This window comes from Phyllobates terribilis, unplaced genomic scaffold (assembly GCF_046119375.1).
Source record: "Phyllobates terribilis strain yellow unplaced genomic scaffold, ASM4611937v1 Scaffold_1__5_contigs__length_1240528914, whole genome shotgun sequence".
In the NCBI taxonomy this organism is placed as follows: Eukaryota; Metazoa; Chordata; class Amphibia; order Anura; family Dendrobatidae; genus Phyllobates; species Phyllobates terribilis.
Genome location: NW_027362761.1, coordinates 465,463,479 through 465,535,567, shown reverse-complemented (window position 1 = coordinate 465,535,567; position 72,089 = coordinate 465,463,479). Strand labels below are relative to the sequence as shown.

At 44.6% G+C, this 72,089-nt stretch overlaps 1 protein-coding gene across 4 annotated transcripts; it reads left to right on the top strand.

Moving 5' to 3' along the window:
- Positions 1–18,691: 18,691 nt before the first annotated feature.
- RASA1 (RAS p21 protein activator 1) lies at positions 18,692–69,970 on the top strand. Of its 4 annotated transcripts, none has more exons than XM_073678941.1 (26): positions 18,692–19,171; positions 32,285–32,437; positions 33,453–33,588; positions 34,817–34,887; positions 37,628–37,745; positions 38,479–38,510; positions 38,917–38,969; positions 42,600–42,750; positions 42,935–43,013; positions 45,783–45,903; positions 48,155–48,311; positions 51,263–51,350; positions 52,473–52,550; positions 53,088–53,245; positions 53,787–53,863; positions 53,952–54,124; positions 54,507–54,666; positions 54,839–54,981; positions 55,109–55,224; positions 56,486–56,572; positions 56,811–56,878; positions 58,907–58,995; positions 60,523–60,570; positions 67,555–67,632; positions 67,875–68,009; positions 69,204–69,970. In XM_073678941.1, the coding sequence occupies exons 1-26, from the start codon at positions 18,936–18,938 to the stop codon at positions 69,285–69,287; spliced, it is 2,889 nt and encodes a 962-aa protein (XP_073535042.1). In that variant the 5' UTR covers positions 18,692–18,935; the 3' UTR covers positions 69,288–69,970. The 4 variants fall into 4 exon arrangements, with proteins under 4 accessions (XP_073535042.1, XP_073535049.1, XP_073535056.1 ...); XM_073678948.1 differs by having other exon boundaries at positions 33,453–33,592; positions 34,821–34,887; XM_073678955.1 differs by lacking the exon at positions 60,523–60,570.
- The last annotated feature ends 2,119 nt before the right edge of the window (positions 69,971–72,089 follow it).

The window sequence follows — 72,089 nt, the reverse complement described above, 5'->3', positions numbered from 1 at the left end:
GTTTTTTTCACAGCATTTGGCTGAATCTAGCAAAGCTAATCCTTTTTGGCCTATTGCAGAGTGTGTTAGTCAGTGGAGTAGCCTATCTGTGTTGCAAGATATACCACCTGTGTATAGAATACCAATTTTTTTACTGCACCTAGGGAAGTAAAATCTTTTGGGCATAGCATCATTCTGTTAGTCCATCTATACTGACCTCCATCAGGTTGCAAACTGAATATAATTTTTTTCTTCATCTAGCTCTGAAAAAATATTTGGGCTTCTAGCAGTGGTGGGACTTGTTCTATTAGTCCATCTATACTGACCTCCATCAGGTTGCAAACTGAATATAATTTTTTTCTGCATCTAGCTCTGAAAAAATATTTGGCCTTCTAGCAGTGTGTGGGACTTTCTCTATTAGTCCATCTATACTGACCTCCATCAGGTTGCAAACTGAATATATTTTTTTTCTGCATCTACCTCTGAAAAAATATTGGGCTTCTAGCTGTGTGTGGGACTTGTTCTATTAATCCATCTATACAGACCTCCATCAGGTTGCAAACTGAATATAATTTTTTTCTGCATCTACCTCTGAAAAAATATTTGGGCTTCTAGCTGTGTGTGGGACTTGTTCTATTAGTCCATCTATACTGACCTCCATCAGGTTGCAAATTAAAAATAATTTTTATCTGCATCTACCTCTGAAAAAATATTTGGGCTTCTAGCTGTGTGTGGGACTTGTTCTATTAGTCCATCTATACTGACCTCCATCAGGTTGCAAACTGAATATAATTTTTTTCTGCATCTAGCTCTGAAAAAATATTTGGCCTTCTAGCAGTGTGTGGGACTTTCTCTATTAGTCCATCTATACTGACCTCCATCAGGTTGCAAATTAAAAAATTTTTTTATCTGCATCCAGCTCTGAAAAAATATTTGGCCTTCTAGCAGTGTGTGGGACTTTCTCTATTAGTCCATCTATACTGACCTACATCAGGTTGCAAATTAAAAATAATTTTTTGTCTGCATCTAGCTCTGAAAAAATATTTGGCCTTCTAGCAGTGTGTGGGACTTTCTCTATTAGTCCATCTATACTGACCTCCATCAGGTTGCAAACTGAATATATTATTTTTCTGCATCTACCTCTGAAAAAATATTGGGCTTCTAGCTGTGTGTGGGACTTGTTCTATTAATCCATCTATACAGACCTCCATCAGGTTGCAAACTGAATATAATTTTTTTCTGCATCTACCTCTGGAAAAATATTTGGGCTTCTAGCTGTGTGTGGGACTTGTTCTATTAGTCCATCTATACTGACCTCCATCAGGTTGCAAACTGAAAATAATTTTTTGTCTGCATCTAGCTCTGAAAAAATATTTGGCCTTCTAGCAGTGTGTGGGACTTTCTCTATTAGTCCATCTATACTGACCTCCATCAGGTTGCAAACTGAATATAATTTTTTTCTGCATCTACCTCTGAAAAAATATTTGGGCTTCTAGCTGTGTGTGGGACTTGTTCTATTAGTCCATCTATACTGACCTCCATCAGGTTGCAAATTAAAAATAATTTTTATCTGCATCTACCTCTGAAAAAATATTTGGGCTTCTAGCTGTGTGTGGGACTTGTTCTATTAGTCCATCTATACTGACCTCCATCAGGTTGCAAACTGAATATAATTTTTTTCTGCATCTACCTCTGAAAAAATATTTGGGCTTCTAGCTGTGTGTGGGACTTGTTCTATTAGTCCATCTATACTGACCTCCATCAGGTTGCAAACTGAAAATAATTTTTTGTCTGCATCTAGCTCTGAAAAAAAATTTGGCCTTCTAGCAGTGTGTGGGACTTTCTCTATTAGTACATCTATACTGACCTCCATCAGGTTGCAAACTGAATATAATTTTTTTCTGCATCTACCTCTGAAAAAATATTTGGCCTTCTAGCAGTGTGTGGGACTTTCTCTATTAGTCCATCTATACTGACCTCCATCAGGCTGCAAACTGAATATATTTTTTTTCTGCATCTACCTCTGAAAAAATATTTGGGCTTCTAGCTGTGTGTGGGACTTTCTCTATTAGTCCATCTATACTGACCTCCATCAGGTAGCAAATTGAATATAATTTTTTTCTGCATCTAACCCAGCCAATAGTTTTGGCCTAATACCACAGTTTGGCCACTCAGCTCTGCTCGGTTCCCATCCATTGTTTTTTTGTGCAAACAACTCCAGAGTTGTGAATTAGTTAACCACCAAAATGAGTGGAAAAAGGCCTGCTGCTGGTGGAAAGGGGAATAGGCGTGTTGGGAAGGGGAAAAAAGGTTGTGTCCGTGGGGTAGGTGTTAAAGCAACAGTAACATCTGCAGAAGAAAGACCATCTTCCAGCCAAACTAAAATGTCTACTTCTTTTAGCGGACAATGTGATAAGATCCCTTTCTTACGGCCACGCCAATCGCTACAAATTCCAGATGAGGCACAAAAACAGCAGGTGCTTCAACGGATATCAAGTGCTCCTTTAAGTGGGCTCTCCTCCACATCAACTTCAACATCACAAATACTCCAGTCCTCAAAGGTGTCACCCCAATCGCACTTGCTTCCTCACAGCTCCCAAATCTCCAGCTGCCCGTCTGAGTATGAGGTAGAACAGATGGTTGAGTCTGCAGAGCTGTTTACTCATGCTATAGCCTGGGAATCAGAGGTCGGCTCCAGCGCTTCTGTGAATCCAGACGAGGAAATGATCTGCACTGATGCCCAGAATCTTTATGAATCGGATCCAGGACCAGACGCAGAAGGTTCTGACCATAATGTAGACCCTCATTCCCAAACTGTAACTCCTGTTGGTGGAGACAATGAGGAAGACGATGATGAGACTCAAATACCTGATTGGAGCGACAACTTTAGTTTTTTGTCAGGGCAGGAACAGGTTGGCTCTGAGGACGACGGGTGTGATAACGCACAGGGTGATGATGATGAGGTTGGAGATCCCACTTACTGTCAACCCACGGTCAGCCAAGAGATGAGGTCAGCAGAGGAGGTGGAGGAAGATGCTAGTGACGACGAGGTCAGGTTGCGCCTTCCTGGACAGAGACGTAGTACTGGAAGCACGTCAACAACTGCATCCTCAAACACAACTCTGCCTCTCACCACAAGTCGTGGTGGCTCTTCAGGTCGCATGGGTGCTAAGCCTTGCATAGCCTGGGCATTTTTTCAGATCGATAAAGATGACCCAACTCGTGTTATCTGTAACATTTGTCAGCAAAAGCTAAGTAGAGGCCAAAAAATACATAGTTTGAGTACTTCATGCATGAACCGGCACATGGACATGAAGCATAAGTTGCAGTGGGAAGCTCAGTGTGCTACAATGCGGCCTAGCCGGCCGGGCCAACCACAGTCTGCCATATCTTGTGCATCCGCGGCCTCTTCATCCTCTGTGATTGGGGGGACAGCAGTCACACCTGTTTTGGGGCGCAGACCTGCCACCTCTTTACCCGCAACAGCCAGCGTGATTGACAGGTCATCATTTTCTTTGGAGGTGGTAACACCAGCTGGTGTTCAGCGCTGTCCGACATTGATAGCACCACCTTTGGATCAAGGCAACCTATCATGTCCGCCTGCATCTTCCTCACAGACCGGCAGTTTGCCGGGGACACCCTTATCAACCCCATCTAAGCACAATAGCCAGCCCTCGGTCCCTCAGATGTGGACATGTAAAATACCATTTCCTCCTAGCCATGAGAAAGCTAAGAGGTTGAATTTCACCATCTGCAAGCTCTTGGCTACAGAAATGCTGCCTTTCCGCCTGGTGGACACAGAGGATTTTCGAGACCTTATGTCCATCGCAGTGCCCCAGTACCAGATACCCAGTCGGCACTACTTCTCAAAGAAAGGTGTGCCTACGCTCCACCAGCATGTCGCACACAACATCACCACTTCTTTGAGAAACTCTGTGTGTGACAGGGTGCATTTCACCACAGACACTTGGACGAGTAGGCATGGATAGGGGCGTTACATGTCGCTGACTGGGCACTGGGTAACTATGGTGACAGCAGGACAAGGGGCTGCTGTCCAAGTCTTGCCGTCCCCACGAGTTGTGCGTCAATCCTCTTTATGTCAAAGTTCCTCCACTGCTTCTGCCTCCTCAACCTCCTCTCGGTCTTCCACCTGCACCCAAAGCCTGTCTGGTCATGCCACAAGCTTTCTAACTGCGCAGAAGGGATCATGCACACCTCCTTACTATGCTGGCAGTAGGGCTCAACGTCATCAGGCGGTTTTTACTTTGAAATGTCTGGGAAATGTGAGTCACACAGCTGAGGAGTTGTGGTCAGCTCTGGAGAACCAATTTCATGAATGGTTGTCTCCACTGGACCTGAAACCAGGGAAGGCCGTGTGCGACAACGCTGCAAACCTGGGTGCGGCCTTTCGCCGGGGCAATGTCACACACGTGCCTTGTATGGCTCACGTGTTGAACCTGGTTGTCCAGCAATTTTTAGCCCACTATCCCAGACTAGATGGCCTTCTGCAGAGGGCACGGTCGTTGTGTGCTCACTTCCGCCGTTCGCATCCCGCAGCTCAGCGACTTACATCTCTACAGAAGTCGTTGGGCCTGCCACTTCACCGGCTAAAATGCGATGTGCCTACCCGGTGGAATTTAACTCTGCACATGTTGCAGCGACTGTGGCAGCACCGACAAGCCCTGGTGCAATACGTTCTGACGTATAGCCTGGGCCAACGAGATCCGGAGGTGGGGCAAATCACGCTGGAGGAGTGGTCTCAGATCAGGGACCTATGCACCCTTCTGCACAGTTTTGAAATGGCGACGAAGATGTTTAGTGCTGACGATGCCATTATCAGCATGACTATTCCGGTGATTTACATGCTGGAGCACATGTTAAACAGAATTCGGAGTCAGGTGGTGGCACAAGAGGAGGTGGAGGAAGTAGAGGAGGAGGAGTTGTATGCGGAAGGGCTAACATCTGCAAGGTCCAGACGGTCGGCAGCACCAAGGCGGCAGGCATGTGAGGGTGGGGGAGATGGTTTTACCAGGGCGCATGGTAGCAGCCAAACTAGTGAGGAAGGTGCAGGAGCCCAGGAAGAAGTGGAGGACGAACTGATGGAAGACTCATCAGATGAGGGAGACCTTGATCACATTTCTGTTGTGCGAGGTTGGGGGGAGAGGACAGAGGAAGGAAGCATGATTGTTACCTCGCCACCAACACAACAGGGACTTGGTGCTCCTGGATGCGCAACACACATGAGTGCCTTCTTGCTGCACTACCTGCAACATGACCCTCGAATTGTGAGAATTAGAAATAATCCTGACTACTGGGTTGCCACACTGTTAGATCCCCGGTACAAAAGTAAATTTGCAGAAATTATTCCTGCCATAGAAAGGGATGCACGCATGCAGGAGTATCAGCAGAGACTGTTGCAGAATCTTACATGTGCTTTTCCACAAAACACCAGTGGTGCACGTAGTGAATCTCACAGTTCCAACTTGCCAACCGTGGGACCGTCAAGTGTTCAGCACTTAAACTGTAACAGAACCACAGTATCTGCTGGTAACATCAATTTTGCGGAATCATTTCACCACTTTTTTAGCCCATCCTTTGCAAGGCCACAGGAGACAAGAAGTCTGACACATAGTCAACGCCTAGAGACGATGGTACAGGAGTATCTCCAAGTAAACATTGAAGCCATGACTGTGTCACTGGACCCTTGCTCTTTTTGGGCTTCCAATCTGGATAAATGGCCGGAGCTAGCCACTTACGCCTTGGAGATCTTGTCATGCCCCGCAGCCAGCGTTCTGTCTGAACGTGTGTTCAGCGCTGCTGGTGGTATGCTGACAGATAAGCGCACGCGGCTCTCCACTGATAATGTAGACAGACTCACGTTCATAAAGATGAACAAATCATGGATCCGAAACGACTTTTCTACCCCTGTGTCATCCTGGGGAGAGTAAAAGCTTGATGATTGGTTAAAATCACCCTACCAACCGTTTTAAGCTTTCAAATTACTAATCATGTTTATCTGTATCTTGACTGGAAAATAATTTGGGCTTTGTAGCAGTGTGCAGCACTGATCCTATTAGCCCATCTATACTAAGCTCCACCAGATTTAAAATTAATAATAATTTGTAGCTGCATCTAGCCCGGAAAATAATTTTGGGGCTCCGAGATGCGCAAGACACATAAGTGCCTTCTTGCTGCACTACCTGCAACATGACCCTCATATTGTCAGAATTCGAAGTAATCATGACTACTGGGTTGCCACACTCTTAGATCCCCCAAACTTTTCGATCAACCTTTTCATTTTAATAAAGACCAAAAAAATGGTAATTTTTGAAATTATAAGCATTAGCAGGTTATTAGAAACTGAAATCAAACAGTTTTCAACTCAAAACTTTATTCTAGGTGATGTTACATTTTAACATAGGACCCCTTGTTCGAAAGGAGCTTCTGAACTCTCTCGTCCATTGAATTTGTCAGGTTTTGGATGGTTTCTGCTTCAATTGTTTTGCATGAGGACAGAATACCCTCCCAGAGCTGTTGCTTAGATGTGAACTGCCTCCCGCCATCATAGACACTCCTTTTGATGATGCTCCAGAGGTTCTGAATGGGGTAGAGGTCAGGGGAGCATGGGGGTCACACCATAAGTTTGTCCCCTTTTATGCCCATATCAGCCAGAGATGCAGATGTTTTATGTGCAGCATGAGATGGTGCATTATCATGCAAAAAAATGATCTTGCTGTGAAATACATGGTTCTTCTTCTTGAACCATGGCAGGAAGTGCTGTTTGAGAAAATCCACATACATTATGGAGTTCATCTTTAGCGCCTTCAGGGATCCTAAAGGGGCCGACAATCTCTCTCCCCATGATTCCAGCCCAAAACATTACTCCACCTCCTCCTTGTTGGCGCTGTAGCCGTGTTTGCGTGGGGTGTCCATCAACCAGCCATCCTCCACTCCATCCACCTGGACCATCGAGCGCTGCACGGCACTCATCCGTGAACAAAACAGTTTTGAAATCAGTCTTCATGTAATGTTTGGCCCACTGGAGCCGTTTCTGCTTGTGTGAAGTGGATAGAGGAGGTCGACAGGATGGCATATGCACAGCTTCAAACCTCTGAAGGACCCTGCATCTTGTTGCTCGGGGGACGTTGGAGGCACCAGCAGCTTCAAAAACTTGTCTGCTGCTATGACAAGGCTTTTTTGCCGCTGCTATTTTAACCTGACGTAATTGCCTGTAGGAAAGAGTCCTCAATTTGCCCTTATCAGCACGCACACGTGTGTACTGTGAATCAGCTACATACTTTTTGATTGCCAAGACACTTCATCCTGATCATCGCACAATGTTGATTGTAGTCATGCCTTGACCTAAACACTCCACAATTTGTTGCTTCTCAGCAGCCGACACATCCTTTTTCTTTCCCATTTTGGCAGAAAATGTAGGCTGCTTAATAATGTGAGACAGCCTTCTTAAGTAGTCTTGCCTTTCATTGGACACACCTGCCAAACTAATTAGCACAGGTGTCTGCAATTGCTTACAGTGATATAAAGAGCCCTGACACACATCACCATCAATGAGTTTAACTGACAAACAAACAAATTCTTCCCTTATCACTCCTAAACACTTTTTGCATAATAATTTGGAACACAGTGTACATGTGCTTTTCCACAAAACACCAGTGGTTCACGTAGTGAATCTTACAGTTCTAACTTGCCAACCGTGGTCTGTATGGAGTTGTTCAATAAAGGGCCCAAAATTAAGATAACATAGATGGGAGAGGTCTCTATGAATAGGAATTCCTAAGTATTTGATACCCTGTGAGGGCCAGGCAAAGGGAAAGTTGGACTGGATGGAATCCTATATGGATTTGGGGAGGGAGACATCGAGGGCCTCAGACTTCGCTGCATTGATTTTAAAATTTGACCATGTAACAAAGTGATCTATTTCAGCCATAACAGCATGGACGGATATATGTGATTGAGTGATATATACTAGCACATCATCAGCAAATAGAGAGCACTTGTACTCGGTGCCTCCCACCTCAATCCACCTAATATTGGGGTTATGGCAAATTGATGAGAGCAGGTGCTCCGTCACTAGGATGTATAAGAGAGGGGACAGAGAACATCCCTGCCTTGTCCCATTGGTGATTGTGAAAGGTGATGAAAATGTTCTGATGCACCCCCTGGGCCTTGGGACACCCGGAGCCGGACCCTTTTTGGTGGATGCTGGTGGTTGTAGTCTTCGTGGCGGCGACCCGGTTCCGTGGCTCAGGGCGGTCAAATCAGTGGCGGAACTATTTATGTGGTTTTGATGTTTAAATGTCCAACTACGCCACCCGTGGATTGCGATCAGAGTGAACCGCCGCTGCAGGACAGACCGCTGAGGCTGGTGTTGTGGGTGCAGCAGAGCGTAGCATAACTCCCCACGGGAGGAGTATAGCCTCAGGGAAGTGTATGCGGAGGATGGGGGTGATGGTGCAGGGCAGCAGCAGTAACGACACGGAGTCAGTGATGCAGTCCAGGGCCTTTACTCACAGTTCTTATTATCCAGACCACGTCTGCAGGTAACGGCTGCCCACGTCGTACTGTGCTCACCAGGTGAGGGGCTCAGACAACCCCCAGATAACTTTGGAGCGCTTCACAGGACCCCCTTTGTGTGTCCTTTGTCTGGCCTTTCTTACCAACCCTTCTGTCCGGCTGCCTCGGGCCTCCTCTTGGTAAACTTGGCGCCAGTTTCCCTGACCCTATGTGCTGCCCTCCTAGCGGGTGTAGCGAGGGGCTGCGCCACATAAAATGTCACAGCCTCCGGTTTCTAGCTGAGGGTCGTTTCCTGCCTGCACTAGTTTCGGGGACCGGTCTCCCCCTTTGGCCTGACCCCTCCATGCAGGTGGATTCGGGCGTGCGGTGGCGACTCGCCCGTCCGCACCCCTGGGATCCCTTCGTTCCTCGTTCCTGGAGCCTTCTCCGCTCCTCTTCCTTCCTTCTCCCTCTTCCAGGCCTGGGCCTCTGTTACTAGGCCCGCCTCCGGAGCAGAGCTCATGCAGAGCCCCTGCTCCCTGCCACTTCTGCTCAGACTTCTCTGCACTGAACTAAGATGGTGCCCACCTTTTATACTCCCTTCTCAATGCACCCAGGAACTGCTTCCTCCCTGCTCCTGCACTACAGGGTTCCCCTTCCTCAGTGTTCCCTCCCCCCACTCCAGCCAGGGACAGGGACTGTCGTGCCCATCTCAGGGGCATATTGGTCGCCCTGCCCCACGGCTATGTGGTGTAATGCATGCAGGTGTCGGGTCCTGATCCACACTCCATCCTTACCTGAGAGTGAGATATCACACCTCTGGGTGAGGTGCAATACATCTGTAGCAACCGAGCCCTCAGGGTGCTATAGGTCCATTTATCTTCAGCCTAGGTGACGTATTGCGATACAGGGCCGTGATTTTGGCTATAAAAGGGTCCCCTAGACCCCTACCCCAAGCTTTTTAAGAGAATCATATATGGCGTGCCAGGAAACTCTATGGAATGCTTTCTCTGCATCCAACGAGAGTATCTAATTACAAATTTTTAACTGCATCTAGCCCAGGAAATACTTTGTGCCTAGTAGCAGTGTCTGCTAGAAAGCGGATTATCCCGGCTGTTAAGCAAGCTACACCACCTGTAGTTTGGACACTTAATTTTTTCAAAGGAAATGCTTCGGGACCACGGGATACTCAGTGAAGAGCATCAGGAGGCACCCCAAGGCATAGGGGCTGGGACTGGCAGTAGGATGCCTTGCGGTGGACAGCCGAGCTCGATCCTTATAAAAGCTTTTTAACTGCAGCAGCTTTAGTGGACGCTACTGGAGCTGGAATTACGCGGCTGCTGGCATGAGACTTGCCCTCCAATAGATCCTTGTAAATGGATTTAAAGTGTATTCATTCAAATTAGAGAGACAATTTAAATTAAAAAGCTTAGAGCTGCCTCCACCACAGGGGGGCTCGCTCGACCCACCAGCGGACAGGCACCAGTATTGGGAGACGGGGGCTGGCCTTCAGGGTTCACCGCGGCTCTGGCACAAACCTGGCGACACGGAGGTGGCACGGGCAGGAGCGGACTGAACGTGTCGGCTTCTCACTTTTTGGATTTTAGAAGGGCATGACATGCCTATATCTGTGTCTCCCCCTCCTTTTACTCCTCCACCTCTTTTCTTTTCTCATGACTATATGTACTTGTCACTTTTCCATGTGTTAGTTGTGTCTTCTGAGCAGTTTGTCAGCTTTTGGACACCTTTGAAGGTGTTTTCTATGTGTTTCTATGTGTTTTTGTTTGCCTGCCATTGGTTTTAACGGTGTTCGAAGGTGTTCGACGAACAGTTCGACGAACAGTTCGGCAAACACACGGGTGTTCGACGAACCGAACTCGAACACTACGGGGGTGGCTCAACACTAGTCAGGGCTTGTTTTTCGGTTAGGTGAGGAGCTGTTGGTTTTATTGATACCATCTCTGGCTATATAGAACATTTTGATCAGTTTTTATTGCATTTTTTTAGGGAGGTGTAGTGACCAAAAGCACATTTCTGGCGTTTTGATTCTTTCTCATTACGGTGTTTTCCAATCAACTTAAATAATTTTATATTTTGATAGATCAGACTTTTATCAACATGGCGATACCAAGTATGTTTATTTTTTTAATTTCCTTATTTTCAATGGAGGAAAAGGGTGTGATTTGAGCTGTTATTTTTTTTATTTTTAAAAACTTTTTTTCATTTTTACTTTATTTTTTTAGTCCCCACAGGGGACTTGAGCTTAAGATCATCCAATCGCCTATATTTCATAATTATTGTGCAAATATCTGTCTTCTTTAAAGATCAGCATATACGGTCCTTGAAAAAGTATTCATATCATGTGAACTTTTCCAAATTTTTTCATGGTATACCCACAAAATTAAATGTATTTTATTAGAATCTTCTGTTAAATATGAACAAAAAATAGAAAGTATTTGTGTAGTGTAAAGGAAATGATACATGGTTTTAAAGATATAAATCAGAAAATTGTGACATGCATTTGTATTCAGTCCCCTGTGGTCTGATACCCCTAAATAAATCCTGAGTGACTAATTGCCTCCAAAAGTCACATAATTAGTAAATTGAGTTCCTTCTGTGTGTAATTTATTCTCAGTATAACTACAGCTCTTCTGTGAAGGCCTCAGAGGTTTGGTTTGAGAACATTAAGAATCAAACAAGATCATGAAACCTAAGGGTCACACCAGACATGTCAGGGATAAAGTTGTGGAAAAGAGTGATGTACAGTAACTCTGTGACAGTGAGAAGGGAAGATAGGGATTTGGAGTAATCAGAAAAACGAGTAATTAATCTAGTTTTAGCCAATGTCAAAGGGAATCTGTCAGCTGGGTTTTGCATGATGTAGGCAAAGAGAAGCTGAATCAATGACGTATCACTTAGTTTACTGGGTACAGCCTTTCTGACACAGTGGTTTTAGATTTAGCAATGAAGCAGAGCTGAGAAAGCTAACCCTGCCAACAAAACAGCTAACCCTGCCCATATTAGGCTTTCCATGTACAAGTCTATAAACAGTAAGCTACTTATCACAGGAGGGGGTGTGTCAGACTACCATGTGTCCCAGAAATGATGAGTCCCTGGTGCTAACACAATCATTGCAAGTAAACAACAAGTAGGAGCTTGATAAGAGAGCATGTGGCTCAGTGGTTAGCACTGCAGCCTTGCAGAGCTGGGGTCCTGGGTTCAAATCCCACCAGGGACAACATGTGTAAGGAGTTTGTATGTTCCCCCATGTTTGTGTGGGTTTCTTCTGGGTTCTCTGGTTTCCTCCCACACTCCAAAGACATACTGATAGGGAATTTAGATTGTGAGCCCCAATGGGGACAGTGATGATAATGTCTGTAAAGTGCTGCGGAATATGTTAGCGATAGATAAAAATAAATATTATTATTATTAGAGAGGCATCACTGAAATCTTGTTTTAACCCCTACAGCATTCTGTCTTCAGATCACATTGCAAAAACCTGCTGACAGATTCCCTTTAACCACTGGTTGTTAGTTTGTGTTTCTGCTGTTGGATTGTGTGTTTGTAGCAACCAGATTGTCCGAACTTCCTCAGTTGCTCTCCAAATGTAGGATTGCATTACTCCAGGGGTGGGCAATTAATTTTCCCGAGGGGCCACATGAGAGACCGTGACTGTTGGGGAGGGCCGAACCAATAGGCTGAAATTAATTCTGCTCAATATTAATATTAACATGAGCATGAGCCCCACACAGCCTCCCCATGTCCAGCATGAGCCCCACAAAGCCCCCCATGTCCAGCATGAGCCCCACACAGCCCCCCCATGTCCAGCATGAGCCCCACACAGCCCCCCCATGTCCAGCATGAGCCCCACACAGTCCCCCATGTCCAGCATGAGCCCCACACAGCCCCCAAGTCCAGCATGAGCCCCACACAGCCCCCCCATGTCCAGCATGAGCCCCACACAGCCCCCCCATGTCCAGTATGAGCCACACACAGTCCTCCCGTGTCCAGCATGAGCACCACACAGCTCTCCTGTGTCCACCATGAGCTCCACACAGCCCCCCATGTCCAGCATGAGCCCCACACAGCCCTCCGGTGTCCAGCATGAGCCATACACAGCCCCCCATGTCTAGCATCAGCCCCACACAGCCTCCCATGTCCAGCATGAGCCCCACACAGCCCTCCCATGTCCAGTATGTGCCCCACAGAGTCCTCCCGTGTCCAGCATGAGCACCACACAGCTCTCCTGTGTCCACCATGAGCCCCACACAGCCCCCTATGTCCAGCATGAGCCCCACACAGCCCTCCTGTGTCCAGCATGAGCCATACACAGCCCCCCATGTCCAGCATGAGCCCCACACAGCCCTCCCAAGTCCAGCATGTGCACCACCCACCCCCCCATGTCCAGTATGAGAGCTCGAGAGCCTCATGTCCAGCATGACAGCCCTTCCAAGTGTCCAGCATGACAGCCCCCCAGTGTCCAGCATTAAAGCCCCCCAGTGTCTAGCATTAAAGCCCCCCATGTCCAGCATGAGAGCCCCCCCTGTGTCCAGCCTGACAGCCCTCCCTAGTGTCCAGCATGAGAGCCCCCCCCTGTGTCCAGCATGAGAGCCCCTCTGTGTCCAGCATGACAACCCTCCCTAGTGTCCAGCATGAGAGCCCCCCTATGTCCAGCATGAGAGCCCCCATGTGTCCAGCATGACAGCCCTCCCTAGTGTCCAGCATGAGAGCCCCCCTGTGTCCAGCATGAGAGCCCCCCTGCGTCCAGCATGAGAGCCCCCCCTGTGTCCAGCATGAGACCCCCCCTGTGTCCAGCATGACAGCCCTCCATGTGTCCAGCATGAGAGTCCCCCCTGTGTCCAGCATGAGACCCCCCTGTGTCCAGCATGAGACCCCCCTGTGTCCAGCATGAGAGCCCCCTGTGTCCAGCATGAGAGCCCCCCCTGTGTCCAGCATGAGACCCCCCTGTGTCCAGCATGACAGCCCTCCCTGTGTCCAGCATGAGAGCCCCCCACTATGTCCAGCATGAGAGCCCCACTATGTACAGCATGAGAGCCCCCCTGTGTCCAGCATGAGAGCCCCCCCTGTGTCCAGCATTAAAGCATCTCTTGTGTCCAGCATTAAAGCCCCCCTGTGTCCAGCATCAAAGCAAAGCCGTCCCTGTGTCCAGCATTAAAGCCCCCCCTGTGTCCAGCATATACTTACTTCACTCCCCGTTTCCCTACGCTCCTGTCTCTGATGCACTGACTCTCCACAGTGTGCAGGCTGATGCCATTGTGTCAGCTGTTTCTAACGCTGATTGGTGGAAGAGGGAAGTGGCGGCCCCTCCTCCACCAATGCATTCACCGCGGATTGAGACAGCGGTGACGGTGTGCAGGCGGGCAGTGACGGCGAGCGGTGATGGCGTGCGGTGCAGTGCGGCCCGTGGGCCACTGTTATCAGCCCTTCGGCTGTCTCGGTCCGCGGGCCGGACTGGAACAGCCAGAGGGCCAGATGTGGCCCGCGGGCCGCACGTTGCCCAGATCTGCATTACTCCATTACTGGGTGCAGGCATTGATAAAACCCCTATATTGTACATATTTGCAGGGGGAGTAACTGGTATGTGAATATCAGCTTGTAATTGTTTTTTACTTCAGAGGGGTCCCAGCCATGAAGCTTTTCCGAGACCAGTCATATTGTCTGCTGTGCAACAAAGGCCTGGCAGTGGTGTATGTGATATTGCAGGACAGCTCATAGACATAGATCCACTTTTCTCCAGAGGTTTTAGCTGCCACCCACACACATGCTCCGTTTAGTTGATGTTCCTCTTTGACTATCACTTTCTGTCATGTGGTTGGCTTTTCAGATGTAAGCTCCATAAATGAAACAATCATTTAACCCCCTCCATGCCTACTGAAAGGTTCAATACTGGAAAAGGTTGATAAGTTTGTTAGGGTTAAGAGATCAAGTCAAATCCGTTACACTTTTACACAAATCTTTAGGGTATGTGCACACAAGTTGTGTTTTTTCTGCACGTTTTCTGCATGAAATCTGCTGATAACTTTTCTTTGGCAGCAGATTAACTGTGTCAAAAACACAGGTTTAGCTGCGTTTTTTGTTGCGTTTTTACTGCATATTTACAGCGTTTTTTTACTGTCCTTCTGTCTCTATTTAGTAATACACATAAAGTTCTGTGAAAAATAAGACTTCCATTCTATTTTGCCATTAAAAACGCTGCAAATGCGCAGCAAAATACAAAGGTTCGTATTTTGGTGCGTTTTTGCTGCGTATTTGTAGCGTTTTTTCATCCCCCCATTACTTCTTATGGGTGAAAAAACGCTGAAAAAACGGTGAAAGAAGTGACATGTCACTTCTTTCAGCGTTTTTCTAATCACTGAAAATACGCAGCAAAGAAAAAGCAACATGTGGGAACAGAGAATTCTGGTTTCGCATAGACTTCGCTGGTACTGCCAGACGCAGCTGAACATTTACATAAAAATCTGCAGCAAATACGCAGCAAAACACAACGTGTGTGCACATACCCTTAATGTCCCTTAACTGTCTAATTGTGATCAAGGCATAAAGTAATTCATGTCTCCCTCCACAGCTCATGGTCCTACATACAGGGGTAACTGGCGCTCCGGTCCCGCGTCGCCATCTTGTCACCACAATGTCTGATTGATAGGAAGTCAGAGGTAATGGTCAGAAGCTCTCAATGCAAAGGCTCGCTCACACGAGCGCAGATTATCTTATGCAACACGATCAGATTCATTATGGTAATGACATTCCGATCAAACTTTGATGACAGTGTCAGTGTGATCTGATTCTCTTTGATGAGGGGAAGATGGAGAACAAATTTTCTCCATATTCTCCATACTGTGAGTCCGCGTAAGTTGGACTGCACTCAGATATCATCCGAGTGCAGTCTGATTTCCACGCACCCATATACTTGAATGGGTGAGTGCCGTTTGATTTAAGCAGCAAATTGCAGCATGTTGCGATTGTTTTCTCATGCTGAATCAGTATGAGGAAAAAACACTGATCGGCACGGCCCCTTAGTATAACACTGGTCTGATAAAATATCAGATAGTATTCATCCGATATGTGCGATCGTGTGAACGAGCCCTCGTTCTGGCTCTCACAGACTTAGGGCTTTCACACGTTCTGATATTTCCGGTACTGGAAAAAACAGTACCGGAGATACCCGTGTGCACCTGTGTGGCATACGTGTGCCACCCGTGTGCTGTACCTGGAGCACACGTACTGGCGCCTGGGAATCAGCGTTACAGTTAGCACTGTTCCCACGCGCCAGGTGCTGAACGCTGCCCTCATCATAGTCCCCTGCCGGCGCTGCGATCAGAACCAGCAGGGGATAATGATGAGAGTAGTAGTCTGCTCCCTCAGTGTCCACCTGTAAAAATAATAAAATCCTTTTACTTACCTGTCCTAAGTGTTCCCCGATGTAATTCATGCGACCGCTCACGCCGAGGAGAATGACTCCTACAGCGAGCGGGCCCCGGAGCTGCGCTCAGCGGGTGGTGTCCTGTCACTCACTGAACTCAGTGCAGCTCCGGGGCCCGCTCGCTGCAGGAGTCATTCTCCCCGGCTCCTCAGCGTGAGCGGTCCCATGGATTATAGTGGGGGACACTTAGGACAGGTGAGTATAAGGATTTTTTTCTTATTTTTACAGGTGGACACTGCGGGAGCAGACTACTACTCTCAATATTATGCCCCTGCTGGTGGTGATCACAGCGCCGGTAGGGGACTATGATGAGGGCTGCGTTCAGCACCTGGCGCTTGGGAACAGTGCTAACTGTACACTGATTCCCAAGTGCTGGTACGTGTCACACTGATATCATCAGTGTGGGACATTTTGTGGCCCATGCAGTGGGTAAAAAACAGACATGTCAGCGTGTTTTGGCCACAGACAAACGGTCCATGGAAACACACTGACATGTGTGCAGACCCATAGATTTGAATGGATCTACATGTGTCAGTTTCACCAGTACGTGTGGAAACGGACACCACATGTACCGGAGAAACTAACATGTGAAAGAGCCCTATCATAGAGTTGTGACTTCTGGATCATAGCCTGCTGGTGAGTGTGAGACCAGGGGCAGAGGACTTAGATTAGTGGCTCCACTCCAGCGCTGCACTAAAAGAAGACTCTGGGGTGGAGCTTTAACAGGGTTTTCCCTAATATTGAAAGTCATCTTCTATCCACAAGATTGGTGATAACTTACTGAGTGTTAGTTGTGCAATGCTGAGACCCCAGTGATCTTTATATCCGGTATCTGTGACTCGCCCCCTGGGCCCTGGGGTACCCGGAACCGGGCCTTCTGGTGTACGGTGCTGATGGGGGTAGTAGTGGCAACCCGGTCCCGTGGCTCAGGGTGGTCAGACCAATGTTGTGGCAGTCTATTTATCAGTGTTTTGAATGTCCGACTACGCCACCCGTGGATTGCGGTCAGGGATAACCGCCGCTGCGAGGCAGACCGCTGAGGCTGGTGTTGGTGTGCAGCATAGGGATAGGATAACTCCCCACGGGAAGAGTGTAGCCTCAGGGCAGTGTAGGTGGATGCTGGGGATGATGGTGCAGGCGCAGCAGAAATCACACTGAGTCCAATGATGCAGTCCAGGGTCTTTTACTCACAGTTGTTATCCAAGTCACTTCTGTCAGCAAGGACTGCCCGAGCCGTGCTGCGTCCATCAAGTGAGGAGCTCGGTCAACCCCCAGGCAATTCAGGAGTATGGCACAGGACCCCCTTCTGTCCTTTCTCTGGCTTCTCGTGCCCCACCAGTGTCCTGACTTCTGTCCGGCTAACGCGGACCGTGTCGGGTAAGCGTTGGCCTTCACTTCCCGCTATCCTATATGGTGCCTTCCTAGCAGGTTTAGCGGGGGGTCGCACCAATAAATGGTCACAACCTCCGGTTCTTGGCTGAGGGTAGATTCGCCTCCACCAACTTAGGGATCCGGTACCTTTCCACAGCCTGACCCTTCCACCCGGCATAATGGGGTATGCAACGGTTGCTGGTCGTTCTGCACTCTTAGGGTCCCTTCTGCCTTCTTGTTTCTGGAGCCCTTCCACTCCTCTGTCTCTTCTCCTTCCTTCTCTTCTCCTCTCTGACCCCGGCCTTTTCTCTAGGCCTGCCTCGTGGAGCTGAGCTCAGGCTGAGCCTCGGCTCCCTGTCAGCTCTCTCTCCCTTCTGCTCTGACTGACTGAACTCAACTTCCTGACTAAGATGGCTCCCACCTTTCATCTTCTTTTGTGTGTCTGAGCTCAGGTGACCTGCACCCAATGAACTCCTTCCTGTGCTCCAGAAACCGCCCCCTATCTGCTCCTACACCACTGGGTTCTCTTCCCCCCTCCCCACTCCAGCCAGGGACATGGTCAGTTGTGCCCGCAGCTGGGAGCACCGTCGAGCTGTCCCCCGGAAATGGGATGTGTGTGTATGTACAGCTAACTGAGCCCTGGTCCATACTCCATCCTTACCTGGGAGTGGAATATCACACCTCTGGGTGAGGTGCAATACCCCTGTAGCAACCGAGCCCTCGGGGCGCTACATTTGCAGAGCTCAATTCCTTCTCTATGGGACGGCCGAGATGTACTTTGCCCTGTGGGAGAACTTGCAATCTTGGGTTAGTTTTTTTTACAGAAATCCAAGTATTCGCAAAATCATTTTTGCAATTCGCTTTCCTTAACATTTTGCACTGTTTGCCTTCTATAGCCTCCGTGTTGTACCGTCTATGGCAGCATGAGTTAAAGGAGGATACATCAGTGAGCTCTCTGTGGTCTTTTTCTGAGCCCCTCTCAGCTGACTTATGATTGCAGAAAGCTGTGGAGGAAACTAATAGCCTTGAAAAGCAAACAGTGCAACATTTTTAATAAAAAGGAATTGCAAATATTATTTTTAACCTCAAATAGATGCATTTAAGTAAAAGAAAACGTTTCCATCGAGTCCTAGAAGTCCCACTACAGATCCTGCCACCTGGGAGTGGTTACTAAGCCCCGCCCCATGGGCCAGTGTGTAGGACTATTGGCAACTATAACGTAACTTAACACAAACAGGACAGTAACCCGGGCAGGTGTACACCAGCCGCAGCGATCACACTGACAGTAACATGGCCCGGCTGTCATTGTTAACTATGTTTAAATAAAGTTATTGTTGAAAAAAAGCCCTGGCTCTCCACCACTGCGCGCCGCTGACATGTGGGGAGCGTCCCTGCGCCGGGTGACGTGCCGCTGGGGGCGGAGCTAGAGAGGTGCCCCCTCCTCCATAGCCAGTGTGGTGTGTGGCGCCCCCTTCGTCGCCGACCGTCGGACAGTGACAGGGAGGCGCCGGAGTGCAGACGCAGGGTGTGCGGCCACCGGGCTGACAGGCCGCGGCTCCCTCCAGTAGGAGGCGGACAGTGGCACACACCCGCTCACTTCCTCCGCTGGCTGCTAACACTGGTGCTCGGGATGTCAGCCACTTATGGCACGCTGGGGCTGATGACAGCAGGCGGGGAAGCGGCCACGCTGCCCACCAGTGCCCAGCTGCTGTCCCAGCCCCAGGAGAGCTTCCCCCCCCTGCCGCCGCTGCCATTAGCCTTCGAGGGCCTGGGTCTGGGCCCGGTGGAAGAAGCGGACTCGCTGGACGGCCCGGAGTATGAGGAGGAGGAGGTGGAGATTCCCCTGAGTGCGCCCCCTACCAACCAGTAAGTACCCGCCACCGTGCCAGGGCAAGGGCTGCTTGTGTCTGCTCCGGGCACACCCTCCTCCACACCCTGCCCCGGCCTCCCACACTGCAGGCCAGCCTGTGCATTCCTGAGAGTGGGGAGGGAATGCTGGGGCTTGTAGTCCGCTGCAGAGCAGCTACAGTGCCTTCCTCAGTGGGCACCCTGTGTATAATGGAGGGTACAATCTGCGAGCACCCTGTATACTGTATAATGGAGGGCACAATCTGCGAGCACCCTGTACACTGTATACTGGGGGGCATCGCCTGTGGGCAGCCTGTGTGTGTGTGACGGAGGGCATCTCCTGTGGGCAGCCTGTGTGTGTGTGACGGAGGGCATCTCCTGTGGGCAGCCTGTGTGGGTGACGGAGGGCATCTCCTGTGGGCAGCCTGTGTGTGTGTGGGTGACGGAGGGCATCTCCTGTGGGCAGCCTGTGTGTGTGTGACGGAGGGCATCTCCTGTGGGCAGCCTGTGTGTGTGTCTGTGTGACGGAGGGCATCTCCTGTGGGCAGCCTGTGTGTCTGTGTGACGGAGGGCATCTCCTGTGGGCAGCCTGTGTGTGTGTGTGACGGAGGGCATCTCTTGTGGGCAGCCTGTGTGTGTGTGACGGAGGGCATCTCCTGTGGGCAGCCTGTGTGTGTGACGGAGGGCATCTCCTGTGGGCAGCCTGTGTGTGTGTGTGTGACGGAGGGCATCTCCTGTGGGCAGCCTGTGTGTGACGGAGGGCATCTCCTGTGTGTGTGTGTGTGACGGAGGGCATCGCCTGTGGGCAGCCTGTGTGTGTGTGACGGAGGGCATCGCCTGTGGGCAGCCTGTGTGTGTGTGTGACGGAGGGCATCGCCTGTGGGCAGCCTGTGTGTGTGTGTGACGGAGGGCATCGCCTGTGGGCAGCCTGTGTGTGTGTGTGACGGAGGGCATCGCCTGTGGGCAGCCTGTGTGTGTGTGTGACGGAGGGCATCGCCTGTGGGCAGCCTGTGTGTGTGTGTGACGGAGGGCATCGCCTCTGGGCAGCCTGTGTGTGTGTGTGACGGAGGGCATCGCCTGTGGGCAGCCTGTGTGTGTGTGTGACGGAGGGCATCGCCTGTGGGCAGCCTGTGTGTGTGTGACGGAGGGCATCGCCTGTGGGCAGCCTGTGTGTGTGTGACGGAGGGCATCGCCTGTGTGTGTGTGACGGAGGGCATCGCCTGTGTGTGTGTGACGGAGGGCATCGCCTGTGTGTGTGTGACGGAGGGCATCTCCTGTGGGCAGCCTGTATGTGTGTGACGGAGGGCATCGCCTGTGGGCAGCCGGCGCGCTTGTGTGTGACGGAGGGCAGCGCCTGTGGGCACACTGTTTTATCAGATGGTTTAATTATATGGTATACAGCAAGCTGGCAGTGAAAGTGATATGGCAGTGCTGAGGCGGGTGTTACTTTACATGGCCGCACTATATTGCAGTGATACAGAGATCCCTAACCTCACGTTTAGTCACAATTTTCTATGCAGATGATCATTGGTGATCACTCGGCCACTGACATAGCGTCTTCTCCTTAGTTATTGGCTCCGCCTGCAGATTATCGCTCCTCCCATCCATCATCTATGGAGAGAAAGCAGCTGGAAAGATTTTCATGCATTTGTTTTAAGCAAGGAGTAAAGAAGCTGTAGAAGCTGCACCATCATAGATCACTTTTTTTTTTAAGCAGGATACTCGTCCAGACATGTCTATCAGAGATGTGTGATCAGAGGGGATCTGATCGATTCCTGGAACAAAGCACCGACCTTTATCCAATTAAGGACCACTTTAGAGATCCTCGGTAAAGTGGTTGTCTGGGATTTTTTTTTTTTTTTTAACTGTCTGGAAGTAGAAAATGTGTTGAATAATAAAATTGCTCCTACTTTACACGACAGCGGTCCCTGTCAGTCCTGCAGTGATTTGTCATGTCCATCAGAACATGGCTTCAGCAGTCCTTGCTCTGCAAGAAAATGGTGTGGTGAGAACATGATGCCATCGCTGCAGGTTCTCCTGGGGCAGCTGGAGCAGGGGGGAGTATTCAGGAGGGGAGGAATAAATATTAATTTAACACATTCTTGATACATTTGTGAACATTCTGGACAGCCCCTTTAATCCCAATCAACCCGCATACATAGTGACAGTCTGACTTCATTGTCTGCTCTGTCCCGGCTCTGCCGTTTTTGAGGATTGTACACTTTGCTATCACTGCTCGCACCCTCCAGCCACTATGCAGAGTAGTAGGGAGCAAGCTGTCAGTGAGGGCGAGGGGGCCTTGCATATTATGGATGCAGCTCCCTGTGACTGCTCCATGTAAAAAAGGGGAAACTTCTCAAAAACTGCCCTCAAGCCGTTATGAAGAACACAACGCTGAAATCAGAATTTTCTTCACCAGAACGGTGAGGGCCAGATTTCCTTTAATGTCACTCTCGGGACACTTCTAAGTCAGGGCTGCAGCAGATGGAGGAGCAGGGTTATGGAGAGCTTTCCTCAGCTGGTGGGTAGAGACGATGGCTCTGCACCCTGATGTAGCAGGTTTCCCAAAAAGACGTTGGTGCCACCTCAATGTCTGACCAGTGCCTTGAAAGAAGCCTCTTTTCCTTCATTGTCTATCAATTTTGAAGCTGTACTGTTAGCGGATCACCATGACCTCTTCATTACATTTGAGGCAACCGCTGGAAAGCCCACCGCCCTCAAAACCAGGACTCGGTTCCACTCTGAAGTAGAGCTGTGGTTGAGCATAGTCTCATAGATAATGAATGTTTTGTTTTTGTTTCAGAAATCCCTGTTGCCTGGCTGCATTTTTTAAAAAAACAAAAACAAACTATGCTTTACTCACTCTGCCTGGGTCCAGCTCTGAACCTTTGCTGCTGCTCCTGTTGTCTTCTACTGTCTGCAGCGCTGCCTTCACATCGACAGATCTGCAGGGAATAACTGAGCTCACTTGACTGGCTGCAGTGATGTCAACTAGTGATGAGCGAGTATGCTCGTTACTTGAGATTTACGAGCATGCTCGGGTATTTTCCAAGTATCTTCAGCGTGCTCTGGTTTTATGTTTGAGTCACTCCGTGCGCATGATTTTCGACTGTTTGACAGCTTTAGTACATGTGAGGAAGGCCTGTTTCTTAGGCATTCCTCACATCTATTAAAGCTGTCAAACAGTCGCAAATCATGCGCAAAGAGTGACTCAAACATTAAACCAGAGCACGCTGAAGATACTCGGCGAGCACCCGAGCATGCTCACCGAAAGGGTTAGCAGAACATGCTCGCTCATCACTACTGTCAACAAGACGCCAATGCTGCAGACAATATCAAACACCGGGAGAAATGGGGGATACTCAGCGCTGGACCCAGGGAGAATAAAGCACAGCTTATCTTAAAACAAACTGCAGCGGTGAAGAAGTGTTGTCTGAAAATGGAAAACCTCTTTTAGAGAGGACCTGTCACCAGGTCAATGGAGTCCAGTCTTTACACAGAGGAGTAGCAGAAATAAAATGAGAGTATTCTGTTTTTTTTTAATTCAATCCACTATATTCCAGTGATATGGGCTTTTTTGTTTATTGCTAATGTTTATGGTCTTGCCGATGGTGCATGACTTAGTCTTCTCTGGGGGCGAGTCTTAAGACTGCTCTGTATTATCACCCTGTGAGCCCCACCCGATTACAAAGACCAAAAAGGACTATAACTCTGCAGCTGTTTGGTGTCTGGAAGCCTCAGGAGATCAGCGGGAATAAAATAAGAACTGGCCTCTTAGTGTGCGGCAATGTAGGAGAAAGGCGAGCAGGCAGGCTGAGCAGGCACGCCAGCCCTCCACTACCGGCATTCTAGGAACGGCCACGCTGGTCTCCCAGTATGTACATAGGCGAGCAGCCCACCTCCAGAGCCCCCATATCAGCCCCTAACAGTCTAAGATTAGAGCATTTTAGAGTCCAGTTCTTGGCATTGGTGGGGTCCTCAGCAAATGGCGAGGTATTGTCTTTTTTATTTTAACAGAATGTAGCAAGCATTTTTATTGGAGCTCTGTGTTTTGCCGGTCCTCTGGTATTATTGACGGCTGGGCATCACTTGTCGCAGGTGTATCCCCCCACCACAGCCTGATTCCATCCAATTCATGGGTCTCTGCCAGCACTGGATGACTGTTCAAACCAAGTCTTGCTGCTCGGTGTACCAATCATTTATATACACCTTCCCACCTGCCTGTTGTCCTCTATCTCCCTCTCTTCTTTGACCGCTCTGGATTCATAGAGCCAAAGAAGGGCGGAGATTGATGGAAACCAAGCAATCCCTTTTAATGATGATCTTATCAGACTGTAGGAGACACATCCCTGTGACAGGTCGAATGCTAACACCCAGTTGTCAGAAGGAGTAACAGAGGAACACCACAACTGTAAGAAAAGATGTTCCCGAATTGTTATTTTATGGGGAGTACCAGGGCTGTGGAGTCGGTAAGCCAAACCTCCAACTCCGACATTTCCAGGACACCGACTCCCTCATACACGGCTCATGTTTAAGTGATAAATTTACTGTAGCACAGATTCATCTCAGCTAAAAGTCTAGACCCTTAGATCAGGAATAGGACAGACCTTTATAGGACATTTAATAAGTTTCCCAAATTCTTATGAAAAGATATTCCCCACAAACTGCATTGAACTACTGTACCCAATTTATATATTTTAAGAGTTGGAGTCGGTCCATTTTATATCGACCACGACTCCGACTCCACAGCTCTGGGGAGTACAATCAATTGCCAAACCAGACGAGTCAGGAGAAGTGACAGATCCAGTGTAATTAATAACATATAGGGCATGTTTCTCAATACTTTCCCATTCTTATTGCAAACTTTCACTAGACAGTCTTACCATGCGTCAGATTTTTATGCTGATTGATAGATTACACCATCTTAGTTGTCATAGTTTGCGGCAGGAATTTGCTCCAAAATTTTAGCACAGGGTGTGACATATTAGGCAACTAAACTATTACTTCTGCTCAAGATCCTGAGGTCTGCCTGATGTGTAGGGATCATGGTGGACTATATTTACTGCATGTTTTGGGCGGTGGTAACAGATATTTCCCTCTGCAGCACAATCCTTACTAGCTGCGCCCTTCTCAGTCACAAGTGATCCTGAAACCAGAAGTGCAGCGATTCTACTTGTGCTCCATATTCTTCTGTAAACATGACTTATTTTCTTCTGGCCATATGTTTGTTTTTTTTTTTATTATTATTTTACATGGATTTTTGTGCTGAAAAAGATTTGTGCAGAAATATTAAAGACACACTTTTTTGTTCAGTTTTTGATAATATTATATATGAGGCATTTTTAATGCTCCTCCTTGAATCAGTGGGCAAATGTGGGGCATTTGTCCACAGTAAAATTCACTCCTATGCTTTATTCACAGGACAGTGCTTGCATTCTGTCTCATTTCAGGACCCCCAGACATACAAGAGAGTTGATTAGTAAAGTCAGATTGTTAGGTTTGGCCTGACTTTTTCTAATGTTTCTGGGGTCCTTTAAAAGGGGTGATACTGATGACCTATCGTAGGCTAGTTCATGAATATCAGGTTGGTGGTGATCTGACACCCGGCACTCCCACCGATCATATGATATCCGGATGTAACGGCACAGCTCCATACACTGAGTAGTGGCCATTCCTGGGGTCTGCAGCTCAGCTCCTATTCACTTCAATAACGGGTGAATTATATCGGAGAGCAGCCACTACAGTGTACGGCGCTGTGCTCTTCCAGTTCCTTGCACTGTTTACCTCTGGCCACAGCTGCAGCTGATATCATATTTCTGTAGTTAGTGATGCAGTGTGCATGAGAGGAGAGCCGCTCAACACTGCGCAAGCGTGGGATGTTAGAGCAGATTCCCGTGACGTCGGCGTATCCTGAAACATCAATCAGAGCAAGTGGGTGTCGACAATATGATGAGCCCGTGACTGAAGGAAGATGAAGCGCTGCCCCTATGACTGGAAGAGAAGGTACTATATAACTATACAAAGTGATTTTTGGAGGAGGTTACAGTTCTGTTTTGATTGAAAACATGTTAGTGATGCACATTGCATCGCTAACAACACTGGGGACAGTTTAGTTGCTAAAAATCACGTGACGGGTTCCCTTTAATGGCCTAGGTGGTGTCTGACCATGGCATGCTGTGGTATTTAGGCAGTGTATTCCTTGCAACAGGCCTGTAGTGGTGTGGACCGCAAATAAGGCGTAAGGCTGCAGTTAATCACCAAATTCCCCATCTTTGCCTCTTGTTTGATGTCTCTTGGGTTTATAGAGGCCTATTAACTTCTTTAATGTATATAATTGAGAATTTTTGAAAAAAATAAATGTGTATGTGGTGTTTCCATCACATCACTGAGACAGATATTCACCATCTCAAAGAAAGCTGTAAGGTTGCTATTCAATAGCAGCAAGTAGAGATTAATACAGACAATATACTGCAAAAAAATGTAATACAGAAAATATCTATTTATTTAGCTGAAAGTGTATACCCCCTGGAGTCCCACTCTCCTGGTAGGTCGGTGATTTGGCTCACTTCTCTCATTATACCAGGTTGCTGTGTAGTTGACCCTCTATTCCTGGGCACTTGGAAGATTTGCCATCCTGGAGTTTGGGGAATACAAATGACTGCTGATAGTGGTTATTTCCTGTTTAATGAGGGTAACACAGATATGGGGTGGAGTGGCTGCTCGCACTATGATTATGTACAGCAATTCACCCCCCCACCTAAATTATGTGTTTTAAAGTGACGGTCAGCACAGAATGGCTGTTGAAACCAAGCACAGGGGCTCGACATGGCGAGGCCAAACAGTTCAGTTCCCCTTCCAACCTCCTTGTTTTCCCCCAATCTTCCCTGGTCCCCTCTTGTTTGATAGACAGCTCTTGTTTTCATAGAGCCAGAAAAGCGTGGAGATAGGTGGGAAGGTGCACGTACATATTTGGCCATGTCTTTATGAATCCAGCGCCTGTACTTGGTTTGACCAGTCATTCTGTGCTGTCAGTCCCTTTTAAAAGGGTGTCAATCAGCATAAAATGACTGATCAAACCAAGGTCTGGTGCTTGGTGCACCCTTTGCATGGCTGGAAGTCCAGAGCACCTTTCTACCTACTTGTTTCAATCTATCCCCGCCATTCTCTTCCTTGATTGACAGCTCTGGCTATACAGGAAGCAGACGACAGCAGAGATAACCAAGAAGCTCAGTGCAGCTTCCCACTTATGTTAAAGATGCAGCATGCTCCTGTGCTTGGTTTGGACAGTCATTTTGTGCTGACACTCATTTTAAAATGAAACTTTTGTGTACATAACCCAAAACAGAACTAATAAAGTCATCTAACAAGCAATAGCCCCCATACCATTATAGATCTGCAACACTGAGATGAGCATGAGAAAAAATATTGCTTGTTCTTTAAGGGGTTAACCCATAAATAATTGAAAAGCCATTTATATGTGCACTTCAGGGAGAAATGATGCGGTTTTCTAAAGTTGTAACTGAGACACTGCACACAAAGCTGTTGTGAAATTCCACCCTAAAAAGGTGTTCAGATATTTTGTAGAGGGATCCGTGTATTGGTGTGCAGAGCACGTACAGTCGCGTGTTGGGGCTCAGAATTGTCCCTTTTCTGCTGTTAGTGCTCTTGCAGGAAATGTGGCTTCTATATTGCTGCCAGCAGGATGTGGTTTCTACCTCAAATTACCATCAGAAGTTGTCTTATGTGCTTGTCTCCTTGCTTCATAGCCCACAGCTAAATGCTCCTGAGCCCCTGCATCCATCATAGCTTTACGTGAAAGTATAGGCTTTCTAGTTATTAGGAAAAGGGAAGTGGTATCCTCGCTCAGTGATGGAAGATAATTTCTTCTTAAAGGGGTTGTTAAGCCCCCAGTGGTCAGATTTCTGCGCTCATCCACTATTTACTAGTCGCTTGGCCCTTCTATAAAGGCCCGTTCACACTGCCCATTACAAATGCCCTGTATGGGCAGGACCTTTGAACCCTCGAAGTAAAACACTGCGCTTATGTTTTTTTAATTTTTTTTTCTTTGCATTCTATCATAAAAATAGTTACTATATAGGTTATACAGTTACCATCAAAATAGTAACCCCCGCCCCCCATAGCAAATTAGGATCATTAGCACACTACACACTTTCTCCTATTTGCAAAAAAACATGAACAATTTTATAATCTGTTCATGTTTTTCACTTCTGTTTTTGTTAACTGTTTAGGGGCCTAAAAAAGGAAATAAAACATGTAGTTACAGGAGTTGAGTGGATCTTTAGGTTTCCAAAAAAGTTTGTATCGGTTTTATTACATTTTTTTGGACATTCCAGAAGAACCTAGTCTGCACATCTTTATTGTCTGTCTAAAAACCGGGTAGTAGACAGATCTGTTTTTTTTTCTTTAAAAAAAAAAAAAAAGTCTGAGAAATGAATCATAACATATATTCATCTATTATGTCATCCATGCAAAAGATTAGTGCAATGCTAAAAAAAACTTTCCCAAAACACTGCGGCCCCAATTCATCAAGACTAATGATTTTCATGTCGGCCTTGATGAGTGGCCCGATTCATTAAGAGGTACCTGCCTCAGGAAGTTATGAAAAAGTGGTGTGTGCATAGCCACAAATCTTACTCCATTTGGTGATTGGAGTAAGATTTCTGTTGTAAGGTACCGCACAGCTCATCATGAATCAGACTAGTTGTGTCGTTCGTCATGCTCCAGTCCCCTCCCCAGCTCCATCCATTTTGGCAGAATTGTGAAAAACTGGTGTGAAAATGCCAAAAGTCGCAAAATGTTTGCACTGTGAGAATCTGAACACTGGTGCAGAAAAGATGGAGAACTTAATTTCTCCATTGTCTGTCTGAGTCTGCAGATGTCGGACTGCACTCAGATGACATCCAGGTGCCGTCCGATGTGTCACACCCCCCCGTAGACTTTTACACATGTGCTGATTATCGGATGCACTCACAGCATTCTGCGATTTCTTTTTCTTCTGTCGTATCAGCATGAGTAAAAAAAGCGCTAGTTGGCACTGCCCGATAGCATAACATTGGTCCGAGTGCTATCCGATAAAACATTGGATAGCGCTTTGCCGTGTTATACGTTCGTGTGACCGAGCCCTAAGTAGCATACTAATTGCTGATGGTCTTCATGCTGAAACTCCAAGAAATCGCCTCTACTGACCATAAAGCACAAGAAAAGTTGGCTCCTGTATGTTCAAAAGCTATATAAATAAGCCACAGAAGTTGGGGATTCTCTTCATGGAGTGATGAAATAAAACTTGAATTTTTTGGGTCTATGGATCAGTGATATGCCTGAAGGAGGAAGAATGAAGTATGCTCTGAAAAGGAAACCCTGCCTACAGGGGAACATGACGGTGGCTCGCTGATGCTCTAGGGTTATTGTTTCCTTTGGCCCTGGAAACCTGCTGCTTGTGGAGTGCACGATGGATCAAGTGAAGTATCAGAAAATCCTAGGAGAAACAGTCATGCCTTTTGTGTTATTAAACCTTCCAATAGGACTATGACACCATTTATCCCTCAAAGGCCACTAACATTTGATTACAGAAATACTGAAAAATTCTGAAAGGAGCTAATGTAATTTGGTTCCTTTTTGAGAAAAACCAAGCTAAACAGAAATAACGGGCCACAATTGAAGTTCTTCTACCCCTTTGTAATATCGATTGGCGGGGGTCCCTGGGGCACAGTGCTTCTCGCCAGGCATACTACAGCCCTGAAGAAAGCTAATAGTAACCTCTGGGAACACTAACCTCCACTGACAAAGTGCAGGAGTTCTGGGCTGCAGAGCGTCAGAGATGTAGTATTATAGGAGGATGTTTTCTGTGCACACTTCTTTGTATGATGATACAACTTTGGCCGCTCCACGTTTCTATCTCACTTATAACATTTCTACTTCTACGTATATCCTGTTTTTTTATGTGTACACTGAGGGGTTTCCTGAGGATATTGAGTTCATGCTTTTCTTTCTCCTAATTGCTGAATACTGCCCAAATGAACTACTATCCCTGAAATTAGGCTGGCTTCATCTCATTGTTCCAGATCCGTGTTTTTCTTTTATTTAAACGATTTGTCCCTTTTATTATGCAGGCTTAGTGGTATAGTGCCCACGCTAGGGTGGTGCATACTTTGGCAAAAGTCCATTTGTGAAATGTACTTGGTTATCTTTGTTTGAGGTCATATTATTGCTGTCTTCAAAAATCATTCTTCCAGCTAAAAGGGATCTTTCTGTAAATTGCATGTATTTTAGGCTGGTTGTAGGTAAATGTGCAAAAAGGGTAAGCACACGACCAATGTGAGCGAATAGTACAGGTCGGTTATGAAGATGGGCCATTGCTACATGCACCGGTCACCTTCAGTCGCGTGATAGGGATTCAGACTCTGGATCACGCTGTGCTCTGTGTGAGAGCCCGAAATCTCTTACTGTGTAAGCCTTTCACGCTGTAGGTTTACATGGTAAGGGCTCGTTCACACCACTGCACAAATCAGACATTCAATGAAACAGGGCAGATGGCTGATTTTTTTTTTCACTGACAGAATCTGTCTGTGAAAAAAAAAAATGTTAGCATGCTGCGATTTTGATTTGGAAATTGGACGAGACTCGCTCATTCAAGTCCATGAGTGCGGAAAAAAAATCGAAAGCCGCAGTATGGCACCCTATTTTTACAGATAAATTGCAAGTCTTTTATAGGAAACTGTAAATGGTCCTGATTTAGTAGCTGCTACTGTAAAAACAAATCAAAAAATCGGATTGCATACTGATAAGTGAGAAAAAGAAAGTCACATACATAGTCACATTCTCATCCAGAAAAGTGGGACTTTTTCTTTCTTTCTCTCACTTGTCATCAGTGTACAGTCCGTATGTGATCTGTTTTTTTTTTTTTGTTTTGTTTTTAGATATATATTAGTGATCCAGAGAATCTGCATTGCTACCAGAGGTCTGGAGCGGTGCTTGATACTGTTGAAAATGACAATCGGTGAGTAAAAATGAATGGGAGTAACTTACCGACACTGCAGCTGCAAATTGGTAGAAAATATTTAGCAAAGACTATTTAGAAAAATGCTTAACTTTGCATTTAGGAAGTAAATGAACAAAAGAAAAAAATCATTGCTCAGGCTTTAAACATTTGAGCGTGTGATTAGTAAAGGAGAGGTCTCCGGCTGCTGCAGTTTGTCCTGATGTTACTTGAGATCTCCCTTCAGCCGCCGTGCGGGTCTGCTATCCTCTTACAGGCCAGGGGCAGTGTGTGGGCTGCTGGGAAGGATTATTCTCCTTGTTTGTTTTCTCTGCACAATCATGTGATTCACATCAAAGGGGGAAGATGTCGTGGAAACCTCAATAACACTATAATGATGCCCTCCTAGACATGTGCACAGCAGCATACGGTTCTGCTATGAGTTGCCATCTGTTTTGCTAATAATGGACACTGGTTTGGACTAAGTGATTACATCCTGTTATCAGAAATACAGGATCAGAAGGTTCTAAAGGAAAAAAATCCTTGTTTTTTCTATATTTGCAGTTATAGGATTACATTTGAAGAAATGTCCTGATGTTTTTGTAATGCGTCCTGTACAGCGCTGCAAGCAGATGATGTTCTCTGCTGCTGAATTGCAGGAGGGAATGTACTTGATGTAATAAATGATGAGGAGTTGCACTGTAAGCAGTTCTGCCCATGCAGGGTTTGCTTTCTAGCTGTGGTTACTGTCTGCCTGTCTGTCACATTGGGATCTGGCAGATGTGGTCAGCACAGCGGCGCTGTCACTTCCTGTCACATTTCTAGCTGTCACTGACATGGGGGCTGCAGACAGCAGCTGGCATCTCATGTTGCATAGTCTTAACCCTATCCTACTGTGGGGGAATCATGGCTACAAATATCAGAAATACTAATTCATTCCTTTTATTTCTTTTGCACCAATCACATTTCTCGCCAATCCACAATGATCTGTAGTGTCTTCACAGTAATAATGGAAGGCTTTCAGGATGAGGTAAGGAGCAATGTGTGAGCCCTATAGAGGGTACAGTCTGAGCCAGGCTTAGTTGTGCCCAGTGTCATTACTACCAGTACTATCTACGCTGGCGGGGCCATCCACTGAGGGGTCCTGGACTGTGCCATGAGTGCATTGGATGGAAGAGCGTAGAATTAATTTCAATTAACACTTGTTTCTACAGTCTGTGCATACAGCTTCTTCTGGTGGTCAGCAGGCGGCCCCCATACCGCTGTGTGTTTTGGAAGCCCTTTATCAGATTCCCTCTCTGGGTGGCTTTGGTTTTGATCACATTATTGGTCTTTGTTGACCAATACATCCGGAAAGGCTCCCGGCATATACCGGAGACAGATGCCCACTTACCGGGCTTTATAGAGCCCCATTATATAGAATAGAGTACTCTCCCATGCTAGTTATAACAGGACACTTATTTCAGAACACCATGAATGCACTAGAAAAATGAATTGAAAGTGGAGAAATGATTAAAGCCAGTGGCTACACTAATGATGTATAAAGGGCTGGGCTTGTAGTATTAGCGTGTAAGGCTCTGTTCACATGTCCAGTCGTCATCCGTTTGAAACAGATGCGGCATTAAAAAAAAGATGGATTTGGCAAAACTGAAGTTAAATGGATACCAAATTTTCAGTTCTTTAAAGACTGCACCTTTTTTCCCCATTCACAGCCTGGAAACTGAAATAATTTTTGCCTCTGTGATCCGTGAGCCTAATTTTCATGTAATCTTCATATTTGTGCTGCTAATGGGGAGATGGGATGAGAATGTTCCCAGATTTCCTCTGAGCTGCTTTACTGCAGTCTCCTACTAGACCGGCTCATAATGGACCTATCTGAAATGGCGCTAGTTGGTCGCCAAAATCTTTAAACATTGCGCAGTGGCTTCATTAGTCTTTGGAGGGCTTATAATAGCTGTATAATTTGTGCCGACTACCATGATGTTAATAACTTCACATAATTGTTAATGAAGGTGCCTGGAAAATGAGCTACGAGCTACTAGAATGCCTTGGGCCTCTGCTCACTATTACAAAGAAATCCAGCCGGCGTGGTATTGATGTATTTTACTCTTTCCTTTTTTGGTGTGTCTTTTCAGGTGGTATCATGGCAAGCTGGACAGGACGATTGCAGAGGAGCGCCTCTACCAGGCTGGGCGGACTGGAAGCTACCTTATCAGGGAGAGTGATCGACGGCCGGGGTCCTTTGTGCTGTCTTTTCTCAGCAAAACAAATGTTGTCACCCATTTCAGGTAGGCTGTGAGACCCCCATTATAGCTAATACATCAGGCTTGATGTTGGGGGTGTTTGTGTCCTTGTTTTAATAATGTCGGGGAGTTCTTTCATGATTTTGACTCTTGTGTGAAAATGGAAGTTAAATTGGTGACAATTTGGAAGTCTCTGTTCACAATGCGGTATGGCTTTCAGTTATTGCCTAAAGGGGATCTATAACCAGATTTCTGTTCATAAACTGAATACATGAGTAAAGTGGGTTTACAGTGCCAGAAAATAAAGAAACTGAGTGTTACTCATTCTCCCCAGGTCCAGCACTGAGTCTCCGCCGTTGCTCCTGGTGTTGGTTGTCTGCAGCTCTGATGTAATGTCGACCACTCTGCTGCCAATCAGTGATCTCAGCGACTCTTAGCAGCTTGTGCCATCTAATTGGCTCTAGACGCTGAGCACAGTTATTGTCTGCAGTGCTGATGATGTGACGTCGGCTCTGCAGACAACAAACAACTGGAGTAGTCGTGGAGACTCTGCTCTGGACCAAGGGAGGGTGAGTAATGAATGTTGTTGTGACTTTTTTTTTTTTTTTAAACCATGTATGTGGACGTCTGTTTTCTGAACTGGGAAACCCTTTTAAATGCATCTTTTAGACCTGGTGAGACTGGTATATATTAAAAATCCATATCAGAAAGTCTGTCCTAAATGCTCAAACTAAGATGAGCATTGTATGAGGTCATCTAGAGCTGGTCTTGTAAAATACTCTGATGAAAATGGTTATACAATTATTTACAATGTATTATTAATTTCAAAAGTTTTTACACCTGCCTCATCAGGTCTATAAGATGTATGTAGTGTGTATTGTGAAATGTGGTGACAGATAGTTGGGGTTTTTCCAAGGTTTCGATGCTTGTTTTACGATTGGCGTCAGAAGAGACGGCACCAGTCACCGGATCCTAATGCCGATGTGTACATAACCTAAAATATTCATAGTGTTATTTATAATCCTTTCTTCTTTTTTTTTTTTTTTTTTTTTCCTTACAGGATTATAGCAATGTGTGGTGACTTCTATATCGGAGGGAGACGGTTTTCTTCACTTTCTGATCTCATAGGATACTACAGTCATGTCTCTTGTTTACTGAAAGAAGAAAAACTGCTTTTTCCTGTGGCACCGCCAGAGGCAAGTCCATTATAATTTCTCAAAATCCAGCAGCCAAAATAGACTCTCGGGGAAACCTCTGCTGTCAAGTGAAGCAATGATTTACATGAATTCATGCTTCAAAAATGCTCAGAACCTGGCCAAAGCCAGACCCCTCTGATGACCAGAACAAGGATCCCGAGGCCTCCATTGCAATAAAGAGATGGTTTGGCATGGCACTATCCCTTTTTTTATAGTTTGTCTGGGAATGACAGATATTTGTGTCTCATAGACTTTCAATGGAGCAGTAGTGTTCTCGCTCGACCTCCACTCTTTTCAAGTGGGGGACTTGAGATTCCTTTTCTGATAATAAGAGGATGCCAGCGGGCAGCCCGCCTGTTACTTGTTCTGTAGATAGGCTTATATTTATTTAAGTGACGCATTTTCTGAATTTCATGTTAATCTTCCATTGCAACTGATTGTGATGTCCAAAGTAAGATTGTAATTATGAGTTCCCCTTCAATGTTTGCCAATCAGTTGGGCTGTGTATACTTCTGCATTCTGGGTGTCCTTATACACCAACTACGGCTCAGGGACGCTGCACTATTATATTCCACCCAAAAATGTGTCCTGCGATGTAAAAAAAAAAAAAATCCTTCACTTTGAACTTACTGCATTGTTACATCAAGACGATGCTGTTATTTCTCATCAAATGATCCAAAATAGTGTTTCCACACTCTCTAATTTGGATCATGGATATAATGTTATATATTAGATCAGTCTCACCACCTTTATAGTTTGATACCCTGAACACAGCTGGAAATATATACTGACTCTGAGAAATATTCCCTACCTCTGACACTTGTAGTCCAGGACAACATTGCCGCTGCTCTCAGGTCCATACATGCTCCTCCATTCTCATGCATGGGATACCATACACTGCACGTCGTTCCCTGTAAACCCTGTACCTGTCGTCCTGCTGCTGCCAATCATTGGCTTCAGCAGTCACATACCTGTCCTGGCCAACATGGAAATAAGTTTCACACACACACACACACACACACACACACACACACACACACACACACACACACACACACACACACACACACACACACACACACACACACACACTCTCACACTCTCACACACTCACACACTCACACACTCTCCTTGGAAATATGAGAGCAATCCAGCTGAGTGGTTGATTTAAAAATATTTTTGATGGTAAAAATGATCATCAGTCATAATGTTCTTTATTCCCGATTAGCCAGTGGAAGACAGGAGAAGAGTGCGGGCCATCCTTCCTTACACTAAGGTCCCAGAGACTGATGAAATCAGGTGGGTACATCAAGAAATGAAAAGTTCATTTTTTCTTATATTATTATTAATATTATTATTGAGCTCTTCATTTCCAATGTTAAGACTATTGATAATTTTACCATTTGTGTCAGATACAAAAAAGTGGCTAAATGAAGGGGTCCATTGCTTCCTTTATGATGGAGCCGGACCCCTCTCTGGTGCAGAGGGTTGTTGCACACCAATATGATGGTAATTGTGAAGCATAGCCGGTAACCGTGGCAGAGATGTGTTCTTGCCATACCGTATAACAAATGTGCGCACTGTACAGCGCCTTCTACAAAGTGTTTTTATTAGTTCCAGGTCTGTCTTAGGTTTAAGACCAACTTTATTCAGTCATTTGAGAGTAAATTGTAGGCGTTGGTAGTAATTGTTCTGTACAGTACAGAAAAGGGGAGGTTTTATTTAGTATACACTGCTCAAAAAAATAAACACATCCTAGATCTGAATGAATGAAATATTCTCATTGAATACTTAGTTCTGTACAAAGTTGAATGTGCGGACAACAAAATCACACAAAAATCATCAATGGAAATCAAATTTATTAACCAATGGAGGCCTGGATTTAGAGTCACCCCCAAAATTAAAGTGGAAAAACACACTACAGGCTGATCTAACTTTGATGTAATGTCCTTAAAACAAGTCAAAATGAGGCTCAGTATTGTGTGTGGCCTCCATGTGCCTGTATGACCTCCCTACAACGCCTGGGCATGCTCCTGATGAGGTTGCGGATGGTCTCCTGTGGGATCTCCTCCCAGACCTGGACTAAAGCATCCGCCAACTCCTGGACAGTCTGTGGTGCAACGTGACGTTGGTGGATGGAGCGAGACATGATGTCCCAGATGTGCTCAATCGGATTCAGGTCTGGGGAACGGGTGGGCCAGTCCATACCGTCAATGCCTTCATCTTGCAGGACCTGCTGACACACTCCAGCCACATGAGGTCTGGCATTGTCCTGCATTAGGAGGAACCCAGGGCCAACCGCACCAGCATATGGTCTCCCAAGAGGTCTGAGGATCTCATCTCGGTACCTAATGGCAGTCAGGCTACCTCTGGCGAGCACATGGAGGGCTGTGCGGCCCTCCAAAGAAATGCCACCCCACACCATTACTGACCCACTGCCAAACCGGTCATGCTGAAGGATGTTGCAGGCAGCAGATCGCTCTCCACAGCCTCTCCGGACTCTGTCACGTCTGTCACATGTGCTCAGTGCGAACTTGCTTTCATCTGTGAAGAGCACAGGGCGCCAGTGGCGACTTTACCAATCCTGGTGTTCTGTGGCAAATGGCAAGCGTCCTGCACGGTGTTGGGCTGTGAGCACAACCCCCATCTGTGGACCTCAGGCCCTCATACCACCCTCTTTGAGTTGGTTTCTAACTGTTTGTGCAGACATATGCACATTTGTGGCCTGCTGGAGGTCATTTTGCAGGGCTCTGGCAGTGCTCCTCCTGTTCCTCCTTGCACAAAGGCAGAGGTAGGTGTCCTGCTGCTGGGTTGTTGCCCTCCTACGGCCCCCTCCACGTCTCCTGGTGTACTGGCCTGTCTCCTGGTAGCGCCACCAGCCTCTGGACACTACGCTAACAGACGCCTCAAACCTTCTGGTCACAGCTCGCATTGATGTGCCATCCTGGATGAGCTGCACTACCTGAGCAACTTCTGTGGGTTGTAGAGTCCATCTCATGCTACCACGAGTGTGAAAGCACAACCAACATTCAAAAGTGACCAAAACATCAGCCAGAAAGCATTGGTACTGAGATGTGGTCTGTGGTCCCCACCTGCAGAACCACTCCTTTATTGAGGGTGTCTTGATAATTGCCAATAATTTCCGTCTATTGTCTATTCCATTTGCACAACAGCATGTGAAATTGATTGTCAATCAGTGTTGCTTCCTAAGTGGACAGTTTGATTTCACAGAAGTTTGATTTACTTGGAGTTATATTCTGTTGTTTAAGTGTTCCCTTTATTTTTTTGAGCCGTGTAGAAAGGATGTTGACATAAATGCCCCTTTTTAGCAGTTATTTGTGGTCCAGGGGTTCCTCACCCCTTTATAAGGCAGGGCAAAGAGCAGCTCTCCTTCCTGAGGGCCCTGCATCTGATTATATCGGTGGTTAGTGCATTGTGTCATTGGAACATACTGGATTTCTCTGCCTAGATGATAGTCATGTAGACTAGACAAATGGAAAGATGGATCTAAAATTGCACTGACGATTAAGGAATAGTGAAAGGGTATTTGGAAACTATTTTTATTTGTCAACGTGTTTCGGAGCAAACAACGCTTCTTCCTTAGGACAAACCACTATATTGCTGTGGTGGTTTTTCCTGCTGAAGTGTTGTATGCTTCGAACCCCGTTGACAAATAAAAACCACTTCCAAACACCCTTCACGCTTCCTTCATTGTCTGATGGGAGATTGTCAGCGCGATTTTAGATCTATCTTTCCATTTTTCTATATTTTATCTGCCTTGGTGGATCCGCAGCAGCCATCTGCTCTCACAAGCTAAAACAGGGGTTGTGACTGTCAAAACCCTTCAAGGTGAGCATAAACTGTTTTTCTGGTTTCCCCTCCTTTATGCAGGATAAAACCCTATTTGCACTTAATTGCCTCCCCAGCCTTGTTATTATTATCCATAGATGATAGTCATAAATCTACCCCTATTTGGAGAATTTGTTGGCATATCTACAGGTCTGCAGTGACCATAACTTTCCATGTTTTCCTTCTTCAGTTTCCTTAAAGGAGATATGTTTATCGTCCACAATGAGTTAGAAGATGGATGGATGTGGGTGACCAATCTTCGCACAAATGAACAAGGACTTATAGTTGTAGATTTGGTGAATGAAGTGGTAAGTATATTTGTTTATCCTCCTTTTTACCAGTCTGAAACAAGAATTAGACTCCTAACTACTCAGGGGGGATATAGGCTCTCTGAGTAATTGAGTCCTTATTTCTGGTTATGAAGAGACCCGATTCAGTATGGGAAAATTGTTTTCAACGCAAGGAGGGAAAAAATGGGTTTAGTGTGAGCTTCTCCTCAGACTCATAACTACAAATTGAGTTTTTTTTTGGCTGAAGCATATTAAAGGGGTTGTACCATCTGGGTCATTTCTAGATGGGATAAGGAACATCTGTGTCTTATACATGTGGGTCCCAACAAGCGTGGAGAATGGGGTGTATGCGCCTCTCCATGCCTGAATGCAAGCCAGGGCCCATGTCTCATGATGGATGCAGGTCAATATGACCTAAAGATTCCAGATGAAATGAGAGTTATGGGGAAACAATTCTTCCAGCTGTTAAGGACAGCGATGTGTTTGGTAGATATTAGAGTTGAGCAGGAAGATTACCAGGACCCTTGTCTTTCCATGGTGATACTCCGCACTGCTCTGGTTCGGCTGCCGAACTTCCTCCTTTTGGCACTTGTGTCCTAACTTCCGGGGAATAGGGCACCACCTGTGATGACTAGGCCCCCCGCCATGTCATGTCTTTTCTCAACTCAGATATGCCGTTCACGGTGCATGTGGATAGGTAGAATCTATTGTTCTGTATCCACACTTTCTATTTTTTTTTCTTTCTTGTTAGGGCAGAGAAGAGGATCCCCATGAAGGCAAGATGTAAGCATTATTACATGTGTTGTGTGGATTACAAGCCCTGAATTATCCGGTATTTGCTGTATGTAGGCTGCATTTAAAGTGCTGCATTAATGGTAGAATATTACAAAGAAGCAATACTCTCCTTACCAATCCCCTGCCTCTCCCATGCCAATACGTCATTGGTCCCTTGGTCAGATTAGTAAAGTACATACCACTATTATATCGTCAGTTATGCCAAGTCCTCTATGTAAATCAGGTTAATCCGCATCTTTTCAGAATTCGGCATAGCAGTCGTGGCTATCATGAGCAGATGCTGTGACTCCAATGTGAACGGGGACATATTGATCAATGAATTCATTATCAATCAGCCAGCAGCCAATGCTTGGATTCTGCACATATTTACTTATCTTATTCTGCTTTTCTTTAGATGGTTCCATGGGAAAATCAACAAGCAGGAAGCCTATAATCTACTTATGACAGGTAAATGCTGATTTGAGGCTTAGTCTCAAATTGACCAGGTAAAGTTCTTCTCAGCTTGCTACTGAAATGCCATGCACATGTAAGGCAGATGAAACCCTAAAACATCTCATTGCTTACTGCAAATTGCATATTGAAGGCCCCCATTGGCCATGGGTACCGTATGTAAACAAACATAGCTACCGACTGCCGGAGGTCAGATGGTTTGCCCAGCATGCTGTGTGGGTGCAAGTGTCGGCTGTGTGGGCGCACGTGCCGGCAGCACCATCTCCTGTATTTGTACCTACACGCTTTGGGTCTGCACAGTAAAGGACGCAGCTATGGACACGGTGGTCTGTTACATACAGTACCCATGACCAGCTAAGGGAGCTAGGTACAATACTGCTGTATGCATTATGGGGTTTTTAGTAATTCAGCACGTGACATTTCAGAAATTTTATCAGAAAATGGACAAAGTTTCCAAACTTTACTGATTTATCCAGGGCCATCATATGATAAAAGGGGTGCTCCGGGTACCGGAGATATACGGACACGTGAAACCGGCCTAAGTGTTACGATCGCGCTGGTGGAATTAATCATGTGCCGTGACTGAATTATGAGGCTGTGTGCCCACGATCTGGAGCCTCTGCGAGTTTGATGCTGTGGACTTATGCAGTGTCAAACCCACAGCTGCCAGATGTTACAGCATAGTGGATGGGATTTGTCAAAATCTCATCCACTATGCGTCTGCGGCACACCTCCAGGAAACTGACATGTGGCGCGTCTTTCCAGACTGCAGCATGTCAATGTCTCTTGCAGGTCCGCATGCGGGCTTTCCCCATAGACCTAACCTCTATGAGGAAAGTCCGCATGTGGGGAAAACAAATATGGCGTTGCTCATTTGCATAGATGAGCGGAAGCCGCCGGTGGCTCTTCCAGTGTCCTTGCGCTGGCAGCACACGGTGTGCTGAAATCTCTGTACTTGGTCAGGACTAAGTCCCAGCGCACGTTTCGCCAGCTAGTCTGTCGTCTTCGAGGAGCAGAGCCCGCCTTACATAGTCCTTAATTAGGCTTACCGACTCCACAGCTCTGTATATCCCCACCTCTTACGCTAATCTAAGCTTGGCATATTGCCACCCTCTGTGTTTGGTCCACTCTTAGGCTGTGTGCCCACGATGCGTTTTTTAAGCGTTTCCGCAGCGGCAAAAACACTGCAGAAACGCTTAAACGCTTGGTAGAAGGTCTGCCATGTTCCCCAATGATAATCCGCATGTGCTGTGCACATGCTGCGGAAATTTCCGCTGCAGATTATCATTGCGGAAAAAAACGCAGCACTACCAATTATTTTGCGGAAGTGCTGCGTTTTCGCCGCCATTGACTTGCATTAGAGCACGCCAATTCCGCAAGACTGCATCTTTACTTGCGTAATTGGCGCGTTCTAATGTGCGGATGGTACCCGGGTGTGGAGGAGAGAAGAGTCTCATCCACACCCAGGTACCATTAAAAAATCTGTAAAAAAAAACAAAACAATAAAATAAAAAATAAATATATACTTGCCTTCCGGTGGCCCGCTGTGCGCTCCTCCTTGCTTCCCGGCACTTAGCGATGGAATGAAGGACCTGCGCTGACGTCAGTCATGTGACGGGTCACGCGACGCTGACGTCGGCAGGTCCTTCAATCCCCACCTCTGCCGGCAGCCGGGACCGAGTGAAGCAAGGCAGCGAGGGCCATCGGAGGGTAAGTATAGATTTATTTTTTGACATTCTTTCGGGCACACTATATAAATCCATGCTGTTTGCATGGATTTATATAGTGTGACCAAGTTGTCAAGCACTTTCCAAGTGATGCTAAAATCGCTTGGAAAGCGCCTGTCAACCCGCATGCGGAAATTCATGTGAAGAACTTCCGCATGTCCCTGGCAGGAAAACGCATGTACAATCCGCATGCGTTTTTTTTTGCCAGGGAGATGCAGAAACGCTCAGGAAAAATCCGGAGCATTTCTGCATCGTGGGCACATAGCTTTAGTTGTAGGATGTCTTAAAGTGTCTAGCGATGGGGTATGGCCAAATGGTGTGATCTGAGCTCTGAAACATCTCCTAATTCACAATAAATCTGATGTGTTCTCTAATTCTTGTTTTCCAATCTCTGATGGTTTTACTCTCCCTTTAACCCCTGATATATTGAGCTAGATCGTGACTGCAGCTGTGATTCCAGTCTCCTATTAAAGCTGGGCTGCTATAGCGGTGAGCCAGGTTGAGATATGAGGAACGTTTTCACTACTGATGGTCATATCTCAGCCAGGCTCACAGCTATATTAGCTCAGCTTTATAAACGAGGCCGACTACAGAGTTGCCATCCTAGAAGGACATATGAATAGGGAAGGGTTGAACATTTTACTTTCAGTTAAGAAATGAAATCAGCATACCTGTTGTAATGGGTTAGGTTGTCTAGATAGCTGTTTCCCACACCATGTCCTCACGGCCCCCAACAGATACGGTTTTCAGGATTTCCTTAGTATTGCACAGGTGAGAAGAACCTCTAGCAGTTTCTGATGCCTTGATAATAATTCCATCACCTGTGCAATACTAAGGAAATCCTGAAAACCGTATCTGTTGGGGGCCGTGAGTACTGGAGTTTGGGATACACTGGCCTAGTTAAATATGACCCATGGTTAGCTGGTAAAACCAGTAATGATACACAGGACTAGCAGAGCGGCTGTAGACTCAGCAGTGCTCCGATATAAAAGTGTGAGCACTGAGTGCTCTCATACATGGGATCTTAGCTTTATAATTGCCTGAATGCTATGGAGCGTCAGAATGTGACATATTCATGGAGCGAGACCGTGCTGTGTCCCCAATAGACTTTAAATGGTCAGAGAGTGCTGATAAAAACAAAGTTTGCAGCCTTTTTTGAGCTATTAAGTTTCTTTTGTAACACATTATCTAGGAGACTGACCACCACTGGATGGACATGTGCAGTGCTTACATGTTCTTTTCTCTTGAGTTTGATTGCCCTGTTAGCTCCTAATCCTGGTCAGATTGTGCATAGTGCTTATAAATTAGACTGTAGCGTTGGTCGGTCTCCTAGACAACAATCTGTACACAAAAGAAAGTGTTACTATTTCGAGAACAGCTGCAAATTTTAATAAACATTAAATGGCGTAAATTCTTGTTTTTTTCAAGAACTATCCCAACAATATCAGTCTATGAAGAATGGAATTGCCCTTTAAAGGGGTTATTCAGGACTATATTAATTTTCTACTGTGGGCCTGAGAACTAACAGGGAGGTAGCTGCTAGTTTCTTTTTTGTTCCCTTTTTTCCGCCTTGACTTCTGTGGGGATGGTGAAGTAACACTGTTAAATAAAAGCAGATCTTTTTTTTTTTTTTTAAGTGCAGACTTTGATTCAGCACTAAAAACATCTAAAAAAAAGTTTCAGAGAATTTCAGTTTTCAGAGAAATCTGAAAGAAAAAGCATCAAACAGACAATAATTGGAGCAAACTGCTATTCTGTATTTTGGTGCGGAAAAAGCAGCGTTTTGCTGGGAACATGCCCTAGAGGTTTTCTGCTTATTATTTGTACATTTCCTCTAATGTTTTACAGGTTTTTTAATTTAATTTTAAACCTGAACTAATTGCACTTTTTGATATTTCAGTCGGACAAATCAGCAGCTTCTTGGTGAGGCCATCGGACAATACTCCTGGAGATTATTCGTTATATTTCCGCACAAACGAAAATATCCAGCGGTTTAAGATCTGCCCAACACCGAACAATCAGTTTATGATGGGAGGTCGGTACTATTACAGGTAACAGACTTTCATGTTGCTTTGGTCATGCTGGTCAGCCCCTGTGTTATGTGGCATGTAATAGTGACTACTCTAAATGTATGGCTTGTTGAAGACCTCGCCCAGGATGGGTAATTGCAGGAGACATTCTAATTATTATTCTAAACATTGGATAATGATGTTTTGACTTTTTTGCCTTAAACAGAATTGATGATATCATAGAACACTACAGGAATGAGCAGATTGTGGAGGGCTATTTTCTTAAAGATCCAGTTCCTGTGCAGGTAAAGGTTACCAATTATTATACACTAGATCGTGGCCCGATTCTAACGCATCGGGTATTCTAGAATATGTATGCGGCCGACCGGGCGCAATCAGCAGAGCGTTGTTTAAATTTGGCACCAATCTCGCTGATTGGTCGGCGGCGTCCGCGACTAATCAGCAGAGCGGTGTTTAAATTTGGCACCAAAATCGCTGATTGGTGACAGTGGTCGGCCCCGACCAATCGCCAGAGCATGGTTTAAATTTGGCGCCAATAATGCTGATTGGTCGCGGCCGGCGACCGCGACCAATCAGCAGAGCGGCGTTTAAATTTTCCGCCCATATCGCTGATTGATCGCGGGCGTCGACCGCAACCAATCGGCGTCGTATTAATGAGGACCGGGGAGCGGCGCTGCCTGTGCGGGTACATCCGCTGCGAGAAGCCGGGAGATGAGCGGCTGCTCGCAGCAGAAGCATCCCGACCGGCGGCGCTGCTCCCCGGTCCTCCGTTCACACTTGCCCCCCGGAGATCAGCGGGCCAAGCCTCTGATCTCCCGACGTTAGCCGCATGGAGGTCAGCGGCACCGCCTGTCGGGGTACTTGTGCTGCCAGCAGCGGGGAGATGAGCGGCTAGTTCCGGTCATCTCCGTGCTGCATCGCCGCTGACATCCGTCCGGCAGATGAGCTGCTAACGGCCGCCATCTTTTTCTGAAATCCCGCGTCGCTGATTGGCCGCGGTCGGACCAATCAGCGACGCGGGGTCAGACTGTCAGACTGTCAAAGACGATTATATATATAGATTTCATGCGTGACATATAGGAGTAGTGAATGGCAGTATGACTCTAATTGGCAAACCATGCTCTAACATGAATTTACAGATTTTGAAGCCCGGCCATTGTATCCTACTATGGTACAGGCGGCAGCATCTAGAAAATATGGTGGAGAATAGGATTCACTTATATAACCAGTGTGATTTTCTTTTTTCTAACTTACAGCCTTTTATTCAGCAGAAACACGCAATTTAATAAAATAATATGTAGGAGAAGTTTAATATACTTTGTATTTTGTCTTTATATTCACTTAAGATTTTTTTACCTTCTTGAGAAGCTTTAGGATAGTAGGGGATACATCGCACTATAATAATAATTCATCCAATTTACCATTATTGCCTCCGGAGCGAGAAAAGGATTATTCTTAGAATCGAAACTTATCGCCTATCAACAGGATAAGGAATAACTACTGATCTCTGAGGGTCCAACCGCTCGGACTCCCACCGATCCTGAGACTAGGGCTAAGGATCCCAGTAAATAGCCTCAGTCTTGAATGGAGCGAGCGCTCAACTTTTGCTCTTTTCATTGTCTGTGAGAGTGTGAGTAAAAGTCAAGCGCTGGACTTGGGGTTTCTTTGTTCCCATAGATCATACATGTCAAACTCTGGCCCGTGGGCCAAATCTGGCTCAATGGGTGGTTATATTTGGCCTGCGATGCCAAAGCCGCCACCCTTAGGTGGGGCCGTTATTCTGTATGGAGGACTTTGTGGGGCCCATTATACTGTATGGAGGACTATGTGGTGGCCCATTATACTGTATGGAGGACTATGTGGTGGCCCATTATACTGTATGGAGGACTATGTGGTGGCCCATTATACTGTATGGAGCCCATTATACTGTATGGAGGACTATGGGGGCCCATTATTCTGTATGGAGGACTATGTGGGGCCATTATACTGTATGGAGGACTGTGTGGGACCATTATTCTGTATGGAGGACTGTGTGGGGCCCATTATTCTGTATGGAGGACTGTGTGGGGCCCATTATTCTGTATGGAGGACTATGTGGGGCCCATTATTCTGTATGGAGGACTATGTGGGGCCCATTATACTGTATGGAGGACTATGTGGGGCCCATTATACTGTATGGAGGACTATGTGGGGCCCATTATACTGTATGGAGGACTATGTGGGGCCCATTATACTGTATGGAGGACTATGTGGGGCCCATTATTCTGTATGGAGGACTTTGTGGGGCCCATTATACTGTATGGAGGACTATGGGGGCCCATTATTCTGTATGGAGGACTGTGGGGGCCCATTATTCTGTATGGAGGACTGTGGGGGCCCATTATTCTATAAGGAGGACTGTGTGGGGCCCATTATTCTGTATGGAGGACTATGTGGGGCCCATTATACTGTATGGAGGACTATGGGGGACCATTATTCTGTATGGAGGACTATGTGGGCCCATTATACTGTATGGAGGACTATAGGGGCCCATTATTCTGTATGGAGGACTATGTGGGGCCCATTATTCTGTATGGAGGACTATGTGGAGCCCATTATACTGTATGGAGGACTATGTGGGGCCCATTATTCTGTATGGAGGACTATGTGGGGCCCATTATTCTGTATGGAGGACTATGTGGGGCCCATTATACTGTATGGAGGACTATGTGGGGCCTATTATACTGTATGGAGGACTGTGTGGGGCCCATTATACTGTATACTGGTTGGCCCGTGACTTTGTCCCAAGTTTTTCATTTTGGCCCTCTGTGTTCTTAAGTTTGACATCCCTGCCATAGACATTGAATTAATTGGAGGTTAAACCTGTCCTTGGGGACAGTACTTTATCCCTTAACCCATGGATCGTTCCATGAATAAAGGATCTCCCTTAATTTATTTTTTTCAGTCATTGGTCAATATTTTAGTCTGACAGGAAGTCATGAGTTTCCATTACTTTTTATAGCTAATATGATGAACAATTCCAGTTGGGTAATTTTTTTATGCTTCTTTCACAGCATCAGGAGCAAGTGCTAAATGATCTTGTGGACGGGAAAGAAATCTACAACACAATCAGGCGAAAAACCAAGGATGCCTTTTACAAAAACATTGTGAAGAGAGGCCATCTGCTCAAGAAGAGTGAGTGCATTGGGTTTTCACAGTGCTGCTGCATGTGGCCAAAACCATAGCCTAATGTGGCAGCCACGTAGTGTCCCAGCTCATTACAGGCTCATGCAGTTTGCGTTTTATGTAATGTAAACTGTGACATTGCCGACTATACATAGTGCCATGCAGCCATTTTCTGCTATAGCACGGTCTCTGGAGGAGAACACAAGCACTGGGTGGTGGCACGTAGACTCCCTAAATCTCTGTAAGTGCCGGGCGTGTATAGACCGCTGTACATAGGCCATGTATACAGGCTTGCTGTGTGCTCTTGGGTAGCAGTCTATCGGCTGCACAGTTGTGTGATATACAAGCAGTTGTTTGCTTCCTCTGGACTTGGACACTTAGGCTGCGTGCACACGATGCGTTTTTCATGCATTTATGCTGCGGAATTTCCACAGCGGAAACGCATCAAAAACGCATGGTAATCTGCACCCCATGGTCCCCAATGGCATTCTGCAATGTCAATGCACATGCTGCGGATTTTTCCGCAGCGTTTCTGCAGCGCAAATAAATCCGCAGCATGTTCATTAATTTTGCGGAAGCGCCGCCATTGACTTGCATTGAGACGCATAGAATCCGTGTCTGTACATTTGTACAAGCGGATTATATGCGTCTCTATGTACGGATGGTACCCAGTTCTGGAGGAGAGGAGACTCTCATCCAGACCTGGGTACCATTGTACCTGTAAAAAAAAGAATAAAATAATAAAGTTTATATTCACCTGTCCAGCGGCCCCTGCAGCGCTTACCTTCCAGGACCTGAGATGACGTCGCGGTCATGTGACCGCAGGCTGTCTCACGAGATGCCGGCAACCCGGAAGAAGCCAGGACGAGCGCGACAGCACACGCGGCGGGGGATCGGGGGTAAGTATAGCTTTATTTTTACGGTCACACTATATAAATCCATGCCTTTTGCATGGATTTATATATTGTGACCTAGTTGTCAAGCACTTTCCAAGTGATGCTATCGCTTGGAAAGTGCTCGTCAGTCCGCATGCGGAAACACATGCGTTAACGCATGTGAATCCGCATGTATTCTGCAGGAAAAATGCATGCACAATCTGCATGCGTTTTTTCTGCCAGGGAGATGCAGAAATGCTGCAGAAATTTTCTGCTTCATTTCTGCATTGTGGGCACATAGCCTTATACTGGCTGCTGTTCTGCTTGGTATAGATTAGACCGTGCTATGAGAAGCGAGCCTTGTGCGGCCGGGTAATTAATGTGCTGCCGGTTCTTGCTATAATTGCAGTCATTTAGTAGAATGGGTTTTAGATCTTTTACATTGATCTTTTCTTACTACACCTCCTTTTTTTTTTCCAGAAAACTAGTGTAGACATGAACTGGAGCCTGTTACTGATGGAAACCGGTCTCATTTCAACTTTTAGATTTTCTCAGCCGCTCTGGAATGAAAGCGTTGATCATGTTATTAGTTCTGTAATCTCCACATACAGCCGGATCTCTGACAGCAAACGTCAGTGACTCATTAAGCTGCTGCTGTGTCAGTAAGGGGTCAGTTACAGATGGGATATTATCCCCTATCCCTTATCAGGATCTGGGGGGTCCTTGGCAATCAGTAAGTTATGACGTATCCTATAGATCACCCAGTTGATGCCCCATAAATACAATGAAAGTTCCCTGTCGCTTCTCCAGATAAAGCGTTTATAAAGTATTAGATAGAATCTGTGTGCTGGGAGACCGCAGGAAACGGGACAGTAACAGACACAGGGTAGCGCAAGCATTCCTATTCGGTCTATAGCCCCACAACAAATATGTCTGGCTAATTCCAAAAATGTAGGGAGAATATGACTCGCTTTGAATTCGATTAGGTTTGAGAACCCCAGGTAATGTGGATCGCAATGAGCCAAAGTGGACTATCCTCTGTGATTGAGAAGCCCTCTCCGGCCTGCAACACGGGTATCTAATAGCAAGAAGATAGTGATAGCTCCATGCCTGAGCACGGCTTCCCAATCACAGAGGATAGTCCACCTTATTGTCCCTGTTCCTGGGGTACACCATCGCACAAATCCTATGTAGTAGTTTAGTGATGCCCTATAGTCGTCTGTAGGGAAAGGATGAGCCCTTTGACTAGTGACCATTACTAATCCCCAGGCATAGGCCAATCCCTGGAGCAGGCAGGGCTGTGTCTGACTAGCACAAGCTAACAGACAATGTTGGAAGAATACCACTACTCTTCTCCTAATGACTTGTGTGTCTTTTCTTTGCAGGTAAAGGCAAACGGTGGAAGAACTTGTATTTTATCTTAGAGGGTAATGATGCCCAGCTTATTTTTTTTGAAAGTGAAAAGCGTGCAACAAAGCCCAAAGGATTAATTGATTTGAGTGTGTGTTCTGTCTATGTCGTCCATGACAGTCTGTTTGGCAGGTGAGAGCTTCCAACCAAATGTGTTTTATGTTTGGCTGTTTTATCCTACTCCTAGGATTTAGTTGGGTACCATTTGCTCTTGATTTTTTTCTTAGTCATTGCCATTAGAGCTGCCATACCAACAGAAGTAACTGGAGCGTCTCCTGCTTCAGGGAATCTAGGTCCTATACTCCGTAACAAATGAGACCCACAAGCCCACAATATGTCTCTCTGCAAGCTCCGAGCTGTGTGGAGACATATGGCACACAGAGGTTTATGGGGCCCTACTGGACTATATGCCTCCAACTTCACCCAGTGTTCACGGCATGTTACATGAGCAGCCATATTGGTGAAACACTAGGAGTATCCATGGCTCTGCTGTACTTTGTGCCAGCCACATTCTTCATGATTTCTTTTCATCATGAGAGCCTTTATCCTGCGGATATTCCTTTACAGAAAACATTAATTGGCAATCAGACGTTTGGCGGTCAATTAAGGGCTTATATACTGATATATTAGACGTTTCCACAAACTCATGTTCTCAACACATTTAATAAAACCAAGATAAAGTGGTGATCTGCACTACTTGAAAAGTTTAAATTAAAATGGATCAGATGAAAAATAGACTTTCTGCACCAAGGCTGTGCAGGAGAACACGCCAGAGGTAGGGCGAGAGGTTTGTCTTACAGGTCACATCTGAGAACCCTTTTCAGTTTTGTTTTGTCCCTTTTGTTACACATCTCCCTGTTGTCCATATCTTTCCTGAAACACATCATATCCATGACTGCGTGTTTTCACTTGGGATGTCATATGCCCCCATGTAGAGGGTAATTCTACTTTTCTTTCAGTGTTGCTGTCTGTAATAGATGGTTGTGCAACGTGCTCAACCTATAAATGTATGTTTGTAAATTGCCTTATTTTGATCTGAGGTATTGTGTTCTCCATACAGCAGGCAATGGTGTAAAGTAACAAAAGGAGTTATTTCACCTGACTGTAAAGTGACTATATTTGTCATCCACATTACAGGCACAGGTCCCAACCACGGTTTTATTTTTTAAAGGGAACCTGTCACGTCCTAGTTGTTATGTACACTGCCCTCATTGCTTTGTTAGTGATGCAATGTGCATCACTAACAATCTTTTTTTCATTAAAATCGGTGGTGGTATAATTATTTTATAACATTATAGACACTTTGCCCTACCTGCTTGTATTCAGTCATAGGGGTGTGATTCTGCTATTCAGTCACTGCTGGCACCACCCATGTATTTGAATACTGCTTGGCAAGGTTGCCTCTAGATCGGAGGTGATTTTTCGTGTTCCTCACCTTAGCCTCCGATCTAGACGCTTCACTGCTGAGGAGACTAGATCGGAGTTGATGGAGTGAGGGTCTCCGTAATCCCCTCCGATGTAGACAGTTCAGCACTGACACCACTAGATCGGAGTTAATTCCAGGATCCTCATACTCACTGCTGTCTAGTCGCCTCTTCTGGCTTTTTATTGTTTTTCTTATGCTTTTTTATGCAATTTGCTCATGTTTTTAATGGAGCAAACATCACAAGTCCAAAAATGATTTTTTTTTACACTGTTACATATTTTATGGATTTGGGCAAAATTCTTTTTTTCCTGATTTAATGAAACTTAAATTTTTATTGTCGCTTTATGTAATATAAAAAATTCCGCTTATTGCTGATTGTTCAGTTTTGCCAGAATGTGACTCCTCCCATTTGTCCACAGTCCTGTCTGCAGCACCGACATTGTGAAGAGTGGGCGGAGCTCCGAGGGGAGAGGTGTAAAAGAGCGCCCCCGACAGCCACCATAATGTACAACACAGAAGTGACAAATATTACAGGACTGTCTGAAGTCACTGGAGATCACTGCTGTTATCATTTACGCCACTTTTGTGCTGTACATTCTGATGATTCTGTCGGCTGCTCCGTCACTGGCTGAGACTTGGACATACAGGAAAATTTGAATTCTATCAAAAGTGAACAATCAGAGCTGTGTGTCATTTTTTTATATTACAGAAAGCGATAATAAAAAAACTCACTTTATTAGTTAAAAAAAAAAATCATGAAGTGGCCGAGCTTTCTCCCTCTCACCCTTCATTAAAGGGGATATCTGGGGCTTTATGAAAAACAAAAAATGTGCCGAAGCACTAATAGGCAGGTAATTACTACTTACCTGCCTGTTGTGCCCGGCGGCGTTCTTCCCCGACACAGAGCTCCAATCTAGTGGTGTCAGTGGTGAACTGTCTACATTGGAGGGGATTACTGAGGCCCTCACTCCAGCAACTCCAGTGCTCCTCAGCAGTGAAGCGTCTAGATCGGAGGCTAAGGTGAGGAGCACAAAAAGTCACCTCCGATCTAGACACAACCTTGCCAAGCAGTATTCAAATACCTGGGTGGTGCCAGCAGTGACTGAATAGCAGAATCACACCCCTATGACTGAATACAGCAGGTAGGACAAAGTATATATAGTTTTATAAAATCATTTTACCACCACTGATTTTAATGAAAAAAGCTTGTTAGTGATGCACATTGCATCACTAACAAAACAATGGGGGCAGTGTACATAGCAACTAGGACGTGACAGGTTCCCTTTAAGCTAAGACTATTATAGGGATCTTTTATTCTGTTTGATAAGAACAGTAGTCTGACAATCAGGCCGAGACTTGGATGATAAAATGACTGTACTACAGTGCCCGCCTTGCCATATGCCTGCAATGTGGCCCATGTCCGCTTATGATGGCTGCAGCTAGCCACTTGCTGTATGGTGACAAGTCAGTTCTATAGCCAACACTGGAGCCGGGTAAAAGGGAATAGGGAATAATCGCTGCGGGAGATTGCTAAAGGGAATATTACTCTTTTTACTATCTTATTTTTATTTGCTTTGAAAAAAAAAAAAAAAAAAGTTGGACTGAAAACCTGTCTTTAGTAATCGCCAAAGCAATAAATGTTTTATTTTTCTTTCAGGCCATACTGTTTCCAGATTGTAGTTCAGCACTTTAGTGAGGAGCATTATATATTCTACTTTGCTGGAGAGACCCCCGAACAAGCTGAGGTAACACTATAGAAAGTGTATGTATGTGGTTATGATTAAGGGCTTATGTTATAGCTGTGGTCAATAATCCGGGGGGGGCTGCTCCAGCTGAGGGGTGCAGATTCCTAGACCCATAGATTGCCGACCACTGCAGTAAATAATTGTTTGCTCACACACTTATCCATCTCATATCATCAGTGTTTGCCATTATTTCCCTTATTGTGCACGTAGTAAATGTATGGTACACAAGCTGTAAACCCGCCATACATATTAAATGGTTGTACCATCTTTTGGCCCGAGCGCTCCTGGGTTGTCTGAGAGCTGTTGTCAGACATGTCTGGTGGCGGCTTATCTTCGAGAGGCAATCCAAAATCGGACATGCCAGATCGATATTTCCCCCAACAATAAATTGTCTGAGGCTCCCATACACATTACTGTATGCCAAACCGGTCGGTATCTGTGGGTTCAGCCGACAAGAGTCTAGTTTGTATGGGTAGTGGAGAGGGGGCTTCAAGATCTCACAAGATCTTCATCAGGAAAGGTAAAAATCTTATGATGAGATCATAAACCGAAGCCCTTCAAAACGATCAATGTTACAACAAAGCTATATTTTGTGATAAAAGCTGTGGAGATAGAGAGCGTACTGAAGAGGGTGACCCTAAAAAGTGAAAAATATGGTCATCTAGGGGATAGCGTGGTAACACCTGGTTTAAAAGGTCCAAGTGCTTCTGCCTTAAAATAGGCTGTGCGGTTGGAAGAAAGTGTCTTACTGCAAAAATAGTAGATGGAGGTTCTTTTATTGGACAACGCATTACATAGTACTGGTGTCTTTTTCAAGTCCAATAAAGATCTGTTCTTATTTTTGGTATCTTTTTCAAGTAAAAAAAAAAATGTTGTCCAATAAAAGCACCTTCATCTACTGTTCTTCCAGCCGTGCAGCCTATTTTAGGTTTTTTTTTTTTTGAACGGAGCTATATTGTTACATACCATGCCCCCATATGCTGTCTGTGTACGGAGGTCTAGGCGGTGCTTTGCTCTGTAATGTTAGAGTTGTCTCTGATTATGTACAATCGACACTAATTCATACAATATACATTTACTATACGGATCTGCTTGCAATCTGTTTTCTTCATATTTTATTAGGATTGGATGAAAAGTCTTCAGGCATTTTGCAGTCTACGGAAAACAACACAAGCCCCATCTAATAAACGGCTCAGACAGGTCTGCCTCTCTGGACTTAATATTGTCCTAAAATAAATGTTCATAGAAATAAAAGGTGCCACTTGTGCTTGATAAACTGATGAGTGTAGGGGTTTATACAGATGGAAGTAATGGTATCACTGAAGAGAAGTCTGTTCCCCTATAAGATGATACCTTTTTTGTAGAGATTTGATGTTCCAGTCATGAGAAATTAAGAATAGAAACTATATGGAACTGTACTGAGGGGTGTCAATGTAATTGGACTGATGCTTCTAAGTGCACTGACGCCCCCACCGCGCGTCCAGCCTGATTTACATGTGGTTTTTCTTCCTAATTTCTCATGACTGGCATATTGGATTTTTTTTTAAATGCTGCTGTTATTACTGGAGCACAAGCACTCATACAGCTATACCATTACTTCCATATGTAAAAACTGCTGATGGGTTCCCCTTAAGATTTGTGGGGCTTCGTGACACTGTTTTCTTTCTTTACTATCATTTTTCTAAAGCACATCTTTCCACTGTGATATGTATATGTTCATTATGTCCCCGTTTTTAGGTCAGCAGCCTTCATTTGCACATAGAAGAAGCTCACAAGCTCCCAGTCAAACATTTCACTAGTCCGTATTGTAACATATATCTGAACAGTGTACAGGTAGCAAAGACGCACGCCAGGGATGGCCAAAATCCGGTTTGGTCTGAAGAGTTTTTCTTTGAGTAAGTTTCTGTCCATCTTTTTAATTTGTAGTTGACCACACCGTTTAGATTCAGTGCTGTTTAGCGTTGTCATGAGACCGTACTAGTGCCAGAGGGAACTGCCTGCACCATTACACCAAGACTAGCTCCTTATAATACCTGCGGTGCAATGTGGTCCGTAGGCTTCTGTGTGTACAGAGCCATATCCCCCCTTCTTACAGACACACCGTATGGGGAACGGCTATTATAGCTTATGCACTGCTGCACCAATGCTCCATACATCAGATGGCACAAAGGCTACATATCCTCATTGCCCATCTCCTCTGGCTACTTTATTAGCTGCTGTTCTTGCCAGTAAAATTGTTTGCTGCTGGATTTTGGGGGGGGGGGGGGTCTGTGAGAGACAACCCATTAACATTTTAGGATACTTTTGCTAATATTTAGGTAATCACATTTGCAGCAATTGCCAGATTTAAAAAAAAAAGTGTAAAACTTTCATGTAAGGTTGAATTCTTTGACCAATGAGTTTCTGAAATTATTATTATTTTTTTTATTTTTAAAGTGATTTGTCAACGGATATAAACAGGTTTGAGATTAGCCTAAGTAACAAAACAAAGAAAAGCAAAGATCCTGACATATGTAAGTAGCGGCCCCTGCCTCAGTATAATGTCTGCAGATTTCCTAGTAGGACCCGTGGATGTGACCTTCTTGTTTCCCTCTTCTCTAGTATTCATGCGCTGCCAGTTAAATCGACTGCAAAAAGGACACGCAATAGATGAATGGTTTCAGCTCAGCTCTCACATACCTCTAAAAGGTATAGAGCCAGGGTCCCTGCGTGTCCGGGCGAGGTACTCCATGGAGAAAATTATGCCGGAAGAGGAGTACAACGAGTTTAAAGAGGTACCGATAGTTTGGGCATTTGGCAAATGTTATTTGTGGATTTTTTGTTCATATTACCTGCTTATTGTTATAAAGTTTTACGTACATATATTCACACATGAGCTTGTTTAATTGTTGGAATGATATTCTATTGTCCAGTCATTTCCTCGAAAATTCTCATGACCGATTATGGGGGTTGTCTGTAAAGTTCTACTAAACATGTAAGCGCAATATAAGTAACAGAATAATACATGTAGTATGACATGCCAATCATATTAATTGCAACCTGTGTAATATGTCGGGCCAGAGCGAGAGTCGCCTCCCTGGCCCCCTGCTCTTGATAATATAGGGGGGGTCCCAAAGCAAACCTTTGAATGTAATAGGCATTTTTTGTCTCTTGCAGCTTATTCTTCAGAAGGAGCTGCATGTTGTAAATGCGTTGTCTCATGTATGTGGACAGGACCGAACACTACTCGCTAGCATTCTACTGCGGATCTTCCTACATGAAAAAATGGAATATTTGCTATTGCGAACACTAAATGACAAAGAAATCAGCGTGGAAGGTAATGTGTTTTCTTATTTTTCTGCACCCAGATTTTTCATGTCCTACCTATATGCAATTAAAGAATTATGCATCATGGTTTACAGAGACATGATCCTTCTTTGTCTGTTATTTTTTACAGTTGTCTGCATCCTGTGTTATTTGATAAAATGTTCTATTTCCCCATAATGCAGATGAAGCTACAACTCTTTTCCGAGCTACAACTTTAGCAAGCACACTCATGGAGCAATACATGAAAGCCACTGCGACTCCATTTGTCCATCACGCTCTGAAAGACACCATATTAAAAATAATGGATAGCAAACAGTCTTGTGAGGTAAGAAATCTCTCCGTAAACCACGTACAATTTTATTTGCTGATGTACAGTCTGTGTGATCGGTTTCAACATGTTTTATCCCATTGACTTTAACATCCATTATTTCCTACTGTTCTGTTTTACACAGCTAAATCCCTCAAAGCTGGAGAAGAATGAAGATGTGAACGCCAACTTGGCCCACCTCTTGGCTTTACTTTCAGAGTTGGTAGAAAAAATCTTTATGGCAGCAGAAATACTTCCTCCGTAAGTCCAGAGAGCTTGTTTTAATTTAAGGGGTGGTCTTGCAGGGTTATGGAGTTGGAGTCTGTGTCCATTTTGGTGGAGTCGGTATAAAATGGACCGACTCCAACTCCTAAAATATATAATAAATTGTGTACAGTAGCTCAATGCAGTTTGTGGGGAATATTTTTTCATAAGAATTTGGGAAAGTTATGAAATGTCCTATAAATGTCTGTCCTATTCCTGATCTAAGGGTCTAGACTTTTAGCTGAGATGAATCTGTGCTACAGTAAATTTATAACTTAAACATGAGCCATGTATGAGGGGGTCGTGGAGTTGGTGTCATGGAAATTGAGGAGTCTGAGGTTTGGCTTACCGACTCCACAGCCTTGTCTTGTTGTGAAGTAGAAGTATATGGCTGTAAACTGACAATTTTATATATGGTCAGCATATGTAACGAAGCTACAACCTGTAATAGGTAATTAATTTATATTAAAGGGTTGACTGGCCTTGTGGTTAAAGTCTACAGTCACTCTATATAACTACAGACTTCTGAATCTTTTCTGTGCGGACCACACAATATCAGGATTGTCCGGTGTTACTGCCGAGACCAGGTATGCCATTTCCATACTTCGCCACACTCCAACTAGACTTGCGCTGCCTTGCTCAGTTGCACATCTTGTTGGCATGTGACCGCATGTAAGCAATTCAAATACTTGCCCTATCTTAGCAGCGACACCAGAGAATCCGGTCAGTGTGTGGTGCTCCCTGTAAGGATTCGGAAGTCTGACTCTCACCACAAGACAGGGCAACCCCTTTAACATAGATGAATTTCCTATTGCAGGTTGTACCTTGGTTACTTACACTGACGATATACAATTATTAGCAGTTTACAGCCATGTTCCTCTACTTATTCATCTACAGACATGCTCACATGGATGTCTGTTTTTTACAATAAAGATGAGGTTTAAGCGGCAGCCAGACACTTCTAATAATTACGTGACTTAAGAAAAATAATTAACTCTCCTGTTAAATACCTGGCCCCACTGGGAGACACCTTTAAGCAACAAAGGATTGAACCAAGTTAAATCCAAGTTTTCTTTCCCTCCTTGTCTCTCATTGCAGTAAATATCAGGCAGTACGCAGACATTTTAGATATTTGTAAAAAGATGCCTGCTGTAGCTAAGGCGTATGGATGCTGACACTGATGAAGGAGATTCCTGTGCCTTTACTCTTTAATTGTAGAGCATCTAATGACCGTGCACATTTGATATCTTTTTACCAGAACTTTGAGGTATATATATGGATGCTTGCAGAGATCCGTTCAACAAAAGTGGCCTTCTAATACAACGATGAGGACAAGAGTTGTGAGGTAAGTGGCAACACGGCAGTCAAGAAAAAAAAATCTAAAATTTTATTTTGTCCCCAGGTTTCACAAAATAAACTCTTAACAAATACAACTTGGAACTGATGAGGCTGGTGTACATACTTTGAAAATGTTTCTCAATCGATCTTTACTGTACTCATAAGTCTAACAATAAAAAAGAGGAGTTGGGAAATTAATTAGTCATTACTTTGGGTTAACATTTTTTTTTTTATCTAATTTTCAGTGGCTTTGTTTTTCTACGATTAATCTGCCCGGCTATCCTGAACCCAAGAATGTTTAATATCATCTCAGGTATGTACTCACTGTTAGGATTCTGCTGTTTCCGGAGCTCATCATGTGACCGCTGTATATACCATTTGCATTCAGCCGATCATGAGCGGACAGCTTTCTCTTCCGCTTGTCTAACTGGTGACTATTCAAAGAATTTCTTTAAAATGTTCCTGGTGTCGGCTTATTATCTTCATTAGAGGAGCCAGCATACCATGGCTGGCCCTGCTTGAAGGGCAGGTTTCCTATAGATATATACAAAAATAACTTTACTTCTCTAACAAGTCTCTAGTTGGCAGAAGCCGATGCAGACCTACCTAGTGGTCCCCCATACCCAGCTTCTTTTTAAAGTACATTTTCTCTGAAATATGGGGGCATACAGGAGTAAAACATAGATGCTTGCAATCAGGCTGCCTGTGCCCGATTCATGCCGCCGGTTGTCTGAGCTGCGTGACAAGTGACCACCTGCTCTGTATAAAAATGACCTAACACTTCAGTAATTAAGCCGCTACTACATTAAGCTTGCTATATCAAAATGATCATTTTAATCACAATTAAAAACAGGTATGGAGTTTAAGATATAAATACCAACAAATGGTAGCATGGGACAACTAAATAGTTTGTGTCCTTATTGATACGTTTCTGACTACTAAAGTGCAAGTATTGCATAATGACCATATCCAATCATGTTGGCCTACAAGAGCCAGGAATGATTCTGCCCATTATGTGTCTATTGTTCTCACCTGCCACCGACACCAATGCATGTTTCATATGTATGGCTTGAGCAAGTCTTATACGTGAAATGCTTTCCAGGGGGCCTCTGAGGAAGCCATGTATGTGAAATGCGCATTGGGATCAGTGGCAGGTAAGATCATCCCCGACGCTTGTTGACTCACATGATTGAATATGTCACTATGTAGCAGGATAGGAAGTATTTCTGCGCTGACTGCTACTTCAGGACAACCATTCAATGGTCCGTGGACTCTGAAACGCGTTGACAATAAACCTACAATTCTATTACCAATATTTGTGTCGTATTCCGGAGAGCGCAGAAATACTTCCCATCCTGCTATTTAAATCTACTGTTTCTTGGAAGCTGCTGCGTCTAATGTTCAGGCTCTATAAGTGTTGTGTCTCACACAACCACACAAGGGGAGCGGTTCTACTTTTAAATATCAACCCTTTAATGTGCATATGACCCTATTGCTCTCTTGCATTTCTTTACACTATGTAGCACTTGCACTTTGTGGTTTTATTTACATGGTGCTGACTGCTAGCCCTTATATCTTATAGCTACAATCTATGTACTGTCATTAATTGGAGATTTCATTTTAGTGATATCATTATTTGGACATATCTACTTGCACTTCTAAGCACGTGCACTTTGTGTTCTGACACTCATATAATTGCTGGTTTGTGCATCCTATAACAATGACTTGTGTACTACTGCCATATTAATTGGCACATGGGTATGTTACTGTGTTGTAGTTATCATTATCTGGTGTATATTTGGATGCCCTTGCAATGATGCATTTCCTATTTAGTTCCCATATTTCCCCCCTTTATCTTGAACTCCAAGCCTTTTTTAATTGTTTGTGAATCAAGTATGTATGTTTGTGTGTGTGTATGTATGTAGATAGATATGATATATCACATCTGATAGATAAGGTAGATATCTATTATATAATATATGAGATAGATGGGTATCTGTCTATCACACACTCACTAACTTATTTTGTAGTTGACACTGGCATCGGATTCTTGTCATAACAGAGTGTAAATTCATGGAGTTCAATAAACCTCACAGTTCTTTAAATGAAACAGCCTTTTCCTGATGCACACTGGTTCTAGTCAGAGCTAGCCAGGTGCCTCTAATTAGGACCTCTTATTTATTTTTTTGACTCCTTGGTTCTTCTGTTTTTTTTTTTTTAATAGTCATTTAGTGGAGTATCATGTACATAGATATGTATTTCTGGAACCTTAGTAGTATTCGGAAGACTTGCTAGTTCATTCTGCTCTTTCTATTAATCTGTGTTTTCTCTCCCATGACAGACTCTCCATCACCCACTGCAGCAAGAACATTGACGCTGGTCGCCAAGTCTTTACAAAACTTAGCAAATTTGGTTGAATTTGGAGCCAAAGTAAGAAAAGTTTTTTTGCACACTTCATAATTATAGATATTACTTGCTAAGAACTGAGTTTTCATTCACTGAGCTACCATTGCTGTGTAAATGCGGGCGCTATCCTGTAAGTCAGTGTCCCAAATCTCTTGGGTTATTTAGCCAAACCAGAAACCTGAGCCTTTTCCAAATGGAAAGTACATCCTTTCAGAGACGTTTCTGATTTTGCTAAAAATTCTTAATCATGTGTAAAGTCCACTTAAAGAGTTGGCCTCTGACTTATTGTGTAGGTACCTCCTAAGAGTTTTTTTCCCCATTGCTTTGTGATGTGCTATTCTTTTTGGGATGAGAGGAAGGTTCATGGGGGACTCTACACAGGGATTTGAGAAGTCAAAACTGCAGACAACTCCTGTTAGTGGAAGTCTTAAGCTTCCAAAATGCGCTGTTCTCTGGTAATATGAAAAAGAAACAGAAAGCCATCAGAACTATGAATTTATCCTGACACCTAAATTGACATTTGTCTGACAGATTTTTCATTTTTAATGTTTGTATAGATTTTAATTGTAGAATTATGCATTATTCACTATTAGATAGATGAGTGTTCACCTTAAAGGGGTTGTCGCATAAAGTCAACCCTTGTCTATACTCCCTAATACGGCACATTGACAGGAGCCGGAATTGGAGCTACTTGTATTCCATTTAATACATCTGCAGGGGGAAATTTCTGTCTTCTCCCTTAAAGAAAAACAAATAATCTGTTTGCTGGGGGCTGCTAGCAGTGTGACCCAGGGTGATCATGGTGATTGCATTTAATGAGACAACCCTTTAAGGTACATTCTCTTGCCACCTGACCCATCCTGTGCCATCAGTGATGTACTGACATGGCGGGTACAACATATGGTACTTGGCTTGTTTTCTGCACAGACCCTTTATCACTTAGCCACAGGATAGTTTATAATCTGCTGATCCATGGGTGTCCCCCCGCTGGCACCAGCACCGCTCTGCAGAACGGGGAATTTGTATCCCCTTTACAAAATGGTGCTACAGGTCAGACGCCTAACAACCATTCCATTCATTCCCTATAATGCGGCCGTAAAAATCTGAGCACAGGTAATGAATGAAGTGGTTGTCAGGCGTCCGACCTGCAGCATCATTTTGTAAAGGGGATACATGCGCACCCCCAATCAGTTCTGACAGGGATGAAAGTTATCCATTCAGCCGATCGGTGTCAGACTCCCCATGATCAAGCAAACTGATCAATGGATGGGTGATAACTTGTTTTCATCAGACAACCCCTTTAATATTGCTTGTATCAATGTATCTCCTCTATAAGCTATATATTGTGGTATTAACGTTATAAATCTGAAGTAGCCAGAAATGTGAGCTGTCCAGTAATGTCACACAGTAGCCGTCATCCTGAGACCATTCATTTCAGTTAATCTACTGGCTTACCCTGTGTACCAATAACCCTGCTGCATTCTCCTATACATGCACGAAGTACAGAGCACAATCTAATAACACTTCCTTTTGTTCTGGTTGGCACGGGAGGGACATGATGCTGCTGTGCCACAAAGCTGCGTTATTAACTCCGGAGCTGTAAGACAACAAGCTTTCTTTACTTTACTCTTGTAACTGGATCTGCTTCTGCACTTGTCATTGCATGTCCTCCATCCCATTGTAAGTGTAGACCATCACTCATCTGATTCCGCCACTCTCACTGTACTGTAGCCACAGAATACATTTTCCTAATTGTTATTTTTTAGATTGGATGTCTATTTAACCTCGATGCCTTACTTAATTGGAACTGCTCAAACTATAATGTGCTTCATCTTACTGTGAGAGAGGGTTGAGTGTGTATCCTCATCGCTTTACTGCCCAGTGCCTGGGATAACATGCAGGACACTGCTCATATCACTACTCAGCAGCCACACATGGCATACCCGCCACTAACCACATTACAGCACTCCCTGTGCGCCAACCTGGGAGCCTGATGTCTGGGATGAGCTCTATTTCTGAAGTTGAAGGACTTTTGGCACTTCTCCTTAGAATAGGTGATGCTTTAGTTGTGGGAGTAAATGTGTGCACATGGGATCCACAACCATGGGAAATAGCCCTTTGTCTTTCATTTTTCTTGCATGTATAGCCTTATTCTAAAACGAAAAGTATTCATTTCTTTTCTTAATCCGCACATACAATCACATTTAGCGTAATATCACACGTGTGTGGACCAGCCACGGATTACCGTTAGTTTCTGTGCTGCTTCATTACTTACCGTTTGCTGCTTTACTTGCCATGGTTTAATGTGGAAATTACAGGCAATTGTGGCTACCATGTCTCTGCTGAAAGTGTGTAATGGCACCCCTCCCGAGGGTTAATGATTTTGGCTGTATAGCACCACCCTCTCCTGGTGCCATTTATAAGTGCAAGACACGGCCAGATCATGGGTCTTGTGACCCAAAGTAACTGCATCAGAGGTATACACTGCGTGCAATTATTAGGCAAGTGATTACTTTCAGCATATTATCAATTTTATGCAGATTTTGCAACGCCACGCTGTATAATCTTGAATGCTTATTGGATGAAGCAGATCAGGGGATGAGGAGGGTGAGGCCTAAGGATACAACACCCTTTATCATGGTGTGCAGAATTATTAGCCATTATTATTTTATTGAAAAGTAAAAGTAAGGTCCAGCAGCAATACACTGTGTGCAGAATTATTAGGCAAGTTGTATTTTAGAGGATTATTTTTATTATTGATCAACAACTATCTTCTCAATCAACCCAAAAGACTCATAAATATCCAAGCTTAATATTTTTGGAAGTTGGAGTGGGTTTTCTTTAGATTTTGCTATCTTAGGAGGATATCTGTTGTGCAGGTAACTATTACTGTCCCGAATTATTAGGCAACTTAATAAAAAACAAATATAATCCCATCTCACTTGTTTATTTTCACCAGGTAAACCAATATCAGTGCACAAAATTTAGAAATAAACATTTCTGACATGCAAAAACAAAAACCCAAAAAATTAGTGATCAATCTAGCCACCTTTCTATATGATGACACTCAACAGCCTTCCATCCATAGATTCTGTCAGTTGCTTGATCTGTTTTCGATCAACATTGCGTGCAGCAGCCACCACAGCCTCCCAGACACTGTTCCGAGAGGTGTACTGTTTTCCCTCCCTGTAGATCTCACAGTTTATGATGGACCACAGGTTCTCTATGGGGTTCAGATCAGGTGAACAAGGGGACCATGTCATTATTTTATCTTCTTTTAGACCTTTACTGGCCAGCCACGCTGTGGAGTAGTTGGATGCATGTGATGGAGCATTGTCCTGCATGAAAATCATGTTTTTATTGAACGATACAGACTTCTTCCTGTACCACTGCTTGAAGAAGTTGTCTTCCAGAAACTGGCAGTAGGTCTGGGAGTTGAGCTTCACTCCTTCCTCAACCCGAAAAGATCCCACAAGTTCATCTTTGATGATACCAGCCCATACCAGTACCCCACCTCCACCTTGCTGGCGTCTGAGTCGGAGTGGAGATCTCTGCCCTTTACTGACCCAGTCTCTGGCCCATCCATCTGGCCCATCAAGAGTCACTCTCATTTCATCAGTCCATAAAACCTTTGAAAAATCAGTCTTAAGATATTTCTTGGCCCATTCTTGATGTTTTATCTTATGTTTCTTGTTCAAAGGTGGTCGTTTCTCAGCCTTCCTTACCTTGGCCATGTCCCTGAGTATCGCACACCTTGTGCTTTTTGATACTTCAGTAACGTTGCAGCTCTGAAATAGGCAAAACTGGTGGCGAATGGCATCTTGGCAGCTTCACGCTTGATTTTCCTCAATTCATGGGCAGTTATTTTGCGCCTTTTTTGGCCAACACGCTTCTTGCGACCCTGTTGGCTATTTGCCATGAAACGCTTGATTGTTCGGTGATCACGCTTCAAAAGTTTGGAAATTTCAAGACTGCTGCATCCCTCTGCAAGACATCTCACAATTTTGGACTTTTCAGAGCCCGTCAAATCTCTCTTCTGACCCATTTTGCCAAAGGAAAGGAAGTTGCCTAATAATTAAGCACACCTTATATAGGGTGTTGATGTCATTAGTCAACACCCCTCCTCATTACAGAGATGCACATCACCAGATTTACTTAATTGGTAGTTGGCTCTCAAGCCTATGCAGCTTGGAGTAGGACAACATGTATAAAAAGTATCAAAGTGATCAAAATACGCATTTGCCTAATAATTCTGCACGCAGTGTAGTCTCCTGTCGATAAAACAATAATTGTGTTGAAACTACGGCAAACTGCTGAGCAAGTGTACCATCTCTGGAAGGAATCGGGCTCTCTGCACCTACAATACACTGCTCTCATATTACAAAGCTAGAACTTGGTGACAGATTCCCTTTAACTGACAAAGATTTGAGAAAAATCAAACATGAAGCGACCATGAGCCCATTATCTTCCAGTGCTGTCATATTCCAGAACTGCAACTTCCCTGGAGGCCCAGAAGTACAAGGTGTTCAGTGCTCAGAGACATGGCCAAGATGAGGGAGGCTGAAACCCGACCACCACTGAACAAGACACAGAAGTGGAAACGTCATGACTTGCCCAATAAATATCTGAAGACAGATTTTTCAAAGGTCTTATGGACTGATGAGATGAGTGACTCTTGACAGACAATATGGATAGGCCCGGGGGTGGATCAGTAATGAGCATTTTAACTTCGTTGCCAGCAAGGTGGAGGTGGAGTACTGCTATGGGCTGTTATTATTAAAGATGAACTAGATGGCTCTTTTCAGGTTGAAGATTGATTTAACTCCTAAACTACCTATGACGTGATTATACGTCCTAGGTCGCCTCCCCCTCTTTGGTGCAGGCTCCGGCCCTGAGCCCGCACTTTTTCCGGCACATGACAGCTGATCTGATCCACCCGCGGCTGGTAACTAGTTTAAATGCCGCTGTCAATCTGACAGTGGCATTTAACTCGCGCAAAATGGATGCGCGTCATTCGCTCCGCCCATCAGCGTCCCTGTCACAGGATCGACCCCTGTGGTTGTCATTGCCGAACTGCTATGAACGCCACCCCGTGGTCGGCGCTCATAGCAGATGAGCATTTTTGTTACACAAATCAGGGCTGAATTATGGGGGGTGTGTATATGTATGTATGTATATATATGTATATATGTATATGTATATATATGTATATATGTATATGTATATATGTATATGTATATATGTATATGTATATATGTATATTTGTGTGTATGTGTGTATATATATATATATATATATATATATATATATATATATATATATATATATATATATATATATATGTATGTATATGTATATGTATATTTGTGTGTGTGTATATATATTATAATTATTTTTTTTTTAATTAAATATTTTTAAAAACGAAGTTCACATCACCCCTCTTTCGCAACATTCAAAATAAAACAATTAAAAAAAAAATACATTAAATACACGTTTGGTATCGTCGCGTTCAGAATCGCATAATCTATCAATATATAAAAAGAATTAATCCGATTGGTAAACGGCTTAACGAGAAAAAAAAATCAAAACACCAGAATTAAGTTTTTTTTGGTTGCCGCAATAATGGGCGATCAAAACAACGTATCTACCCCAAAATGGTATCAATAAAAACATCAGTTCGGCGCACAAAGAATAAGCCGTCTCCCGGCCCCAAAAAATGGAGACGATACGGGTCTCGGAAAATGGCACCTTTTTTTTTTTCCCTACCAACTTTGGATTCTTTTTTACACCACTTACATAAAAAAAAGAACTTATACATGTTTGGTGTCTACAAACTCATAATGACCTGGAGAATAATAATGGCTGGTCAGTTGTAGCATTTAGTGGGCATTGTAAAGAAAAAAGGTGCAATTCCACAATAGTTTTTTTTTTTACCATTTCACCACACTTGGAATTTTTTTCCATTTACCAGTACACTATATGGTAAAATCAGTGGTGGTGTTCAAAAGTACAACTTATCTCTCAAAAAACAAGCCCTCACATGGCCATATTGTCGGAAAAATAAGAAAGTTATGGCTCTGGGAAGAAGGGGAGCAAAAAATGAAAACGGAAAAATGGGGAAAAAAAACATGGTCATTAAGGGGTTAATTCAAAATCGACTCTCAAACCTGCTGCTAGTTTTTAGAAGACACTTTCTTCAAGCAGTGGTACAGGAAAAAGTCTGCATCTGATTTTTATGCAGGACCATGCTCCTTCACATGCATCAGTCTCCACTGCTTGGCTGCCAGGTAAAGGCCTTAGAGATGAGACTAATAACATGGCCCCTTCCTCACCTGACCTCTACCCCATTGAGAACTTGTGGGCCCTTCTTAAATGGGAGCTTTACAGTGAAGGAGGAACATGGAAAAAAAAAAAGGCCCTCATATGGCTATGTCTACGGAAACATTAAGTATTTGGTTCTTGGAATAAGGGGAGTAACAAACAAAGCCTAAAAATGGAAAATCACCCGGTTGGGAAAAGGTTAAACAGGCGATTTACTGTGAAGGAAAACGGTCACCTCTCTGAACAGTATCTGCGGGGCTGTGCTTGGTGCTGCCCAAAAAGTTGATCGTTATCTGATTAAGAAACTGACAGACTCCAAGGCTTATGACTGTTACTGAAATGGAGGGCGGCTATATTGGACACTGATATTATTTTTAAAATGTCAAATGTATTTTTGTACATTTTGAGTAGTTTGGTTCTTATTCTCATTGTAACAGATGAAAATAAACGGAGATGTGAAAATGTAAGGGTTAGTGCCATAATAATTCTGCACACATAGATATTCTCAAAGACAAAAACTCACTTTTTTACATAAATGTTCATGATAGTTTGGATTAAACGAGAACACTGTAGTTTTAATAATAAAATTAATTCTCAAAAATAAAAATGGCCTAATAGAGCAGAAAATACGACCATAATTGAAGTGTCTCGTAGACCCTTTGCTATGACACAAGTTGAGCGCAGATTCATGTAATTTCTTTCAATCACTGATGAGATATTTTGATTTGAGTCCATGTGGTAAATTTATGCTCCTGATCTGGAATGGCACGTATCTATCCATATAAAGTCCCACGGGTGCAGGTTATGTCAGAGCTTTATCATCATTAGATGTGTAGATTGACAAAAAAAAAAATATTATCCATGTCAGAATAAGGCTATACACTAATGAAAGCTGCTTGGGGAATATAATCTAAGGACTTCAATAGAACAAATTCTGATGGAGCACATGGATTACCTACATTTTGGGTCTTTTTTTTTTTTTTTCTTCATGTGACCAATTAATAGAAAAAAATTTGCCTGAGTGTATGTAGGCTTAGAAATGTACATTGGTCTTCTTGCTGCATTTTATAGTTACTACAACAGTGTTCAAATCATGACATGGGCATAAATCCTAGACTGTCGTGATTACGCACGTGCAGCAAAAGAGCAATGTTCTTGTGTGGAGGGTAAAATCACTGTTTGCACTATTAGACCCCGTCCCATGGACAAAATTGTGCCAGATAAACTGTAAAACATGCCACACCGACTACAGTCAAGCTTGGCTCCTGTGGACATGACTGGCATGAGTTTTGCAGCAATACCCCTAAGGATATTGCAGAATGTGCCTCAAGAAATCACTAGTGAGAGGTTTGATTTTGGGCATTATGCTCAGCTGCCTGGATGTTTGCTTTAATTTACAATAGTCAGATCACAGACACAATAGGAACACAAAGATGAATGATGTATCCATCTCTATAGTCCAGGAATGCTCTTGTCCTTTGAGAACTAGTAGGGACCACTGCATTTACATGTGGCGATGCCTTCAAGAAAATCTCCCCTCAAAACATTGATCACGTTTGACTGCATTCGTAGACCTGAGAGCACTATATAGACTGTCACCTCGGGAAACACCTCAAACTACAGCAATCCCAGTATTGTAACACTTGTTCCCTCCACTGTGTGCCCGGAGAGGATCTGTGGTGCATGGAGAGGACTCCAGAGCGCGCACACATTGCCGAAGGCTCCAGAACTCGTTCATGCATCGCGGGGAATCAGAGTCCTTTACACTAATCGCTAATAACTGTAGTTTATGGGATGTTTCAGGGGTGAAAGACCCACCTTGGGGACATGAAGTTCTATATTTGACCATGAGGCTTATAAGCACACAACCACACCATCTAAACTACAGCAGCTGAGACTAGCAGAGCCTGTATGTGGCTTGTTGCCATGTTGTACATTTGTGTAGTGCTGATGCAATTGCCTTGTGAGTGCACATTAATGTCCAGTAATCGGACGCTCTCGCCGCACGTTACACTCTTACCATTTCTGCATCCTTTACAGTTGTCTTGTTGGTGCTTCTATAATGAAATGGGAGAAGTCGTCAGATGTCTGTATTTCTGGGGTGTGCTGTATATCATGACATGTTGCTGAGAGCCGGAGTTGGCACTACTGGAGTTGCATTTTCGTTGATTGCACTCTTCATTACTCATGCAGTAGAGTAAAATATGACTTTTTTTTGCCGAGCTGCACTTACTGGTTTTATGTCCTTATTTATCTTTTTAGGAACCCTACATGGAAGGTGTGAATCCATTCATAAAAAGTAATAAACACCGAATGATTATGTTCTTAGATGAACTTGGGGTGAGTTCTAAATTTGGGCGCATTGGTACTTTGTTTCATGTGCTCCTATCTAGACTGCTGCTACTAATAATCGGATTAGAAATCGCTTACGTACAATTGATATGAGGTGGAAAGTAACCCCAAACTTGTCTGTGACCATACAGTGTTAATGATCAAAATTAATTTGTTGGAATAGACTAAAAATAAAAAACCTAATGTGATGTAATTAATGGTCTGTAATTTATACATTTTGACTATTCCAGAACGTACCAGAGCTACCGGATACTACTGAGCACTCGAGGACTGACCTTTCCCGCAATTTGGCAGCTTTACATGAGATGTGTGTGGCACATTCCGATGAACTCCGGACCATTAGTAATGAGCGAGGTGCACAGCAGGTAATGATTCAAACTTATGCAAAACTCAGCGCCCTCCAGTATGACGGTCTCCAATCCGTGTCCTACTGTCTTACTCCTCTGTGTGAATAAATTAAGATTTAGGCGTCACCATTCAACTTGCTAAAAAGGGGCCTGCACAATCTTGGAATGAGTTGCCACAACTATGGTTTAATGCTGCTTCTAACTGTGCTGACCTGATTTTACTGTAATTGGGCATAGTAAAAGAGATAATTACTAGATGTCATCCAATCCATTCATAGGACCCTAGACCTCAGAATAATCCTTTTAAGAGAAGGAAGCTCTTACACATGGCTGCTAATGAGCAAGACAGGGCTACTCATGCCTGCAGTTGGCAGATGTGACCAAATATTTGCGTCAGCCGTGGGAATCTGGTCTTACTTTATTACTGATTGGAGAAAGTCAGTTTTTAAGAACTTTAGGAGCTAGCGCTTTTCCAGGACAAAAGACAACAGAGACCAACATAGTGCGCTATGTAGTGTAGTGTTAACATTTCTCCTTGTGGAGAGTGACAAGCCAAGCCTGGCATGCCAAGGTGAGGAGACTTTTAAGCCTTGCAATGCTCCTCTGGGAAATTTAAATATGAAAATTGTCTCTTCAGAGAGGAAGAGGACTAGAACTCTAGTGCCACCTATTGGAAGTAGTAATCCTAAAAGTCAGTATCGAACCTTTAACGAGCCTTGCCTCATGACTTAGGGTAAAAGCCAAACCAGAATCTCAATTTGAGTCGCAGTACCCCAAAACACAAAGTGTGAGATCTGGTTTGGCTGGGTGAGAGGCTTCTGACCAATAGGTGGCACTAGCGTTCTAGTCCTCTTCTTCTCTGAAGAGATAGTTTGCATATTTAATTTCCCAGAGGAGCAATGCAAGGCTTAAGTCTCCTCACCCTGGCACACCACGTTTGACTTGTTACTCTCCACAAGGAGAAACATTACCCCTTGGATCACGGTCAGGCGCCTCTCACCCTGACAAACCAGATCTCACACTTTGCACTGACGAGTGTCAGTACCCCGAAACACACTGCCTGCAAATTCATATTCTCGTATTGGCTTTAAGTCATGTGACAAGGCTCGTTAAAGGGTCGATATTGACCTAGTCCTCTTCCTCTCTGAAGAGACAATTTGCATGAGTAGTGTTAATGCACATTAAATAACATTTTCCATTCTTTTTCATCAGCATGTCCTCAAAAAGCTTTTGGCAATCACAGAACTACTTCAACAGAAACAAATTCAGTATTCGGTAACGAACAACAGCAGGTAGCACCAACCTCAGCCTTCTCTGCATGCAACACCTGGAAATTACGTCACAATATCACTTCCTTTTTTGCGCTTTCCAAAAAAATAAAATGGCACATGTGATGTGTGGGACTATGCAGCAAAGTAAAGTTCTGCTGACAGACCTGTGCCAGCACATTGGGGGTATCAATCTCTGGAAAGCCGGTCCAGAGAAACTGCACGTTTCACACTTTGAACTGACTTCTACAAGTCTGAGCCTTTGTCTACTGAAGCCAAGAAGACCCCAGTTTAACGCATTATGCCAAAGTATACAATCCCAAAACGCGGTGGCTGGCGGTAGACACATTCTGCTTCCTGACAGTCATTTATAACTGGATTACAAGCTATTTTTATACTGGTATTTTTAACTGGTTTCTGTTTTGTTGTTTTTTTTTTCCTCGCGACTGTTAAACCAACCTGATAACGTATATAATTCAGACTTCCAAAACTGACAATGGAACAAGTGCTATTATTTTTATTTGCGTTCTGTCTTTCTGGGATAATACGTTTTTGAAAGATGTTTTATGTGTCACTGATTTATGGTAGATGTTTTCCATCAAAACCATGTATAATGAAAAGCTTTTGTAAAATGTTTACACCAGTAAATAATTGATTTCCTTAAATTTATTGATTGTTGTATCTGATGTGCATGCATTAAACCATTTTTTTTTGTAAAGTATGTCCTGGTTCAGCTTTCTATTTCTGTAAAAAAACAAACCTTCCATTCCTCATAAACAGACAAATATGTAAAAATGGTAATTGGATACTTTTGGGAAAATAATAACTTGTGTCAATTATTTAAATGTCACTATTGAAACTGAAAACTGTTATGCCTACAAGGGCAGTATGGTTTATGCAGCCTGACAATATTTCCTGGTTGGTCTTAAAAGGAACCGGTCACCAGGTTTTCCCCATATAAGGGCCAGCACTTGTACCCTCTTTTTATATACAGCATTCTCATATGCTGTATTTATGTCCCCAATGTGCTCTGTATAACACAAAAAATAACCTTTATTATACTCGCCTATGACACAGTCCGGTCTGACGGGCGTCTCTGATCTTGATCCGGTACCTCCTCTTTTCTTGCGATTGCCGTCGTCCTTCTTGCTTTGTGTGGATGGTGCGTCCAATGTCCATCCACACAATGTCCGACATTGCACTCCTGCGCAGGCTTACCTCTCTCTGCCCTGCCAAAGCACAGTATTGTATGTCTGTGCTCTTTGGCCATTCCCCCCCGCGCATGCGCATCACACTACTTTGCTCCGCCCTCACCAGGGCAGAGAAATACACATGCGCAGGAGTGCAATGGAAGATACTGTGGATAACGTAGGACTCGTCATCCACATGAAGCAAAAAGAAGTCCGGCGATCGCAAGACCAGAGACGCCCATCAGAGCAGACTGTGCCGTAGGAGAGTATAATAAAAGCTATTTTTTTGTGCTATGCAGAGTGCATTTGAGGGGAGCTGCTACTATGTTGAGTCAGTGTGGATAAATGTAGATGGGGATGGCAATAATGGATAGCTTCTAATTGGAGTTTGTTACAAACCTCCTAATATAGTTGAACAGGTGGAGGATTAAATGCTGCAACAAATTAAAAAGGCAGCAAATAATAGGGTCCTCATTATGGGGGATTTTAACTATCCAGACATTCAACGGGACATAGAATCTTCTGGTTGTGCTAAAAGCTGCAAGTTCTTATCCACAGTTCAGGACAATTATAGTCGTGTTCAAAAACATGAGTTAAGCACAAAATCTTTATACTAGTTTTTATTTCCATGCATTGGGAACATTGCACACTGTTTTCTAACTCAAAACGTGAAGAGAAATGTATATAATTTTTAACTACTTTATAGAAAATAACAAAAAATTTACATTGGGCTGTACAAAAAAATCAGTGTCTGCATTTGTCTTTACAAACTCACAATATGTACTTTTTTTTTTATTTAGCATTCCTGTGAATCACTAACCTAGTTGTATACCCACAGTTTTTTAGAACTGCATCACCTCTATGTTGCATAGAGTCAACCAACTTCTGGCACCTGTCCAGTGTTATTCCAGCCCAGGATGCTTTGACTACATACCACAATTTTTTGGCATTTGTTGGCTTTGCCTCAGAAACAGCATTTTTTATGTCACCCCACAAGTGTTCTATCGGATTAAGGTCTGGGGATTAGGCTGGCCACTCCATAACCTCAATTTTGTTGGACTGGAACCAAGATTTTGCTTGTTTACTGGTGTATTTAGAGTCGTTGTCTTGTTGAAACACCTATTATCCTATCACCCATGACAGCACCTACAACGAGAGAGGGGATCCGCCCTTCCAGGACAGGAAACCTACAGAATAAAAGGGCGGCGCCTCTCCACCACCTCAGTTGGTTTCCTGTCCTTGAGGGGGAACCTTGTTAATATGGCGGCAGAAGAAAGAAGAGAAGACTATTCCCAATGGGAGAACCTTAGACAGGCTTTTACCTGTTGAAGATCCGGATATGATTGAGCGGCACCCTGCCTGGGGTCTGCGGCTCCAGCTCCGTGCATCAGTGGAGAAGCTGCTGTGGAACTGCGCCCCTATCTGGGGTCGGCAGATCCAGCTCTGCACGTCAGTGAGAGAGCAGCTGTGAACCTCCACCCCTGTCTGGGTTCGGCAGCTCCAGCTCCGTGCATCAGTGGAGAAGCTGCTGTGGACCTGCGCCCCTGTCTGGGGTCGGCAGCTCCAGCTCCGTGCATCAGTGGAGAAGCTGCTGTGGACCTGCGCCCCGGTCTGGGGTCGGCAGCTCCAGCTCTGCACAT

Coding starts and splice junctions, on each gene's coding strand:
- RASA1 (XM_073678941.1), top strand. CDS start 18,936: ATGTCAGCCACTTATGGCACGCTGGGGCTGATGACAGCAGGCGGGGAA. Junction 48,312..51,262: donor CATGACAGTCTGTTTGGCAG/GTGAGAGCTTCC, acceptor TTTTTCTTTCAG/GCCATACTGTTTCCAGATTG. Junction 58,996..60,522: donor TGGTTGAATTTGGAGCCAAA/GTAAGAAAAGTT, acceptor TTGGCACGGGAG/GGACATGATGCTGCTGTGCC.